The following is a 72,089-nucleotide window of genomic DNA, read 5'->3' on the forward strand; positions in this document are numbered from 1 at the left end:
TACGTTTTTTGCGTAGAAAACCAAATAAATTTTTTATCCTAATTTTAAGTAAACTTTATTTAATTTTGTATCAAATAATACAAAAATTAAATTTTAGGCTAATAATTTTTAGGTTTCAGAAATGTTCAGTGATCGATCGAAGCGGATAATTGGCCCAGACCTCCCAAAAAAGAAAGCTAGGTTTGCCGATTAGAGTTGCTTTAGCCTTTATCTTACGTAGAGCAGTGATCCAATCAAAAATATAAACTGAAGTTTCAACTGAGTTATCAGCTATAATAGAATAACATCGGCAAAAAACCTTGAAAACCTTTTTTTATGTTTTCCGTGTTGTTCTTTTTTTTCGGCTTCCAGTCACTAAAATGCCAGTACAGACAGATGTGTTGAATTTTCTAGAGAATTAAATCCAATAACTGATTCAAGTTTGAAGCTAATCACACCATTTACTAGGAGACCCTTTGCGTTCATAAAAAATATTCTAGAGTTTTGTGCATCTCTGTTCTTCATTTTTTTCGCTTGACTCTTTCTTAGCCTGTCAGGAAGTTTCGCACCGTTTAATTAGGAAAAGTGAATTGTTATCTTGGTTTAGCTGAATTTTAGCTATGGATTTTCTTGACATCATTCCTTTTCAGCATTCATAGGCAACAGAAGTTCTTCCGCCATTTGCAGCAGATCAAATTGTTGCATTTTTGTTACATGGTCCTCAAGTTGAATTTTTAAAAGTTCGCATATTTTTTTTTGCAGATAGTTATTTAATACTGAAAATTTCAAGTTTGCCTTGTTTTAATGATTTAGATTCTAATTACAGAGAAGTCAAATAGAAACTCTGCTGCGATCAGAGATATAGCAAGAGATAACGAGTACTGTTGTTGACCAAAACTATTGATTGTCTGTGACATTGTTTTGCGTCTATTTTCAGTCTATATGCCTGCAAGGCTTAATAAATTAGCCTTTCCAACGCCTCATCGTTGGCTCTCGTACACTTAAGCTCCAATTTTGCAACCGTACAACTGTGCCGAGTATACGAGCGGCAAGCATTTATTCAATTCTTTACTGTATAAATTTCTAAGGCAATTAGATTACTTATTGAAAGCAAAAATTTTAATCAATGCAGTAGTGAGATTTTACGTTTAACCATTTTATCAGCAAGAGTATTGTAGAGAGATACTTGTAAGCAAACAACAATAATTGGGGAGCATGGCCAACTCGAGCTGCCAGTGATCGATATAAATCAAGCATTTAATTGTCAAGTAAGAGATACTCACGACATTTCGACACTAATAAAATCACTTTCATGGTCGTCACTTTTGTCGGTTTAGTGCATACTACATGTAGAATGTATGATACCACTTATTTTTAGGTTTCATTTCAATCTTATTTAAGAGTGGCAAGCTGAGTAACCAGGTCAATTGTCTTATCTACTATCGTCTACAAGTCTGTCAATTGTGACACTTTCACTCCAATTATTCTCACCAACGTACATCGGCGGGTGCCGTTGCCCTATATCACATCAAATAAGACAAAACTAACTGCCGTGCGGAACATGTCTCTCCATTTAAAATAAAGCCACCAATAAGGATCGCAAAAATCTTCATAGGAAAAAGTTGAGCACTCTGCTTTTCTATGCAAATAGCATCAGAATCAGAACTGTCGTAGTCGCAAATTTTATTTGATACCAATTAAATACGGTACCGAAATATTGCTGGAGGTCTGGTCACTCAAGCCACACTTATAATTAATTTCCCACATAACTCTAGGTTATATTAGTTTGTTGCAGGTTATAATGTCCAAACGGTTAATTAGCCAAACCTCATTCACTCAATCTCACTCTGAACATTAGGACGTTTTTTTTTCTATATTGAATTAAACCAATTTGTATTTAAAATGTCATCTCTCAATTTTTCGTTGACCTGTTAGTCAAATTCATTTCACTACGCAAGCCATAGGAGGCTAAAGGTTATACGCCCAGAGGAAGGCAGGGAGGGCTTAAATGAGGGCAACTTTAGGTGGGATAGTAGAACTGAATTACAAGTTAGTAGGAACAACTCTAATATTAGCATCTAAATTGAAGCGTCATTCACAATAGCTGGCTATAGTCATATGCACAAAACTGTTAAGAGGCTGTTATGGCAAAAAATAATCACTATCTGTTTCCGGTTTAAGATTTTGAACTTTTCACGTTTCCGGGAGCTGTTACAGTACAGGAACTTTTCTGATGGTTGAAACTAATTTCAAGTTTGGAACTAAACCCACTCCAAATTATCTCTTAAAGCAAGTTCATCAAAATACAGAAACAGAATTTCAAGGACTACCTAGTAATTGGTTACTAGTTAGTAAATCTGTTCACGCTGGTCAAAGGTCATCAAGCATGCCTGTTATGCCAGTAATAACCAACTAACTGCACGTGAGTCACAAATGTACATTACAGCTCTTTAATTCACACACAGCTACAATATGCGACCTCTAAACCCTTCACGAGGGGGAGTGTTTTGCATAGCATCATTTCATAACCAAAACCCTGAACAATCGACAAATGGCTAATTATCACCAAACGGTTCCAAACCAAGTTCAAGATAAGCCAGATCAAACTTGCCAGGGTCTGCAAATTGAGAAAATTCCATGTGAACATACAATTTTGTGACCATCTCAAAATCCAGTATTTATTATATACCAGAAGTGAAATTGCAAGAATGCTGTGAATGAACGAATCAAGATTTGAACAATTTCAATACGTCAAACATCAATGGTTAGAAATATTTGCTCTGCCGTAGCTTTAGGTCGATCTCATTTACATCTGTCACAAATACGACCAGAACAGCACAAAATGAGCGGGTTAAGGTTAGTAGTGGTCTATTTGCCCAAGTTAAGCAAAGCGTATTTTAGTCAAACTGGGTTTTATTCTAATAAGTGAAATCTAATGAATTTGCAGTCTGTTCTATTTTGGTATTTTCCATCAGTGAATATGTCAGCATAGTAAGTACGGTTCCGACCTGTACAATGAGGGTCATAGAAACAACGACACAAAATCACATGAGACAGTGGTGGAAATGTCGAACATCTTAGAAATGCCATTTGAACGGAGATCTCAACAAGAAAATTTTCTGAAATTACATTCGAAAAATGATTCGTTTTTAATAACCTTTTAAAAGTTACCAAAAAAGCGATAAATGAACTTGCGATAAATGTTTCTTAAATTAACGATTAAAATCATTCTTGGTTAAATTCAGAGGCATGTTATAATCATTTTAATACATCAATGGCTTCTTTGCTTCGACTCAGCAGCTTTTATGGCTGTTGTGTTCAAAACAATGCTTAGTTTTAAAGTATTTGAACCAAAAACACATTTTCAAAACTGACCTCACAAGCTTGTCATTAATTACCAAGGCGTCATAAGTAAAATGCAATTGCACGTTAACAACACAGGTAATTGAGATTTAAAACAATTCCTCAGATCACGATCAACTAAAACTAAACTGACGTCAAGTTTTAACTTGTTATGGCAGCTTCAACTAAGATTTAGCTTCGAAAGATACTTTGAATGATCGATTAATTTGTTTGGATAAAGACACCAAATTTTGAAAACGTGAAGAAAATCCAAATCAGTCACAAAAAGAAAATTAAAATTATCACTCCTATATTTGGGAGCTTAACCTGAGAACAGAGTTGGTAATGATTCTTTTGAAGTGATTAATTTTCAAAAAAAATGATGTAATCCAAGAAACAGTTCGAAAGTTCCGCTCAAGTTCGGTTCGGATATTATCTGAAGCCCTCACTAGAAAAGAACTGCAGAATCAATCGAAAACTGAAGACTTGTGGGATGGGAGGAGGCGATGAAGAGTAGGAAATGAGGGATGGAGGAGCAGGAGTGGAGGGGGGGGGGGGGGGTTGATATGAGGTAAACAGAACATGACACAAAAGTGGAACTAAAGCTAAGATGTCGGAATTGTTTGATTTGAATGAATGTGTGAATATGAGGCTGGAAAGGAAACAAAAAGAATCATTTAGCAAAAATAGCACATCTCTAAAATAGGATAAAATTATCAATTTATCATCATCTTCATTACCAACATTTTCATTCAATGCAGAAATTAATTGAAAAAAGTTGCAGGCATTTAGCAGGCAAGTAGGCTTTGGAGACACAAACAAACATCTGCTTCTCACAAAGGCTGAAATTAATTGATAAAAGTTGTCTATGATTAGATTAGAATTGCATGAATAATCTAAGCCAATCAATCAACAGCAAACTAGTAGAAATTAAGCATAACTGCAAACAACTCATTATCATCAAGTCTAGACTCATTACTCCAATTGACCTGAGGGCAAGTCAAAACCTTAACCGAAATCTAGTATTCGAACACTATCTAATCAAGAAGCGAAAGGGGAGATGAGGGCGAATCGGGGGCAAAACTTAAGGTGGTCGACACTGCTGAATTATGGAGTCGGAAGGGGGTGCATCTCTCAAGTGTTCACTTGTTGATGACTTCACACTAATCCAAAGAATTAAACATAATCGTGACAAACAGACACACACTGCAGCAAAAACTGGTGGATGTTAAGCACAAATTATTGACACACCAATGCACTAGGACACACTTAAAACATTTCTGAATGAGTGAGCACGCGCACACAACAAGCGGCAGAACACGATTGAAATTAATACCTTGTGATTTGAGCTCATGTATGTTATATTGGAAACGATATTGACAAATTAGAATTGCCGTTAACCAGCGGTCAAAATTGTATGAACATTTTAAAACTTTGTACAAAAAGCATGACACTATTCGAACAAAATTTGAGGTGTAAAAACATTTGAATTGACAAATTGACTGAAAGCATGCATCAATTGATGACAAAGAGCGTCCTGAACTTGCCAATTGCACTTACAGCATCATGACTTACTTATTAATCAGCCTGTCAGTGAAACAAACCATCATTCAGAAGACATTGATTTAGTTTGCTTGCTGTGCCCAAGTGCAAATGAGCAATTGACAAGCTGAGATTTTCAGAGGAATAGAGTATAAAGGATAATTTGCGGCAGCTGCCATGCACTTCGAAAGCACCGCATCCGCAGTGCATCATTGCTAGTTAATAAATTCATATTGGTTATCATTTATAAATTATTTGTACATAATTTACAGCTCCATTTGATTCCTCCTACTGTCAAGTTTCAATCAGTCAGTTTCAACTCATTTTTCTCGTCCATTCCAGCGCTCTTCTAATTGCATGTGAAGAACACGCTGTAGCTTGGTTTAGATATTGTGCTATTATTGAAAACTTTTATGAGATCGAATTATTGCATTCCACTTATACTGTTTTCCACTTGGTTATCATATAGCCATCGAAACACTCAGTTACGATAATAATGTAGCTCTTTTGGAGTAGTAGTATTTGTTGCACCTTTCAGCTTCATAAATAGATTTGAGATTGACCGGATTGAACAGAAACTGTCGGAATGTTGGCTCTTCCAGTAAAACTCACGCCATGGTTTCCACCATTATCACTAGCTCTGTTGCGTAAGATTGCATACTGACGCAAGAGAAACTGTTACGTGGGGGAGGTAGGTTTTCTTCAAACAGGTGGGCAATAGGATTAGGTTACTACGAGGACTAGGGTCCACGGGTGGATTTTGATCAGTTCTAGGGATGATGGGAAATATTCTAATGTTGGGTACGAAGACTACACAGTTTGTAGTTTTTGGGAGCTTCTACTGGGGTGTTTGTGATGCCGACTACTGTGGTTAAGAGTTTCTGTTTGTTGACAAATCATCAAGTAGATCTCCCTCACACTTTGAAACTCGTTCTTCACTTGACATTCACTCCCGTCTTCAAAGATGTTCACCAACCTAACAAATAACACATCAAATATCCCCCAAATATCGGGCATCAAACCTACGTGCTAACAATGAACATAAACCGACTAACATTGTACGAAATTTTCTAGAACAACAGGAGAGGTCATTTAATTCAGAGGGGTGTGAAGCCTAGAACATAGCTGGCAGATTGCCAGAAAATAGCCGCAATAGATTCGTAGATCGGCAGTCTAAAAGAACAGTAAACATACCCGGCAGATTGCCGGAAAATAGCCGCCGTTGATTCCAATAAGCATGATTGGGATTGAAAGAACAGAAGATATTGAAAAAAAAAGGTTTTTGTACAAAAACATTTTTTAAGTCCGATTTATTTTGATGGCATTTCGTAGTTGAACATAACGTATTTCTGTTTCTTAGAGAGAGGCTACAGGGGCTACTATCAATACCAATAAGCATTAGAGATGATAACTAAGACTTATAGGAACGACGTTCAAATAGCGGGCATCTAAAATTGGGCTTTATGGGTTTATCCCGTTTCTACTTCTGTCTTCAATTTTTTATACTGACTCTGTTCATTTTGAATTGGTTTGCTGAGCAACTGATGTTCAAAATCACTTTTAGCAGAATGAGAGAAGAGAGAAACTAGCCTAGAGAAGTCAAAAAGATATCACGCAAAATGTTGAAAAAGCGGCAAAATGAGGTAAAGCGAAAAATTTTTTTATTCGACGAAGTAAAAAAAAAAAATACGAGCGCTATAATAGCCGGCTGAGAAGATGAGGGCGGCTATTAAAAAGACAGACCAAAAAATTCGTCTTTTCATTGAAGGCTGATCTGTTATATTTTGATTTAAAAATCTGTATAAGTTATTGCTGCCTCTATTAGCTGATCTCAAATAACCTTCATTTAGAGTGACACACACCCATTTGACCTTATCTCTTTGAATTAAAGTAAACAAAAGTCAATTTCAAAGTGAGGAAGTCATTTTTGAGAGTGAGGTAAGTCAAGTGTGACCAAAAACTTAATCACGCGCATGAACAAAAAGTTCGCTCCACTAAGAGCGAAAAATGACGTCACGCATGCAATTCAGTTGAATTTGCATGAACGAATGAACAAAAAGTGGCTGTGACGTCATATGGTCGTAACAAAAATCATGACGACGAATTAAAAAAACATAGATGGCAGATTGCCAGAAAATAGCCGCAATAGATTCGTAGATCGGCAGTCTAAAAAAATAACAGTAAAAAGACAGACCAAAAAAATTTGTCTTTTCATTGACGGCTGATCTGTTATATTTTGATTAAAAATCATTATAAGTTATTGCTGCCTCTATTAGCTGATCTCAAATAACCTTCATTTAGAGTAACACACACCCATTTGACCTTATCTCTTTGAATTAAAGTAAATAAAAGTCAATTTCAAAGCGAGGAAGTCATTTTTGAGAGTGAGGTAAGTCAAGTGTGACCAAAAAATTAATCACGTGCATGAACAAAAAAAACTCGCTCCACTAAGAGCGAAAAATGACGTCACACATGCAATTCAATTGAAATTGCATGAACGAATGAACAAAAAGTGGCTGTGACGTCATATTGTCAAAACAAAAATCATGACGACGAAATAAAAAAACATAGCAGGACAAGTCCTGAAACACAATTCAAAGAATTGAATGAAAAACTTAAAAGTACTCTACCTGACCAGCAGATCAATTGAACAAAGCCAGCCTAAACAAACAAAATCATCTCAAAAAATTGAGAAACTAAAACAATCAAACAAACTTAACAAAAAAATACTCATTACTAAAACTTAAGTTCGAAAAAAAAACTGTTTTTGAAATCGGTCCAGTGTTATATCTGCATGACGTGAAAAAATTCATTGGACCTTGAAGATCGATTAACTCAAGAATGACCGAAAAAAATAAAGAAATCAATTGAGAAATTTAATGAAATTTTGCTGAAAGTTGTAATTTTATTATCTTCAGAATCAGTTCTGTGTCTCTAGAGGCTATCCATTAACGCAATTCCAAGCATTAAAAAATTCATTGGCTCAAAGATCGATAGGCAATATTTTTTTTAGAAAAAATCTAAAAAAAATTTCAAAAAATAGAGAATCGTTCTATTAAAATGTTGAAAACCATTCAATTGCCCCCTAGCAGCTATCTAATAGCATATTATGAAACCCTGGATGCAATCAATTGGCTACTGAGGCAAAAAACTGAATATAAGACAAATATTTTGAAAAAACTTAAAAAACAATTGCAAATTTTATCAAAAGAAATCTAAAATTCGAAAAGCTAAATTGTTGATAACAGATCCATTGAAGCCAACAATCATGCAGTAAATTTTAATCAGACCATGTAATAGGTTTTCTGGCACTTGAAAATGGACAAATATCAAAAATTGACAAGAACTTTAGGAAACCTTGAAAAAATTGCTAATTTTATATAAAAAAATTCCAAATTTTGAGACATTAAAATGTTGAAAACCAATCCCTTATTACTAGAAACTATGCAGTGCTCTATTGTCAAACCACAAAGGACATTTTCTGGCCACTGAAGCTGGAAAAACTCAAAAAATGACAATAGTTTTCAAAAAACTTGAAAAAAATTGCAAAAATTAGTATAATTTTGCATGTTTGTTTTTGTAGTACCAAAACATATAGCTCATAAAATGGTCACAAGAAGTTAGTTTGTCTCGCAAAAGGCCTTCATCATTTTCCAAAAACTTCAACGTAAGACTAAAACATAAAAAAAATTTTTAAAAAAATCACGAAAAACATAAAAAATTGCAACATTTTGAGCCCAAAAACTCCTAAAAATGACAACCTTTAATTAAGGCCATTCCAGCAGCTGCACCACTCTAAACACTTGAAGGACTAATGAAGCTCACTTTGGGCCTCTAATGCCCGCTGGGGTTTACCTGTTTATTCCGTTTTGAAAGATCAAAGTCATTGAAAAATGTGTGAACACATCTTAAAAAAAACACAGCACCCCAATACAATTCAAATTCTTTGAATTGTAAAACCAAGAGAAGGCCAATAATAGCCCCAGCTATCGCTGTGCGGCTATTAAAAAAACAAGAGGGCCAATAATAGCCCCAGCTATCGCTGTGCGGCTATTAATAACTATATGGGTGAAACAAAACCGACATCAGAGGGGTTTGAACCCGCGATCATTCGGATGGTAGTCCTTATCGTTAAACACTCAATTAGATCGGCTTTGATATCGCAGGTACAATTGCCTTTATATTATCAACAGACTTAATTTGTAAATGATAGCAATTCAGATAACGCAATAATCAAGAAGTCAAGCCTGAAAAAGTCACTGCAGAGAAAAAGAGCGCGTTCTAGAACAAAAGCACAAAAACGGTATAGCAAAATTTTTCAAAAATACACGTTTACAATAATTGCTCAAACCTTCTTTCGAGAAACATTAACAACATAAGCGACAGAGGGTGTACTCGTTGCTCTTAAACGACTCGCGAGAAGTTGTCTTTCGTATTCGCTAGCTTAAGAATAGGGAGCCTGTTTTGACTTGAAAGTGCCATGAGCTGTTAATAACTGCTCTTCACACCAGGAATTTCTGTCTGATCAGGAGTTTCGTTGAATCACTGGAATCACATACTCGGACAAGTAAAGCTCTTTGGAGAAAGGCCTAACAACTTTATGCCCGCGAACTTTAGTAAATCCCGTTTCTCATGACGAAATGTCAAAATTTGTTGACCAGACAAAAAAAGGTAGGACAAAAAAATTGCCGCAAACAGGCCAAAAGCATTAAAATAATTGCTACAAAATTCATTTGAGACCAATAATACCACTTCAATTGGTCAAAACTGCTGCCAATGGGTAGCCGCGATTAATTTAAACACAATCGACTAATATAGGGCCAACTGCACTCAAACGACTGGCGAGCGGTTGGCTCGTCAGTTAACTAGTTGATGCTTCGGGAAGCTAGCGTAAGCTTAATTGAGCTAAGTTTGATTCGAGCGTTCGGGGTTCCGAGTGCAAGAGCATGAATGGGGGGTGAGTGGGGGACTTATGTCTCAAGTGAGTTTCCCCGAATCTAAAGTGAGTTTCCCCGAGACTAGTAAGGCTCAAGGCTCTAACACTAACGAGAACTCCTCAGCGACTTACTGCACTACGTATTTTCTGGTTATCCCGCTCTTAAGCACGAGAAGTCAAATGGGCAGACGAAAAAAAAACTATCAGAAGAAAAACCGGTAGTACGACAAATCGCATGAAAAAGACCAGCAGGACTAATGCAGTTGCCACAAAACTGGGCCATTCTCTAAAAAGCGAAAAAACTTATGTGGTGCTTAAGTTTACTCACCAACTCCAGCAGAATTGCAGCTGATTGCTGAGTCTGTACTGTGGATTATGGGCTAGGAAGTGGTAGAACATCCAGACACGGGAGGCTACGTAGTATGCTCCTAGGATGTCCAGGGTATAGTGGTTATGGGCTAGCAGGATTAGCACCGCTATAGCCATGCACAGCAGTGTGATCAAACGTTTTAACGGGCAGAACAGATCAGGCGTGTCTGAAAACATATACCCATGAACACAAGATCCAAACATGGATAAAAAAGACTGAAAATGTACGTGGGCGTATACTTTTGTGCAATTAATTTTAAGGCTTTATTGATCAATAAAATCTTTTAGAGAGAAAATCCCTATTGTTCTACAACACTTTGACTGCAAACTGACAATCAACAAGACGCTTAATGTTGTGCTCCAAGATATGGTATGATAAGAGACAACAGAAAACATGGGCACAATAACTTTTGGCAAATTACTTAAACCGTCAACTGTGCGGGTCGCCTTTAAGATGAACACTTGCAGGGTATCCATTAAACTATTTTTCTATTATCATAGACCATAAACTAAGCTAATATTAAATTCAATCTTTTGTTTTCTATAATTGAAGATGGAGACACTTACACTGATAGAAGGCTGCATGCACTATGGTCATGAGGCAGGTATGTCCACTGAAAAAGTAGTTTCCACACATGTGGCCACCGAAGATGCTGAGTCCACTTGTGATGTACATAATGAACACCCTGTGAAGCACCTCCCCACTGTTCCTACTCTTAGGGGCACACTCCATCGAGGAGAGACTCCTAGGCAGAACTGTGGCCCACACGCAGAAGCTACGGATCACCAGACAGATCCCAGTTACTGCCAGCACACGCCGCAACACCAGGAACCTGCAACACAGATACATTACTGAATTAAAAGAGAAACGCTACATAGAAAAACAAAACTATGTGTCAGTTGAAAAAAAATATTAGCACCAGGTGGCAGGTTTCAAAAACTTAGAATTGCGAGATATAAAAGTAATTAAAATCAATAGCTGCACGCTGATACTTCCCAAACATTTAAATTATGCATTACTAGACAGCTCTTAACTACTTTTAGCAAGGGCATGAAATGACAAAGTAATTTTTTCCAAAAACAAGCGCTGTCAGAGTCATGAAAATTAATAGCTCTTCAGTGCAACCGTTAAGCAATTAAAACTAATTTTGAAAAAAATTTACAGCTAAGAAAATCAATTGCTACACGCTACTACTTTCAGCTAATTGCTATATGCTAATCAGTTTATCACAGGAAGAACGATCCCTTAACATCTCGAAAAACTCGAAAAAGCCTGTGTAATTCCTCATTTCAAAAAGGAAACCCCGAAGACCCACTCAATTATACAAATATTTAATCACTTTGGTTAACGATAAAAAAATTGAGAATTGATGCTATCTTAAATTCTACGGAAGTAATAAGATAATAACTTTCAAAGGCTTTTGATTCCATAAATTAAGAAATATTTCAACAGAGAATTGAAAACCATACGAAAACAATACCAATTTAAGAAAACAAATTAAGAAAAACGCAAAAAGTTGCCATAAACGGAATTCAATCAGATTGATTGGATAACTTTGAAAAGTACCCAAGGGTACTATTATAACCTGTTATTTGCCATTTATGCAAACGATTTAGCAAAGACGGTAACAGAAGAATTCTTGGGTTTTATAACCGGCAAAAAATACGTCCTTTTTACATAGGACAATGACAAACTTCGTAAGCGAAAAAAGCTTAAAGATATCTTTCAAAAAATTTTTTCTTTAAAAAGTCCCAATTATCAGTGAAAAATTAAGCAAAAACAGTATTCAGCACGAAGAAGCGTTTGAAGTATTGTTGCGCAATTTATTTGTCGTTTACTCCGCGGCGAATGTTGCTTCAATTTCAAAGTAGCAAATTCCTTTTAAGGTGAAAGATAAAATGAATTTCTCGATACTATGAGAATGAAACAACACGTAGGTCAAAAAATCCTACGTTCAATGTAGAAAAGAAAAAGTTTTTTTAGCCAACTCTGTTACACAAGTCACTCCTATTTATAAAAGTCTGCTTTCTAATATTAAAATTAGAACAACACCGAAAGCCTGTTTGAAAGAACATTGGAATTTTTGAGACCCAAAAATATTTAATATCAAGATCTCATTGAACACTTATCTGAATTTCAATTACATTGCAAATCCTAAAGCTCCCTTCTACTAATGTAAGATCAAGGTTTTGAAAACATACCCGAATAACGTCGAGCGAATTGCTCTCCAACGACAGGCGAACAGTTTCCTTCGGTAGTAGCCAGCGGAAGTCAAGGGATGCTAGCATTAGTTGTGCGGAGTGGGGGTTTCAGAGGGGTGAATAGAGAAATAGAAAGAGGGGTTCTAAATCATCAATCACCAGGTGGAGGGTGGACAGCGGAGAGGGGGTGGCTGATGGGTGGATGGTTGGAGGTGACTGCGGACGGGGAAGGGTGGTGACAGGGTACAACTCTTAAGATTAAGAACCACCCATTACACACGAGTTGTGGTGAGTCGCATGCTCAGACACTAATAAACCGCAAGACATTAAAAGAGCTGCTAAGCCACTTAATGCCTTCTGGACATTACACGTTTATCTTGTATTAAAGGGCGAAAAGTTAACAGCATCAGACGAAAAATTGGTCAAGCGACAGATAATATAAAAAAGACCAGAGGACTAATATAATTGCAACAACCTTCATTTGAGAGCAATTGGTAGCTAATTTTACATAAAGATGAATTCTTAAATGAACATTTTCTCATTACTATTAGCATTTTCTTCTTATATGTATTAGAGGAATTTCACAATGCCTTTTGTTTTTTCTGTCAGGCAAAAACACTATCGTTGAGAAAAAAACAACAAACTATCTTGTAATAATAGCAAGCATTAACAAAGAAATGAAAGCAATTTTTTTTAAAAAAAAGTGGTGCCAAGTCGATTTTCCACTGACTAAGTTTGGAATGCTGTTCAAACACTCTACATTGAATTTGCTCTTTCAATTCAAATTGTTTGTAAATGAGGAATGCAATATTAACCAAGAACTAAAATTTCGAAAGTCGGGAAAATTGAGAAATTTCAAAAACTGGACGATATTTAAAACTTGCACCGTAGGCAGGAAAAAGGCCATCACGATTAATGGCTAACCTAGCGCCGTGCACGTATAGACTCGTATGTCCAGACGAGCACAAAAGGGCAACCAACCGATATCATCGTCCACGGTCTTCGCCAGTTAATCGAGTTTCAAAATCTAACATTTCGTCCAAATGAATGGAAATACCTTGCTACAAACATAGCATTAATTTCATTCTAATTATTGGAATAAATATAGGAGTTGAACAATAGCCGGCTGAATAGCAGACGCGTCTGTTTATCAGTAATGGTGGTTATCAACAATTATCACCATTTTCTGTACGGATACTGCAACTCTAACTTCAAAAAGGTCAATAAAACAGGAATCTCTCAAATTTGGACCTTTGCATAGTTAGTTCTGACCTCTGAACAACTATCAAAGCATGAAAATTGTTCTATGAAAAAAGAGATGTTTTTCACGTCATTTTAAAGAAAACTGATATGCATATCTTGAGAATGGCCAACTGGTGACAGCTGATAATTTCAAAAAGATAGGAAAGTTGGCGAGTATCCGAAAATAAGACCAATGGACCTGACAACATAAACCTTATATCATATTTTTACCCTTTTGGGTGGATCTTGTCTGAATTGAGGATTGAGAATTTAAAGGATCTAATTCATCTCTGTTTTCTTTAACTTTCTCTCAACTACATGTCAGAGCTGCTGTGCCAAATATATTGAATCAAAATTCCATTCAAATTTTTGCTAATACAGAACATGCATGCCTCTAAATTTACACAGCACCTCATTTCTTCATGCTCCAAATGGCATTTATTCCAGTTTCAAACTACCTTTTCTTCATAACTAGATACTATTACGTAATACAAGCCCAGATAAATTCATGTAATCTCAGATGAAAGGGTGAATAGCGGTAGACCCTAACTTCAACTATGAGTCAGCTGAATAAGTTCCATTATTTCCAGCCCATTTTCAATCAATATCCCACGGGAGTGATGTATAAGCAACAAAAATTCAACGATATATCATTCTATGTTATCGTCAAAGCCAAGGTTCCCACACTGTTCAATACACCAAAACGTTATTTAGAAAAATCACCGCATGGGCAACTAGCCTCATAATTGTACAGAACACTAATTCCCTCAATATCCATTTTGATCACGTTACTTTGATCAAGAGCTTACGCTATGAGCCACATAATAGTTTGATATTGCATGAAAATCTAGACTTGAGTTCTGCTACTCCGCTTGTGAAATTAACATGAAGTTGTGAAGTTATTCCTTCCAAATGAATGACTATCGACTTTAAACCTTCGTTCACATTTCAACTTCTTCAAATATCTTCTCAACCTCCAACCGACTGAGTGGAACCATTTAATTAACGCAATTGACACATTCCTTCAGAAAGTGCTCTACCTGCTGTTCTGTTCACTGCAACAGCAGCACTTAAATGCTTAAATTTGTGGGCAAGGGCTTAGAGAAACATACAAATTGTGTTTTAATCACTTCATATGTACGACTAAATTGAAGTGCATTGAAGCGATCAATGAACGTTTGCGTAGATTTCTCCACGCCTCAAGGCGCTGTATGAAACGACACAACACAACAACACAGCGCACAACACATTTTGGTTGAAGTAATTTCAAAAATGGTATTTATTAACTCCATATATAGAGTACAGAGAATGAATGAAGTGAAAGGAAACTTGATTCGCATTATGGTCTTACTTAATTTTAATCACAAACTAAGCTAAAAATTATGTATGGGAACAAAACAGCATTTTGTGTGCGGAGAGATACGAGCGAACAAACACAACAACAATAACGACACATGGCGTCTCCTCTCATGAAAAGATAAAACGCAGTTACAGATAGAGTAGTATACAGGAATGAATCCCCCTTAGGTTAATTCCCAACTTAGTCATATGCTCGCTGTCCAGACGAAAGTGTGAACAAAACATGAAAAAGTGGACATTAAGACAACTAGGAGAGCTCATTCATTACCAGTTCAGTGGTGGGACTATAAACGCTACTGTCCAGCCAAAGCATGACATAACCCCGGGAAACATTTAATTTTCTCTTCCCGTTTGCTACTTGCATAACCAATAGCTCGTATCAATAGCAGGTCATTACAGGTTACATTAGTACACTGGAGCGTAAGGTTACAGCATTTCATTAAAGCAATGCGATGGAAAAAATAAAACCACAAGAAAAAATCCAAACAGATTTGAACATGCACGTTTGCCTAGCTCAGCTTAGAGCCATTCCCAGTCACTACTATCACTAAAATCTGATTCAAGAAGAGTACAAGCACGACCGAGTAACGACGGTCAAATTTTTTAAACCAAAAATCACAGTTAATTGTTCAAAAATATACTTACTACAGCAATTATTAACCAGCAAAAATCAGTGAAAAGTAGTTCCATAAGAGCATATAAAACGCAAAAACACCGTTATAGTTAGGGCACTGATGGTCAATTTAATTTGTTAATAGTTATCGGCTACGCCCAAATAGTATTTTCGACAAAACTTAGGCCTCTAAAATGTCTTCGATAAGCATTCAGTATGTACCCATAACCTCAAAAAATATGCAAGCACACAATTGCTCATTCAAGTAATTTTTCGAATCTAAAAGTACCTTTTAAACTAAGCGAATGATAAACTTATTTAAAGCTGAAAACCTTACTGGAGTACATATTTAAATCATGGAGCATGGCAAACTAAGTTAAAACCATCAAGCATTACATTCAACATAACCCAGTAACATAAGAGGAATTGCTCTCAAAATCTTCGGAAGGGTCTCTGGTGGGCGCTCGAACAAGTATCGCAATTCAGTTTACTGTTGACCTCTTGAAAATGAGTTTTAAAACTATATTCGGAACGCCTTTCATCGACCAACCGCAGATTCAGTTATCGCATGCAAATTCTGTATGTAAGGTCAAGGCAGTTCAGATGGGAATTAAAAAAAAACTGCTCAAAAAAGCCTCTATAATAATTCATAATAAAAGCAGCAAACTTTTTAGGAAAGACACTGTCAGCATATGCAATCGCATCTGACCCCTTGAAAAATTGAGTAGTTTTCAAAATTAACCTAGCCAGAAGATTGCCAGAAAATAGCCACAAGTGACTTTGATATTCATTGGAATTGATAAAGCAAAGATAAGTTGACCACCTGTTATTTCCAAGAACTCCAAGGGTTAGATTGGGGGTGTAATTGTTATATGACACATGGCAGAAAGCGGTAAAAGAATAGAGCTCTGTTAAAATAAGATCTTTGAGATGAAAAAAAACTGAAAACTCTAATCCTAAATAAGAGCACTTAAGTTTTGGGCGCAGTATAGATGCCCTCTATAGATCTTCAATGAATAAATACTTATCAACTTTGAAATTCATTAAGTGAATAGAGAAGTCATTTTATGCGAGGTATGGCAAAAACATTCACACAATCACCTAAAAGCTGACACCAAAGAGCAAAAATGACCCAAACCAAATCCCCCGCAAAGCAGTAGAAGTCCCTCAAAATGAAGCAGCCAAAAGGTCACAAGAATCATCGATGGAGACAGCGAATCAAAAATATAACAGGTATAATACCAGAAGGAATTCGAAGCATTATGCAGTATGCTGACGTCTAAACGAAACTTGCCTAAATCAGAAAAATTGAAGAAGTAAAAATAAACGCATATTAAAACTATAGAAATTGTATTCTATGGAAGGTAGGTACTCCTGGAGGATAATTTAGGTAGCAGATATTTTTAGGAGGGGAGCGGAGGGTAGATGGGTTGGGGTGCAAGGGATTTGTGGGGGGATAGTTTGAAAAATTGGGAGGGATTGCTACGAGAAGAAAGTTTCTCAAAATCACCTTTCGACCCTGAATATTACCAGCAGTTACTAATTAATATATATTAGAGAATAAGCTACAGTTAAAGTCCAACGTTTGAAAACAGATGTCAACATTCGAAAACAAATAAATCAGGTTCAACATGAAAAAATTTACTTCAGTTTTAAAAAATCTGGGGAATAGCAATTACCCTCTTGGAGTCGCAAAAACTGAGGAAGTTGGACTCCAAGAAGTTTGGGTCAACTATGACTCACTTCACTAAAAATTTTCAAAAGACAAAAAAATAGCAACTCAAACAGTATTGAACATACATCGGGTACAACAAAACCAAAAACGCTTATGTTGTTCAATTTCAAAAATTATGACAAAAAATTTAACTTCAGCATGAACATCACAAGGACGCATAATACAGCACCATATCTTCGCAAATGATATTCCAACCCAACTCGTCAGACAATGAAGTTATCACTTTAAATAGGTTTTGCATCTCTAAAGAAAAAGCTGACAAAAAATAGAATCATTTAGAGTGACATACATTCACTTGACCTTATCTCTTTGATATTAACTAAAGAAAATTCAATTTCATTAAAGTTAGGAAGTCATTTTTGTGAGCGAGGTAAGTCACGTGTGACCAAAAACTCAAACATAACCGACTGAACGTCGGAAGAATTGCTCTCGTACGACTAGTGGGAGCTCTAATCAATTGCAACCTGCTTCAGTCGGGCGGAGGCAGCCTAAATGGGACTAAGAAGTTGAACAGTGGGCTTCAAATAACCACATTAGAGGTTAATATATACCACAATCAAGATTTAAAGTGAAAAATGGCACGAGTTTCGGCGCACTTTTCATTTGAATTTGAGTATTAAATTGCCACCAATTGAGTTCAGCTGCTTAAATTGTGATTGAGAGAGGATTTTAGATCATCCAAAACGCAAAAAGTCAAGGGCTTAAAAGTCACTAGAAATGTCAAAACGGTCAAGCGAAAATTTTGCATAAAAAAGACACGTTTACAAAAATTGCTCCTGTACGAGAGCAATTAATAATGCGAATGAACAAAAAGACTCGCTCCACTAAGAGTAAGAAATGACATCACGCACGCACTTCAATTGAAATTGCATTAACGATGAACAAAAAGCAGACTTGAAGTAGTTGTGACGTCATATGGTCGGATGTATATAATACGGTCATATGTACGAAAAAAACCAAGAGAAAGCCAATTATAGCCCCCGCTATCGCTGTGTGGCTATTAAAAAACAACACAGTAGCATCATTGCAGATTGTCAAAAAGCTGGGATAGCTTTTACAAGTGTACCGTCATTTCAAAATAAAGACCGAAGAAATAAAATTTCAGTTTTTTTTTGCTGAAAGTCATTTTGATTACAAAGAATTTGCAAGTTATATGCTGTTTAAACTAGCTGAACTCTAATATCAGAGTTAAATTAGAGTTACAGGCAGGTTATGTCACTTGTGACCAAAAATTCAAACAACCGACTAAACGTCGGAAGAATTGCTTTCGAACGACTAGTGGGAGCTCTAATCAATTGCAGCCTGCTTCAGTCGGGCGTGGGGTGGGGTGGGGGGGGGGGTAAGGGAGGGAGGGGGAGCCTAAATGGGACTAAGAAGTTCAATAGAGGGCTTCAAATAACCAGTAACCACATTAGAGGTTAACATATACCACTATTAAGATTTAAAGTAAAAAATGGCACCAGTTTTGGCGCACTTTTCATTTGACTTTGTATTAAATTGCCGCCAATTGAATTCAGCTGCTTGAAATTGTGATTGAGAGAATTTTAGATCACGCGAAACACAAAAAGTCAAGGGCGTAGAAGTCACTCGAAAAGTCAAAATTGTCAAGCGAGAAATTTGCATAAAAAAAGACACACACGTTTACAATAATTGCTATGAACTTCGTTCAAGAGCAATTAATGACGCGATTGAAAAAAACTCGCCCCACTGAGTGGAAAATGATGCACGCAATTCAGTCCAAATTGCATGGGTGCGTGACTTCATATGGTTGTAAAACTTTGATGCAATAAATCCAAAACATTGCCAATAATAATAGTTCCACTTAGCTATCACTATCGCACTGAATAACAAAGTGAAGAACTCAGGCATCATTTGAAAAATAATTTTTCAACTAATTGCCAAAGAAAAGTTTTCAACAACTTTCAAAACGTCAATTGTCATATCATATCATACAGGTCATTACGGAAGGTATAGCAAAGACTTGAAAAATGAAAAAAGGGAGCAGAATGTGAAAAAAACTAGCTAATTTTAAACGCCTTTCAAAAACGGTTGCACCTCTAAGAAGGGGAAATTCTTTGTCGAACAAATCGAGCTCGGAAGGAGTAATGGGGGCTCAAGCCTTCACATCATGAATCTATGTCTCAAATAGCTTCGATGCAATCAAATACTTGAGACTAGTGACCCGCAAGGCTCTAAGAGAACGTAATGCACTCAGGGCTTCATCCCGTTTTTAAGGACGAAAATTCAAATGTTCAGAGGCAAAAAATGATCAAACAAAAAGTTAATACGAAAAAATAGTGGTGCATCTATAAGCTCGAGGACAAAATTATTACAATCTGGACGCAAATTCCTCTCAAACGACAATAGGGCTCAATCCAGTCTTAATTCAGCCGGGTGCGGGGGTATAACATCACTGTGAGGATTAAAATGATGTTAGTAGAGCTCATCATAGACTACGACAATTCAAAATTAAAAACTAGATCTTTGTTGGCGCAATTTTGATTCAATTTTCATTGATAAAACACCGCAAAATTTTTTATCTAGCAAAAATCCCATAACAAAGACCAAAGGACCCAAATAATTGCTAGAAACTTGCAAGGATTAGATGATTAGGTAAAAGAAAACAGATTAGGTAAAAGGGAGGTACAAACAAGTATCAATGACTTCTGCTCACCTGTGTTTGTGAAATAGGACTACAATGGTGAAGACTAGGAAGAGAGTGAACAGGAGTATTTCTGACCATTGTCCCGCCTTCTTCACCATTGGGACTCGACTAAGGATTAGGTCTGGCAGCACCGGACTTTCCAGATCCATCCTATCGTTGCTCTTCACAACTGTCCAGATCATTAGCAGCTGAGCCGCTTGTTGGAACACGAAAGCTGAAACATTGCCAATGCGGTGTTGCTGATTCTATTACAAGGGTAAGCTTCTATCGGTAACCTTAATTTTTAGTCATTGTTATAGGGAATTTTAAGATTCCCTTACGAAGCCAATTAAGAAAATGAGTAACATAATAAACATACCCTGCAGATTGCCGAAAACAGCCGCCATTGATTCTCATGACCCTTATTGCGAATAAAACACCAACAGAAAAAAATATTGTATCAAAATGCCAGAAATGTGCGTTATTTTGACTTCATTTTAGTTATGCATGCATACTCCTTTTCTCATTGAGAGATACATTTTACCTGTTTGCCAAGACTTTGTTCAAATAACGGACATCTAAAATTTTCGTGATTACCCAGTTTCAACCCATAAACCGATTAACGTCAGACAAATTGTTCTCAACCGGCAGGCGGGGCATTTCAATTTAGTGCGGGTGTTGCTTAGAAGTTTATTTATTGTTGCAAAAATCCCGCCTCCAGAGGGGGTTTGAATAAGCAACCTCCATGATAATAATCTGACATCTGAACCGCAAACTTGAATGAGAGCACCTTAGATCACTCAAAAATGAAGAACTGAAGTGTGAAAAATCACTCAAGGGTCAAAGACTGATCTAGAGCAAAAACTTTGCATAAAAAAGACAAACACGGTTACAATAATTGCCTCAAACTTTGTTCGAGAGCAATTAAACAGCTCGAGGGCAAAAATTCATTAAAAAATTCAAATTCTAATCTTTTTGATTCTACAAATCGTAAACATACCCGGCAGATTGCCGGAAAATAGCCGCCGTTGATTCAAATAAGCATTATTGGGATTGAAAGAATAGAAGATATTGAAAAATAAAAGATTTTTGTACAAAAACAATTTTTAAGTCCGATTTATTTTGATGGCATTTCGTAGTTGAACATACTTCTGTTTCTCAGAGAGAGGCTACAGGGTCTACTGTCAATACCAATAAGCATTAGAGATGGTAACTAAGACTTATAGGAACGACTTTCAAATAGCGGGCATCTAAAATTGGGCTTTATGGGTTTATCCCGTTTCTATTTGACTTCAATTTTTTATACTGACTCTACTCATTTTTAATTGCTTTGCTGAGCAATTGATGTTCAAAATTACTTTTAGCAGAATGAGAGAAGAAAAACTAGCCTAGAGAAGTCAAAAAGATTTCACGCAAAATGTTGAAAAAGCGGCAAAATGAGGTAAAGCGAAACATTTTTTGTTCGACGAAGTAAAAAAAAACATAGCAGGACAATTCCTGACGTACAATTCAAAGAATTTTCATTGACTAAACAGAAAAATAGACCTAGAACGGACTATGATAGGATTGGGAGAACCATTTAGAAATATCCGATCCAAAAAACTGAAAAAACAGTAATAATCAGAGTGAAATTGGCGCATGTGAACAAAAAACCACTAGCGAGAAAGCGAATTTTTGTTCAAACACCGTTTTCTCACTCTACTTTAAATTTAGAGCCAAAAAATTCACGCCGCAAAACCACTCGCTTTTTGCTCCACTTCCTCTTTCGGCGTGACCAAAATCACTACTCCAATTTGACTTCAGAATTCATGAAAATGTGTAACAGATCTTAAAAAAAACATAGCCGGAAGAATTCCGGAAACGACTCGAAAGAGAAAGTGGCCCATAATTATGACTAAATAACTAGAAAAACCATTGTGAACCCTAATCCTCCACAAATGCCATAAAAAATTAAGAAAGAATAGAAACGGCATTCAAAAACAAATTGAAAAAAAAAAAACTGACAATTTAGAGTTTTTTTAATAGTACAAGGATATATAAAGCCGAATAACGTTCCTTTGCAATTAGAGCAATAAAAACCTCACAAAACAATGGGCAAGTCATAATAGGGTAAGAAACTTGTCTCAGATTTAAAAAAGAAAAACTACAAAAAAAAGAAAAATGGTTTAAAATTTCTCAATTTTTCTCTCCATTTTCCTGAGAAAAAATGATTATACCAACAATACTTTATTCAATTGTTATCTAAAAATTCCTTAAGTAACAAGCTTCTATTGAAATCCCAAGGCAGTAAAACAAATACAGGTAAAAAAAATAATTAAATTTCGTCTAAAATTCAGCAAAACTGATCAAAAACCTCCAAATTAGCATTAAACTCAAATTAACTACTTGAAACCTTCAATTCCTATCAAAACAAGCCTAAAACTAAAACAATATCATAATCAAACCTCATAACCATCAAAAGTTGCAAAAACTGCTTTTAAAAGCCGCACGTGAACAAGAAAATTTCGCTCGCTTAGAGAAAATTTTTTCACAGATCAATTTCTCGCTCGCTAAAAAACAGCGGTATGAACAAAAACCACTATCTTTTCGCTCCGCTCTTAACTTCTGTTCAACGCCGAATTTTTTCACGCGTTTCACTTCCCGCTTCAAAAATCACTCCAATAAAATTGATTAAAAAAGGACTTCTCCAATACTCCTCTTCGAGTCCCAATACAATTCAAATTCTTTGAATTGTAAAAAAAAATTAGGAGCGCTATAATAGCCGGCTGAGATGAGGGCGGCTATTAAAAATCTACCAGCAGCACGAGGGGAGGCAATTTTAAGGGGAGGACAGTGCACCAGGGAAGGGGGATGAGTGGAGGATCAAACTCTTCAGAACTTTTCTTCATCACAATTACATGTCTTCTCAGCAGTTTCTGATGGTCGCGTACTTAGAGAATAGTAAGGCGTTAGGCTCTACGTGCGAATTTTCTGCTCAGCAATATAGTGGCCACTTAGTGGCTCAATGAGGCTAATCTAACTAGGTGCGTACCGCAGTTACAAGTGCAATATAAATATGCGGGGAGGGTACTTGAGGCGACCGAGGGGGACAAAATCAAGAACCGCCCTTCACACCATGAAACCGTCTACACAAAACAGCTGTAGTGAATCGCATTCTCAGAGAACAGTAAGGATTAGGGCTCTAAGAGCACTTAATGCCCTCCGAACGCTACCTGTTTATCCCGTTTTTAAGGACGAAAAGTCAAATGGGTCAAAAGAAAAATCGGTGAAACGAAAAAAGGCAAAAAGACCACAGGACTAATATATTAACAACCTAAATTAAAATTACTGCATTTATTCGAAAAATACCTGCCCATAAATTAATCAAGCATCTTAGGGACAAAACATCAAAAAACTTAGCTGGCAGGTTGCCAGAAAATAGCCGCAATAGCTTCGTAGATCTGCAATCTCAAAAAAGATAGTAAAAGAAAGACTATTTTTGAGAGTGAGGTAAGTCACGCGTGACCAAAAATTTAATCACGCGAATGAACAAAAAAACTCGCTCCAATTAGATAAAAAAAATGACGTCACGCACGCATTTCATTTGAAAATGCATGAACGAATGAACAAAACGTGGCTGTGACGTCATATGGTCGTCAAAAATGGTCGACAAAAATCGCAACGGAATAAAAAAAACAAAGCAAGACGTCCTGACGAACAATTCAGAAGACTTTTCATTTACTAAACAAAAAACTAGACCTAGCAGGGACTATGAGTGAGCTGGGAAAACCATTTCTAAAAAAAATCAGATAAAAAAATTTAAAAAAACCGAAAATCAAAATTAAAATGCAGCATGTGAACAAAAAACTACCACTGTGGGATGTAATCCGGAAACCGCGAGCCAATTATCGCGGCTAAGCCGCGACGCGCGCCCACCGGCCCGCCAGGGCCTACTTAAAATACCAGTATCCCAAATTTTTTTGGCTTACTTGCTTGAGTCACTTGAGAAGTCAAAGAATGTTCTAGAAGAAAAGCGCAAAATGGTCATGCTAAAGATTTGCATTAAAAAAATACCAACACGTTTACAATAATTGCTATGAACTTCATTCAAGAGCAATTAAAAAAACAGTCCGAAATGAGACTTGATTAAGTTTCTGAAAAAACAGAACTGATTTCCATCAAATGAAAAGGTCAGTCATTTAACAAAGAAATACTACATATAACCTAAGACTGAAAAACGACGTGACGTACACAATTCTACTGAAATTGCATGAACGAATGAACAAAAAGCAGATCTGATGAAATTGTGACATTATATGGTCGTAACAAAAATCTTGACGACGAAATAAAAAAACCAAGAGAAGGCCAATAATAGCCCGAGCTATCGCTGTGTGGCTATTAAAAAAGGTCTTGCAAAATTGTCTAATATGGAAAATATCAATTAGAAGCACCAGATTTTACCCAAAAGTCTTATAAATACATAAAATGGTCTAAAATTTTCCCGACCATACAAATAATTTTCAAATTTTGTGAGAAAAACCATTAGGTAGAAAAAGTTGGTATTAAAGCTTACAAAACAGCTTTGAAAATGCCGCACACGTGATCAAAATAATTCGCTCCCTTAGGCAAAAGAATTCAGAGCTCCTCTTCTCCCTCACTGGCGAGCATTGAACAAAAACCGTGAAATTTGTCTGCTTTGACTTTTGTTCAGCAGATTGACCCAAACATTGGTTTCAAGTGGGGCATTTGACTTAGCATCCTGTGAAAAGAGAAGCCACCGATTAAAAATATAGATTACACCAATGGCCCTCAAAGCAGGAGCGCAATAATAAGAAGATGACTGCATCTATCAAACAGAGTTTCACATGAATCTGGCTTTGTATAAAAAAATGACTAAATACACTTCACGAAAAAAAATTCTGTACAGAGTATTAAAATATGGAGAACTCATCTCATCTAGAACAAAAATCAAGAACTTTGCTTTCAATAGCCTCCTCTGTAGCTCATCCGTTCTTTTAAACTATTTTGAATTTGCGACTACTATTCAAAGCATAACAGCAAACATTATTTGGTCAGTTCCAATATTTACCAATAGCGGACATTCAAATTTGACATAATTTATTCAAGGAATGATTCATGGGCAATCACATAACTCTGACTCACGCATTTACAGGACATTTACGATCAGGACAAACACTGGAGATGTATGTTAAACTTATCTAGTTCATTTAACTGCGTCTCATTAGTAAAGGTTTGACAAATTGTAACCTCTGAACAAAGCCGATTGAACAACAGACTTCGAACTTTCTCAATCGATTGTAAATCTACCTCATATTTTGCTGCGATAACTTCTTGTGAGACATATCTACTATGGTTCAGAATGTTTCTTCTGAGGCAGGGTAACTTATAATTGTTGAGTTGGTAACTTCCACAGTCAACAAACCGAGGCAGTTATTATCACGAACCTTATTATTATATTCTGCAATCCGTCGGGCGGATTTCTGCACTTTTGCAACAGCAGTTAGAGCTGCAATAAATTCGGACACAAAACAATTCAAACATGGTACACGTTAAGATAATCACAGACTATCTTAGTCACTCAATTAAAAATGACGTGCAGCAAAACCGTAAGACCGCATAATCTGATAAAACCATAGCAAGCTTGATATCAAAAAGAAACGATATATGCGTTATTAAAACAATTCAATGGCAGCTCAAAGAGTTTTGTGACTTCTTTTTGTTTGTTAACAGATGAACACCAAAGTACGCTCAATCGCTTCAATAGCGCGACCAAAGTAAATGAAAAGCTTCGAGTTTCAAACACTTCTGTTGAATACAACCATCCGTAACTATTCCACAACCTTCCAATGTCATTGGAACTCTTCATAGGCGATACGAAGCATTAAGTGGCAACAATTTAACAACTAAGGACTCAGATTAACTTGAGAATGTAGAGCAATTAGGCTTTTTCCAGATAGCATGGTTGCTAGTGCTATGCCGTTGGAGGAGTATTGTGTTACCTAGAAATGTCTTTTTGAGCTCATTGCGAAGTGCTTTGCTGTGCATGGGGCTAGTGGTCTTGGGCTTTTGGTCACAAGTCTCGAGAGATTTGCTGCCGCTGTTGATACTGCTGTTGTTGGTGTCAATTGTGTCTTGAATGAGTAAGAGCCCCTTGAGATCTGAGTAGGGAGGCAGAGAGCATATAGACAGGGCATCTGTCGACTTCTCATCGTCGTCGTCCAGTCTATGTGTAATGTCCTCCAGAGGGGAGACATCCTAGAAAGCATTATCACTTGGATATTAATTCTTTTTGGAATGATTTAAATTTTTTTAATCAAAAAACTTGAACATAACCGACTAACGTCGGGCGAATTGCTCTCAAACGACCGGCGGGCGGTTGTCAGCACCTAGCCACTGTTTAGTGAGGTTAGCTTTCGCTTGATTGAAGAGGCGTGAGGCTAGGGTAATAGACGATATTATCACGCCACATAACAGCCGCTGAAGTCAACAAAAGAGTTAAGGAGAGAGAGAGAGTGCGAGGTAAAACGTGAGCGAGAAAGAGAAGGAAAGAAACGCCAACCAACACACACACACAGAGAAAGAGAGAGAGAGCTAGAAATTTTTTCCATGAGATTCTAGCCTTGTTAGTAACTAAATCATATAAAAAACTGAAAGTGCAAAATTCAGAAGAAAACTTTCCACATTCCGCAGTGACGCAAATGTTCAAAGAACATTTTTTGCCTCTGGATTTTTGTCATGTAACCCATCTGCAAGACTTAAAAAGCTTCGTTGGCCAGTATTAATCGTTAAACTCAAAAAAGGACTCAAAAACTGCAAATAAAATGACAAAAATTTCAAAAAAAAAATTGAAAAAATCATAAGTTTTATTAAAAAATCGATAAAATTTGTAATATTAAAAAGTTCAAAACTATTCTATCGCAATAAAAATTGTTCAGTAACTTATTATCAAAGCCTATACGAGGTTTCTTGGGGCTGGAAGAACTTAGATAATGACAAATTTTGAAAAATTTGAAAAAAAAATACAAGTTTTATCCAACAATTGCTAAAAATCGTGATGTTCAAATGTTGAAAAACATTCTATTACCACTGGAAACTATGCAGCAACGTATTATCAAACCCTTCAGGAGGTTGTCTGAACCCTGAGGCTGAAAAATCTTGAATAATGAAAATATATGTCAAAAAAATTTTAAAATATAGCAATTTTTGTCAAAAAAAATGCCAAATTCGTGATGTTTAAATCTTGAAAATGATTCTATTACTTCTAGAAACTACATAGTACCCTATTATTAAACCCTCGAGGAGGTTCCTTGGCTCTTGAGGCTGGATAAACCTAAAAAACGACAAAAACTTTCAAAAACATTGAAAAAATTTGCAAAATTTATCAAAAAAATGCAAAAAAATTCGCAGTGTTGAAATGTTGAAACCATTCTATTACCACTAGAAACTATTCAATAACCTATTATCAAATCCTAGAGTGGATTCCTTGACACCTAGGGCTGCTAGGGCTGAAAAAACTTTAAAAACTGACAAAAATTTTCAAAAATCTTGAAAAAAATTGTGAAAATTAGTATAAATTTGCGTTTTTAGCTAGCGGTTGTTCGTCAGTAGCTAGCCACGGGTGGGGGGAGGGTGCACGGGGGCGCCGATGGGGGTGGCGACAGTCGGGTGGGGGGGGGGTGGGGCAACAGGGCGGTGGGGGGCAATAGTGGGGGGGTCAGCAGTGGGGGGGGGGGGTGGGGGGTGTTCTTCAACCTCTAAGAACCGCTGTTCACACCATAAGTATAAGACTCCAAAACTGTTTGAGCTGAAACAGAGCTAAAAGGCTCTAAGAGCACTTAATGCCCGCTGGGCGCTACCTGTTTATCCCGTTTTTGAGGACGAAAAGTCAAAAGCGTCAGACGAAAAATTGGTCAAGCGAAAAATCGCATAAAAAAAAGACCGACAGGACTAATATAATTGCTACAAACTTCGTTTGAGAGCAATTAATAAAATTATAACCAGTTGCAACTAGTTACCTAAATTTACACTCATTAATATCATCTTTTAACTTCAATTTGTGGTAACCCACTTCAATTTTAAAGAGGAAGCATCAGCAAAATTTTTTTAACCGCTAACACTTCTGTTTGATGGTATTATTTCGCGTTTGGTGATCAAAATTCGTTTTCTTTTATTTTAAGCCTGTTCGAACCTTCTAATCAGATCGACATTAATGGGATATTAAAAGCAGGTAAATTTTTCAACCACTCTGTGAATAATGGAGCTTAGTTGTGATCTGCTCAGTTTGAAATTTACAAAGTCAGTTCATTTGGTAAACTCATGTTTAGGCATCGTTTTCATTCCACCTGTAGAATATGAACATCTATAAAGAAACATACCCAGCAGATTGCCGGAAAATAGTCGCCGTTGATTCCAATAAGCATGATTGGTATTGAAAGAATAGAAGATATTGAAAAAAAGGATTTTGTACAAAAACATTTTTTAAGTCCGATTTATTTATTTATTTTGATGGCATTTCGTAGTTGAACATACTTCTGTCTGTTTCTTAGAGAGAGGCCACAGGGGCTACTATCAATACCAATAAGCATTAGAGATGGTAACTAAGACCTATAGGAACGACGTTCAAATAGCGGGCATCTATGAAATTGGGCTTTATGGGTTTATCCCGTTTCTACTTCTGTCTTCAATTTTTTTATACTGACTCTGTTCATTTTGAATTGCTTTGCTGAGCAACTGATTTTCAAATCACTTTTAGCAGAATGAGAGAAGGGAGAAACTAGCCAAGAGAAGTCAAAAAGATTTCACGCAAAATTTTGAAAAAGCGGCAAAATGAGGTAGAGCAAAACATTTTTTTGTTCGACGAAGTAAAAAAACATAGGACAAGTCCTGACGTACAATTCAACGAATTTTCATTGACTAAACAGAAAAACTAGACCTAGAATGGACCATGAGTAAATTGAGAAAACCATTTTAAGAAAATCAGATCAAAAAATAAAAAAAAACAAAAAATCAATGTCAAAATGCCGCATGTGAACAAAAAACCACTAGCGAGAAATGAAAATTTAATTCAAACATAAAACTAGGCCTAGAATGAGCTGTGAATGGATTGGAAAAAACCATTCAGTAAAAAATCCGATCCAAAAAATCGAAAAAGCAGTGACAACCAGAGTGAAATTGCCGCATGTGAACAAAAAACCACTAGCGAGAAAGCGAATTTTTGTTCAAACACCGTTTTCTCACTCTACTTTAAATTTAGAGCAAAACAATTTCACGCCGCAAATCCACTCGCTTTTTGCTCCACTTCCTCTTTCGGCGTGACCAAAATCACTACTCCAATTTGACTTCAAAAATCATGAAAATGATTGGACAGATCTTTAAAAACATAGCCGGCAGATTGCCGGAATAGCTGCGAAATAGACTTGCGTGCCGTAAAATACAGATGGAAAAAGATACAGAAGTGAGTTGATAATAGTTATCGCCGCCGCCTATAAAACTTACAAGTTAATTTCAAAGGAGGTTGTTTTTGGGTGCAAAAACATTTTCCCTGTCGCGTCTCGAACCGGCGATCTCCGGATTAACAGCCAGTCGCCTTAACCACTCGGCTGTCGGACCATACAATCTGTATTCTTACAATCAACTTTGTTTTAGGAACAGATTCTGTTTCTGAATAACCGCAATTTAGGTCACGCAGAAAGCGTGAAATCAAGCGCGAAAAAGCCATTTAAGCAGTGACGAGACAGAATGTTCTAGAACAAATGTAAAACGAAAATGAAGCGTCAGACGACGAAACAAAAAAAACCAAGAGCACCGCAATATAGCTACGCTCAGCTTACAGCTTCGCAGCTATAAAAAAGACAGCGCCCCAATACAATTCAAATTCTTTGAATTGTAAAAAAAAATAGGAGCGCTATAATAGCCGGCTTAGAAGATGAGGGCGGCTATTAATAATTTTGCACAACTATAAGGCAATATACAATTTGTAATGACTAGTCCAACCCCTAGTTTGTTCACAGTATAATGAAAAAATAAAATTTGTTCACAAGGGCAAAAAAACAGCTGTGGTTCTATATGCAAAAACAAGTTTTCTAGAGGGCAACGAACGGGTAACCTTTTCTACGAACAGCGGGTAACTTTTTCTTGACACTTTTTCTTGACAAAATTTTTTCTCTCGATCCCTCTGTTAAAACTTACAACCTTCTATCTGCAAAAGATGCTGGTTGCTTTATCTCAGATGCTGGAGGTAAGTGAGGTGAGTACTGACCTGATTAGCTATGACTTTGTTGTTGTTATTGCTAGAGTTGTTGCTATTGATGTTGCTACTGTTATGTGATAGGCAGTTGGCCCTACTCGTCAGCTGTGTCCCAGTGAACGCCTCCGAGGAGAGACTGTGGTGTAGGTTAGAGGCACTGCTACTCGTAGCACCCCCCACTATTACACCTCCCCCATGACTACCACCTGTCAATGTTACATCTTATTACACACTACCAGGAGTGTCATTGACACAGAACACGCTTCCAAGTGTACAATTAATGCTAGTCAACTTAATCAATTGTTAGGCTTTCTTTGTTAGTGTCAACCAAAACAATCGCGTAAGAAACGTCTATTGACAGACTACTGCCACAAACATTTCAAAATTTCCACGAAACTACACATAAGTTACGCAGGAAAGACAAGATAGTCCAGAATTTCCAAGTTATTAAGCAAAGTCACAGAACACTGCTTTAAGCAAAATCAGAACACCTATTTAGTGTCAATCGAAACAATTTAGTGTCAATCGAAACACGTGAACTTCTGGATATATATTAGATATGCTGGCACTGCAGACTCAGATATTCAAATTTGCACGGTTCTTTTCCAATTGAGTTTCTCTTTCAAATTTTCAATGAATCATTTACCTGCAGTGGTTGAGTAGTAGCTAGGAGGGAAGTCGATGCCTAAGCTGCCACCAGATGTGAGGCTGTTGTAATCTGGCGCAGAAGTGTTGTGATTGTTCCCATACTGATATGACATTGCTACAAAACATTACATACTCTTAAAGCATTTATAATTGAAACTGAACGTGAAATACTTCTTTTATTCATACAAATTGTCAAAAAATTATAGCTGTTCAACATTCTCGGAATTTCCTGCGGGTGTTTCAAGTTCTTACTTTTTCAGTCCTATTCCAGATGAAAAGACTTCAGACTTGCACATTAGTCTTCAAATGCATCTGTTGTTGGCGTGTCTTCTGCAACTTAACCGTACAGATTTTTCTGCTCATAGGTTCCTTATTTTGTTTTTCCGTACTTGTTATGATTCTCTCATGGTGTTAATACCCAAAAATTGATGCAAAAAATCCTCAAAAATCATCGCTCATCTTTGTTTTTAATCTCCAAATGTAGAAAGGGGTTACAAATTTCAAGTGCATCGGAATTTTTCGGAAAATTTAGAAGCATAACCGATTAGGTCAAACGAATTGCTCTCGAAAGACAAGCCTGTCAGAGTCTAGTCATTTTGAATTTTAAAGGCATCATACAATTCCTTGAACTATTAAGTTTTTCACACTTTAAGCTGTTTCATAATACTCTACACTCCCCACTACAAAGCTAGCTTGATCTTCCGATACAATTAAAGTTTTGGTTCCTCTCAAAAATTATAATTGAATACTTTGTATAACATAGCTGGCAGATTGCCAGAAAATAGCCGCAATAGACCCGTAGATCGGCAGTCTAAAAAAAAACAGTAAAAAAGACAGACCAAAAAAATTCGTCTTTTCATTGAAGGCTGATGTTATATTTTGATTAAAAATATGTATAAGTTATTGCTGCCTCTTTTAGCTGATCTCAAATAACCTTCAATTAGAGTGACACACACCCATTTGACCTTATCTCTTTGAATTAAAGTAAATAAAAGTCAATTTCAAAGTGAGGAAGTCATTTTTGAGAGTGAGGTAAGTCAAGTGTGACCAAAAATTTAATCACGCGCATGAACAAAAAGTTCGCTCCACTAAGAGCGAAAAATGACGTCACACATGCAATTCAGTTGAAATTGCATGAACGAATGAACAAAAAGTGGCTGTGACGTCATATGGTCGTAACAAAAATCATGACGACGAAATAAAAAAACATAGCAGGACAAGTCCTGACGTACAATTCAAAGAATTTTCATTGACTAAACAGAAAAACCAGACCTAGAATGGACTAAGAGTGAATTGAGAAAACCATTGAAAAATTCTGATAAAAAAATAAGAAAAAAAGAGAAAATCGATGTGAAAATGCCGCATGTGAACAAAAAAAACCACGAGAAATGAAAATTTAATTCACACAAAAAACTAGGCCTAGAATGCGCTTTGAATGGATTGGGAAAACCATTTAGAAAAAAATCCGATCCAAAAAATCGAAAAAAAAACAGTAAAAATCAGAGTGAAATTGCCGCATGTGAACAAAATACCACTACCGAGAAACCGAATTTTTGTTCAAACACCATTTTCTCACTCTATTTTAAAATTAGAGCGAAAAAAAATCAAGCCGCAAAACCACTCGCTTTTTCGCTCCATTTCCTGTTTCGCCGTGACCAAAATCACTACTCCAATTTGACTTCAAAAATCATGAAAATGTGTGAACAGATCTTAAAAAAAAAGACAGCGCCCCAATACAATTCAAATTCTTTGAATTGTAAAAAAACCAAGAGAAGGCCAATAATAGCCTCAGCTGTCGCTGTGCGGCTATTAATAAAGATTTCTAGTTTTTCCCATATTTCAGAAAATAGCCGCAGATAACCGCATTCTCAAAAGGATAGTACAAGAAAGATCAAAAAAGTCAATTTCAGAGTAAGGAAGTCAATTTTGACAATGAGGCAAGTCACGTGTGACCAGAAACTTAATGACGCCGATGAACAAAAACCTCGGTCCACTAAGAGTGAAAAACGACGTGACGTACACAATTCTGTTGAAATTGCATGAACGAATGAACAAAAAGCAGATTTGAAGAAATTGTGACATTATATATATGGTCGTAACAAAAATCTTGACGAAATAAAAAAACATAGCAGGACAAGTCCCGACGTACAATTCAAAGAATTTTCATTGACTAAACAGAAAACTAGACCTAGAACGGACTATTAATGGGATTGGGAAAACCAACTAGAAAAACACCCAATCAAAAAAATAGAAAAAACAGTAAAAATCAAAGTCAAATTGCCGCATGTGAACAAAAAACCCCTAGCGGGAAAGTTAACTTTTGTTCAAACACCGTTTTCTCACTCTACTTTAAATTTAGAGCAAAAAAATTTCACGCCGCAAAACCACTCGCTTTTTCGCTCCACTTCCTGTTGCGGCGTGACCAAAATCACTACTCCAATTTGACTTCAAAAATCATGAAAATGTGTGAACAGATCTTAATAAAACCAGCGCCCCAATACAATTCAAACTCTTTGAATTGTAAAAACAAGAAGGCCATTAATAGTCTCCGCTATCACTTTGCAGCTATTAAGAAATAAACGAAGAAAAAACCTGAACAATAGATTCGATCCAAAAACCTGAACAATAGATTTCGAATACAGTAATTAAGCTTATTCGAGCTTAAGTGAAACCAATCTGGCATATTGCCGGAAATTAAACAGAATTTTGATGACACTTTTTGGGGTCAAAAACCATCTGTTTTCCGAGATTTTCCAATCGATAGGCTACGCAGTGGAACAAATCCTGTTATTGCACTGTAGCGCATTAACCCAATGGGGATTCACGTTATTTCACTTGGAAACAATTTTCTAAGATGCAAAGGTTTATCTGCAAACATTGGTTTATCTCTGCTGGAATCTCCCTGAAAAAGAAATTTAGCTGCACAAAATCTATCATTAAGGAGCAGTAAAAATCAAAACAAATGGTTGATTTGCGTACAACCATTTCATTTGCTATACCGTTTATATCATAATGTAAATAGTACAATCTTCAGCTCAAAAACCTATAACAAACGAATATGGTCAGACGAATTGCTCTCGAAAAGAGCAATATAATTTAGAGAGGTGCAGTTTAGAAAACTTTTTATATGCGCTAAAGAAAGCAAAACCTTGAGGTTTAAAGCCCCCTGAATGAAACTAATCTATACCGGCTTTGCTACTCGCTTACAATCCGTTTCATTTTAGCAACAAACTTTATTTCGGAATGAACGCAATTGGGATCAATTGCACGTCAAGCGTGAAAAGCCAAGAGTGAAAAGACATTTAAACGAAGAATAAAATGACTCATTTAAAATAAAATAACTCATTCACTCACCTCGCTTGTGCCCTTTGAAGAGCGAGCTTCCAGATGGCCGGAAAGTGGGACCATCGGAACCTGCTGTCGCCTGCCCATTAGACCCTGCACCCATCTATTGCTAAGGCGTTGATCAGTCGTATTCCCGAAATGAGTGGACAGTAAAGGAGACAGAGTCAACTTTAAATGACGACTAGAACATAGTAACAAACAGCCACTGCCACTGCGTGAACAAACAGTTCAGTAGAGAAAATCAATTACTGAATCTTAGAGAGAGATAAACCATTCTGTTCATGCTACAATATTTGAAGTTCAGAGACCACCAGTAATTGAGCAGCAAACAATACCAATATAACAAATTAACAAACACTCCTACGACCTTTAGAAGCTTTAAATGAAGTTAAAAACTTTAATACTAGCTCCCATCAAATCTCTTGCTTTCCGAATTGAGACAATTTAACAACAGATGCGTGGTTCCTCTTCCCAAGAGAAACACGATTGTTGATACAAATTAACTTTTTTTGTCGGAATACTTACTTTAGAGGGGAGGGATTCACTGAAGACAGGGGTACTCTTTCCTGACAAGCAAGCCAGATCTGAAACAACATTTTTGAAGCTCGCGCATAGATGATTCCAAATTAACAGATAAACAACTTAAATGGGTATGATATTGATGAAATTACTGTTTTTTTTTAATTTATTGCAATAATGTTTAAACATTTGGTTAATTAATGAATTTTCTTGCTAAGGAAGAAAAAAAACAAGAAGGATGTCTCAGAGAAACCAATTCAAAAGCGGAAGAAGAGACTCAATTAAAAGGTTAAAGGCGAGGCTATCATTTCAAAAGTTGAACCTTTAACCTATTAATTGAAAGAAATTCAACATTGGCAGATGTAAATTCAAGATCGACGATTGACTTAGCAAAAGGAGAATTTAAAATAAGGGATCTTTTCCGTTTGTGCCCCCCCCCAGTACGTTATGCTCCCCCCAGTTACAGAGCACGTGTCATTACATAGTAAATCATTATGTAAAAATATTGCACGTGCGTCTGGGGGTTGCAAATAATATGCACCCACTAAGCTGGGGGGCACAAACGGAAAAGATCCAAAATAAGAATTAGCTTCGCAAAATATCCTAAGCTATTTGAACAGGAAATCACGCCAAGTAGCTGCATTGAAGCTTTTTGAATAGATCTTAAATTCAGTTTTGAAAAAGTTTCTCACTCTGACTTGTATTCAACTGTTCAAATTTGCGTTTTCGAATTCTCTGATGAAATGGCAGTGAGTTCCAGTTCTTTTTATCCACCTCATCGTAAGAACGGCAAATCTCATGGTTATAACTGCAAATCACATCATTAGAACGGAAAATCACATCATTAGAACGGAAAAATCATCCTTACAACTGGTTATCTCATCGTTAAAACGTTGAAGCAGACACTTCAATTTAGCACTGTAATCCCTGAAAGCATGAATTATGATGCTAAAGCGGGCAATAAAAATGGTGAAACCACTGGTGAAATCAGTGTCGTATTAAAAATAATAATAATTTAATTTCTCCCATGCATAACAAAATTATTACAAAAAATCTTAAAAATTTTTTAAAAATATAGCACCAAAGTGGACCCTCCAAATCCAAGGGGCTGCATGGGAGTGCCCTTGGAGCAAACAGTGAATATTTAACATATAACTGATTTCACCAGGTGCGAAAATTAGTGGCTCCCATAGTAATGTTGAGATAATGGATTGCGGTGAACTTCCAAAGTTTGTACTTAACATCCTATCGTTGGGACCTAAATACCCTGTGAGACACAATTGCAATGAGGTGCACCTCCTTGCAGACGTAGACAAACTTTACATGAATTACGCAAGAATTAATGAGGCCTCCGCAAAATGGTATGCAAAAGATGTACGCGAAACCCCAATGGATAGAGGGGGTCAAAAAAGTGCATGATTACCTAAAAGCCAATGATTTGCTGGCGGTACCATTTGACAAAATCTGCCGTCTCTGTGTGATGAAGAAGTCAACGTACAGTGAAAAACTTGATGATGTGTTGAACTCGGATCAGTTTCAAAAAATCAATGGAGCAAAAGATGAAATTGTGACCAAAAATGAAAAACGAGATCAGTTTCAAAAAATCAATGGAGCAAAAGATGAAATTGTGATCAAAAATGAAAAACATATAATTGACAGCCTGCAACAATTAAGGAAGCAAAAAAAAATCAGTGACAAAATTTATCGAAGACTCAGGTCAACAGGTTCACAACCAGCGAGGCTCTATGGCCTGGCAAAGGTACATAAAAAAGATACACATCTCCGACCTGTTCTTTAAATACCTGTTAGCAGTTACAAAATCTTGAACAGATTTCTGATACAATTTTTCCAGAAACTACCAGGTGCAAACAGTGAAACTAACACGCAAAATGCTAGAAAAGAGTTAAGTGTGGATGAAATCGTTTGAAGTATCACTGCAAAAACAAGAGCTCGGTGAAAACATCTCCAGATTCGATTAAAACGGGAAGTGCAACGACTGTAACCGGAAAGTGACTTTCCGAGGAAGAGGACTAGAATGTGAGTCACGCAAAAACTGATTTCATGCAAAATTCCAAAGATAACGAATGAGGTTTACGCCAACATACAGGATATTGTTTGGATTGGTACTTATTGCAGCAATCAACAGACAGTGGAGCCGTATGAGGAGATGAAAATTATTAAAAGGTATGTGGATGATGTTATCTGCACGGCTTGTGGTGACCCGGACGAGTACTTAAAACTTGCAAATTCATTACATAAGAACCAGCAATTTAGCTTAGAAGAAGTTAACAAGGAAGGGAGTTTGGTTTTTTTGACATTAACGTAAATGTGTGCAGCAAAAATAAAAAATAAAAAGAATATCAGCTGTCAATGGTATAAAACACAAACTCACACTGAAATAATAAGAAATTTTTGCAGCTGTGCACCACTTAAACATAAGATAAATGTGATTCAAGGGACGGTTCTTAGGGTTTTTAACGCAACATCTAATTGGCTCGCCTTCGTTCAGGCTCTTGAAGAAAACAAATTTTGCTGGACCAAAAATCAGTATCCAGAGGAATGGTTTTTAAAAAATAGTGAACCAGACTTTAGAAAAGATAATAAGTGAAGTCAAAGAACTATTGAGAACAACACCAAAGGCGCGTCCAAAAACAGGACTAGATCCAGGCCAACTATTTTTTTTTTACAATACAGAGGCAATCCTACTCAGAATTTTGCAAACCAATTGAAAAAAATTATGCCAATTGCAAGTGGTTTTTATAACGCGAAAATTAAGATCATTCCTCCCTACCCTGAAATCATCTTTCGATAGAGACCTGAAATTCAATGTGGTATATGAGATAAAAAGTAATGGGTGCGGATCTATCTATGTTGGGCAAACAAGCCGGCATTTTATCACAAGGATATCAGAACATCAAAAGAAGGATTCACAGGTGGGTCAACATCTGGTTGAATTTTGTGGCGCCACGAATGACAGTGAACGGAAAAGTCTGGACAGTCGAAAAGCTAATGACTATCTAAGTTATATACATCAGCAAGCTGAAGCAGGCACTAAGCACAGGTGATGAAAATAGGGGAAGGGAGCTCACGCTAAAATATGAGTTCAAATAATAATTTTGACTAGATAAAGACACATAGTGCAAAAAACATATTGTGCATGTAAAATAAAATTTGCAAAAAATCCACAATAGGGATACTTAGGTTTAGGGCAAATTTGGAATGACCCCAGAAATACAAAAACTTTGCCAAAATCAAAATATGCGGAAAAGGAATGTTTATAAAGAAATTGACAAGAGATGTAAATATGTGTTGTAAATCGATTAAATACTGTATAGAGGAAAAATTATTTCTATTTAATTTTTAGAATAGTTCCTAGAATTGTTTTAATCTTGGTCGCAGACAAATGTAAATACATATTCATTTCATTCTTTAACAATTTGCAAAACAGTTTTACCCTGACGATGAACGTAAAGTTCGAAAACGTTTATTTTAATTATCGGTAATTTTAATTTGACAACTTGGTTTTTTTACAATAAATATAGATTAGATGAACAGTCTTTGAAATTCAGTTTCAATTATAATCATTGTATTCTGTATACGGTCTGTTAATTTCTTAAAAGAAAATTTGGATTAACTAAATTTAAGTGGCAGTATTGCGTTTTGCTCTAACAATAAAAATAGTACGGAACCACAATTCTGCACGTAACTGAGTTTTGTTTTTGAACACTATTTTCAATCTAAAGTTTACCTGCTGTGTTCGATCTTGTTAAACAAAAACATATTATTGATAGAACTTTTTTCAGTGACATTGATAGTCTGAAGATAGATCAAAGTGTACTTTAGGACCTCTTTACAATAAAGTTCGTATATGGATAACACGTTACTTTTCGAAAAACACTCACTAATGTTTTCAAATCGGCCCTTAGAATAATTTTTTTGTAAAACTTTTTTCTGAAGTCCGTATAATTGATTCAATTTATTTTTTGAGGTGCATCCATACAGTAACAAGCCATGAGATATGATAGGCTCTAAATAGGTTTCATAGTGAGCAAACAAAAACTGATTTGTGATATTTTCTGGATCGCTTAACATCAGAAATTCGAGGCCAAATTGTTTTCACAACTTCTTATATATGACAATCAAATTTGAATTTGCAATAAAAAAAACACATAAGTATTTTACACAATCAGAACAGTGTAGGTGTTTACTGCTCAGAGTGACATCAAGTCTTATATTGAAAAATGACTTTCTTAGTGTCTAGAAAAATGCAGCAAGTAAGTTTTTTTTTACAAAACAAATGGTTTGTGGTAATTTGAATGAAGGCGCCATTTTTAGAGCGTTTGGGTTAGAAACTATACTGCATTTTATATAACATTTTTGCGGTTGACCATTGCTTTTTCAAGAAATGCATGAAGGACAGACATGGGTTGATAATTCTCAATTGTTCGTTTTGATCCGGCTTCAAAAATTGGACTGATTTTGCTTGTTTCAAGCAGTCAGGAGAAATACTTTTTATGAACGATAGACTAACTATGTATGAAACAAGATAAGCAAGAATATTTGCAAAAAGTTTTAGAACTTTAGCAGGAATTCTATCCAACCAAGTTGCTTTTTTAACATCAAGATTTTGCCATAAACTGATGTCTTCTGTATAGGTAAAAACGAAAAGATAAATAGATTTTGGGTTATTTGCTGGGCTTATGTTAACTGTATTTATTGTTGCTTCTATCGAAATATTAACTCTCTAACCAATAGACCAAAAACATTTATTAAAACAATCAGCGCCGTCGTGATCATTTTCAATGTTAATTCCATGTTCATATTAATTTGATATTGTATCATCTTTGCGATTGCTTCCACTAATTGAGCTTAAACTTTTATAAAACAATCGCTCACAGTTCAATAGTTTTTTTTTAAATTTTTCACTAAAATACTGGTTTTTTTTCAAGCGAACAAGTTTGTTTACTTTATTTTTAGGCCTTACATATTTAGTTTGCATTTTAGAATTCGGGCAATTGGCAAAGTGTCTGATGGCACGGTTCCTTTTTTAACAAATTTTTATAAATTTTTGTTTTTCCATGGACTTCTTTTAGTTTTACTTTTGCACGTCTCAATTCCAGCACTTTCGTCTATCGCTTCTTTTGTTTTTCCGAACGACAATACCTTACTGAAAACTATTCATTCTAGATGCCATTAGGTTTTGAAGAATATTTAGGGCATTCTCATTGTTCAAAAAAATACCATCTGATTGTAATATTTTTAACTTCATTTTTAGTTGACCCATCAAAACTTGTCTTAATTGTTTAATCATCAGTAATGCTTGGAAAAATAATAATACGTTCAACGGAAATAACTTTTTCATTATAAAGCACGTGATCAATTAACGTAGTGGTGGTCAATTAACGTGATCAATTAACGTCTAGCTACTCTTCTAAGAAAGTCCGTTGAGTGAATCCATTTTTTGCAATCATGCATAGTACTTAACAACAGATTTCGAATGTTGAAGTAAATCTATGTTAAACTTGCCAAATATAATACATTTTAGGTCATGTTGTGGTAGACATGTCATTAGTATTTCATAATTACTTAAGAAAAACCATGTTATTAGTGGATGGTAACTTCCATATACCACAAAGTATTACATTTTTGGTTTTGAAGCATCTAATAGTTAACAAAGTGAAACAGAGGTGGCCTGGTGTGGGTATTACTTCATATGCTGTCGTTTTATCTATATATAAACAGCAGCAGCGTTGCTTTTATTCGCGCTTTCTGAAGTTACCATATTATATCCGGAAAACTTTTAGAAGGTAAAGAGACAATCAGACGGCAAGCAGGTTTCCAAAAAACATATAGGAGTAGGTTTGTTATTTTTAACATTTGTGATTTGTTCTAGCTCATAAAAATTTTTATTTAGTTATCTTTTGTTAGTGTAAAAGACAGAAGCTTTAAAGTTATTGTTAAGCTTAGTTTTGCTGTTCGAAACACATTGCACCCTTGGGGCTCCAACTTCAGAAACTCTGGTTAAAACAATCATCAAATAGGGAGCTATCACATTCATATAGTTAAAACAAGTTGTTGAATACAAGTTTATTAGAACATTTCAGATACACTATTATTGTTTCATTTACAGTGTTCACACTCGCAACCTCTTGTTTTTTGACTAATAAAAACATGACCGTCCCTCTAAGCAGTGTTACTTCATCACCATTAATAAAATGTCGCTGGCCCATCTCTTTCAGTTTCTTATTTTTCATGATCAAATATTTAAATTGTCTCCAGGCAAATTTCAAAATTTTTTCTTTTGAGTCGTTTTTTCTTTTGTTTGAAAGCGTTGGCGGACGCTAAAGTCGGTTTATCTATCGTAACTCCAAATTGTTTGGCAACGTCGACAGCCCTTTTTGTATAAATCTTTGTTTTCTTCATCAAATACTCCTGATATTCGTATATTATCCCTCCTACCGTCAGTCGGGGTTTGTGATGATAAGTGCTTCGAAACTTCAGATACTTTTGTAGCCTGTTTAGCTGAGCAGAAACCATACCGAGATGGTCAAAAAACCACTAGGGATTCTCTTTGGTAGCCACACCTGTGTTAATACAACACATCGATTGACTTTATCCACACCAGTGTACTTGATGAGAAAAAAACTTCTATCATCAGTGTCAATTTCCGTCGGCCCTGAGTTTTTCTGCAATTTGGGATGCATTCTTGGTTGTTAAGTTTTTTCAGTGTTCCAATATGGGTCAAAGCATTGCCCGAGGGCTCTCCTCCAACTAGTTAATAAATTTATCACAACAATTAGTGTGCTAACTGTTCTGTGTTGAAAGCATAGTTTTCTCGCTGGCTATACTTTCTGCGGTACAATATTGAGATTTGTTCAATTCCGTGTTCATTTCCAGTCCTCTGTTTTTATTTTATGCCGCCATTTGAAATTTGATAGGAAAAAATTTTTTTTGTGGTCTCAAAAAACGTTCCTTGGTGTACACATCAGCGCTCAGGTAGTTTTCTCCAGTTCGATTACATTGAACCTGATTTATACGCTAAAAACATTTTTTCGATAAATGCGTTTGGCAGCCCGCAGCATAGAGGTGCTTTTGTTTGTAGCCCTTGGCGCAAGTGCCATTTTTTAGCATAATCATTTACTACATATTGTCTTGTTTTTTGTAACGGAGGTCATGACGTTTTGCGGGCACAAATGTGAAAAAAATGTTGTTTTGGTGCATCGCTGTTAATGCCCATAAATGTCAATTTAACTGTTGGGATGTCATTTGACAATTTTATTTGAGTCTATTTTCTAAGAACTGATTTTATGAAAGAAAGTCAACTGCTGTGCAAACGCCATATCGACATCAAAATTGAAGAGGATTCAGAAGTTGAAATTTTTTTATGTAATTACTTTTTTCGTTGATGTAGAGTTCGTTGATATATTTTTCAAAATGCAATTTTGATAGATATTTTGCGGCAATTGGAGGAATAGATTGGGTCACCATATTCCTAAAAAAACTGACGTCACCTTCGATGAAACATTCTTGAAGATTATTTTGTTTATTGTGTTTCTTTGGAACATTTATGTTGTATGTGGTACTATTACCATTTCGTTACTTTTTACAGAACAAGCAGGAACCGTTGTTGGAATTTGGGGCTCAATAGAAACTAAATTTTTATTTAGTTATCTTATGTTAGTGTAAAAGACAGAAGCTTTAAAGTTATTGTTAAGCTTAGTTTTGCTGTTCGAAACACATTGCACCCTTGGGAGTCCAACTTCAGAAACTCTGGTTAAAACACTCATCAAATAGGGAGCCACCATATTCATATAGTTAAAACAAGTTATTGAATACAAGTTTATCAGAAGATTTCAGATACACTATTATTGTTTCATTTACAATGTTCACACTTGCAACCTCTTGTTTTTGACTAATAAGAAACATGACCTTAGCTCTAAGCGGTGGTACATCATCATTTAAAAAATTTCGCTGGCCCATCTCTTTTAGCTTCTTCTTATTTTTCATGATCAAATATTTAGTGTGTCTCCAGGCAAATTTCAAAATTATTCCATTGGTTCGTTTTCTTGTTTTGAAAAGCGTTTGTAGCCTGTTTAGTTGAGCAGAAACCACACTGAGATGATCAAAAAACCGCTAGGGAATTTCCGCGGTAGCCACACATGTATTCATACAAGACTTCGACTGCCGTTATCCACACCCGTGCACTTGATGAGATAAAAGCTTCCATAATTATTGACATTTTCCGTCAATAATGAGTTTTTCTGCGATTTGGGAGTCATTGAGTGTTGTTAACTTATTTCAGTGTTTCAGTAATATGCGTCGATGCATCGCCCGAGGGCTCCCGTTTGACTAGTTAAAAATTTTATTACAACAATTTGTGTGCGAACGGGTCTGTACTGAATGCATATTTTTCTCACTGGCTTATATTTCTGCGGGACAAAATTGAGATTTTGTCAGTTCTGTATTCATTTCCAGACCTCTGTTTTTATTTTATGCCGCCAATTGAAATTTGATTTGAAAAAATTTTTTGAACAAGTCTGGTGTCAAAAAAAGTTCCTCGGTGTACACATCAGCCCTCAGGTAGTTTTCTCCAGTTGGATTACATTGAACCTGATTTATACGCTAAAAATATTTTTTCGATAATTGCGTTTGCCAACCCGCAGCATAGAGGTGCTTTTGTTTGTAACCCTCGGCACAAGTGCCATTTTTTAACATAATCATTTACTACATAATTTCTCGTTTTTTTGTAACGGGGGTCAGGACGTACTGCGGGCACAAATGTGAAAGAATTTTGTTTCGGTGTATTGCTATTTAAGCCCAAAAATGTTAGTTTAACTGTTGGGATATCATGTGACAATATTATTTGAGTCTATTTTTTTAAGAACTGATTTTATGAAAGAAAGTCAACTGCTGTTCAAACGCCATTTCGATATCAAAAATGAAGAGGATTCAGAAGTTGAAATTTTTGTATGTAATTACTTTTTTCGTTGATGTAGAGTTCGTTGATAAATTTTTCAAAATGCAATTTTGATAGATATTTTGCGGCAATTGGAGGAATAGATTGGGTCACCATATTCCTAAAAAAACTGACGTCACCTTCGATGAAACATTCTTGAAGATTATTTTGTTTATTGTGTTTCTTTGGAACATTTATGTTGTATGTGGTACTATTACCATTTCGTTACTTTTTACAGAACAAGCAGGAACCGTTGTTGGAATTTGGGGCTCAATAGAAACTAAAACTTAACTAAATCGTTCTTCACTTTTTCTGTATCAAACTGAAAACTGATTGGTTTTGTATGTTTGCTTAGATGAATTTCGTGGGCGAATCATTTTTGGTTCCGATCACTATAAAATTATTGAGATGAGAAAATTTACAGTGAAAAAACTAGCCTATATCAAATTTTCAGTTGGATTTAAAACGTTTTTGTCACAAAAGCACAGAAGTGAAGTTAATTTTTGACCTCATTTTTCTCAGCGCCAGGAGATTCAACACAAGGCCTTTATTGGGTTGTCTCTTTATATTTTAGAGGTTTTATAGATTTTTTTCTGATATGTCTTTAGTAGATATAATTTTCATCACAGTAATAGTAAGTCAGTTGAAGACAAGCAATGAAAGAACCATTGGAATCAATACAGCAGTTCTCAAAGACGGTGGATTGACAATAAACCAGGGCATCGCATTAGGGCAACAAGATCACGGGTTTAGAAATTACGTCAGAACCTAACGTCAGAACCTAACAGCGGGAAGAGACATGGTGGAATAGATGAACCGCCTTCGGGGAACAACAGGCAGGGCTTAAATTGGAAAAAATGCACAAAAAATTTAAAATGTTAGGAATATTCCCTTTTTTGGATGTTTCCAACATTTGAACATTAACCTGCCGTTTACTATGAAACAAATTGAAAGATGCAATGCCAAAATTGTGCTTTCTTCATGCGGTCTTAAAATATAAATGAATCAAAATTTTTAGTGCTACCAGCTCCTTAACTAATAGGGCAGCACCTACACCTTTCTGTTTATCTTTTTAAATTAGGTCCTTCCGTCATGAAACTTGATTTTTAAAAAAAAATTTAGAGAATTGATTTCCGGTTTATCAAGTTTTATTTATCCTAATAATTGTGTTTTCTGCAATACCTTGGACCAAATTTCTCAGTGAGGTTCGCAGGCTCGTTTCCTATTGTGAGTCTGCGCGTTTAATTGCAAAAATCAAAAGACTTCAGAAATTTTTTCTTGTTTTTTCTAAAAAAGATTCATGGAAAAATATTGGATCCTGATTCGACTCGTTGTCACCATTTAGCAAAACATGCATCTGATAAAGTTTCCTTGAAAAAAAATGACCCGTGACACTACATTAAAGATCAGATTTGCTGATGCATCGCAGTGATATAAAATGCCAAGTACGTCAAGCATGCTGCTATGTTTCTGAGAAAAGTAAAATCTTTTCCAAAAGGTACGTTAATAGAAATATAAGTAAAATAAAAAAAAATTCGCTATAGATAAATGTGCGTGGTGTCTGGAGATTCAAATTTGGTAGCATAGATGAATCACAATAGCAGATTTTAATATTTAATTAATCAAACTGTTGCAACGAAATTCTTCAAAAGGCTCAACACCATTTTTTTTGGTTTTCATCCGGCGAAACTTTTGTGCGATTGATCATTCACTTTGACACTACGCTAGATAGTTGCTTGTTGAGTTTATTGAAAATAGCTGTATACACTCTTTTCTAATGGCACCAAGCAGTTATAAGCTGCCGAATGCTGTTTCCCGAGAAAGTTATTGAGCAGACGTCTGAAAATATTTTTCGTGTTTCCTAACAGATTTTTTTAGTCAAAGACAGCCAAAAGACAATCATTGATTCCAATTTACCTGCTTTGTTTAGCTCTGTTGTTTGCTGTTTTTTCAAGCATCCCTAAAATTCTATTACCGCAGAAGTTTCTTGCTTATACTTCTTGTCTAGTTTTCTTGGCCTCAACTTAGTTAGTGATCGATTGACTATTCAATTACTAATGCATTCTTTTAGAAAAAAATTTTGTCTAGGGGCTTTATATTTGATCATTTTTCGTTCTTGTTCATCTTTACTTATTTTATGGCCATTGAAATTATGTGGGCAAGTTGTCCGTTGTGTTCCGTTGGATGTTGGCATTGCTCCACATGTTATTGCATTTCTAGTCCAAATTAGGTCTCCGATGAATTTTGTTTTGAGATTACAAGAAATTACCTCACCTGAAACAGTCAAAGGACTATCAGTTTTCGAATTTTCAGTTCTTGTTATCGATTTTTTCAAATATTTTGATGTGATTCTGCGCGTTTTATTGCAAAAATCAAACGACTTTAGAAATTTTTTCTTGTTTTTTCTAAAAAAGATTCATGGAAAAATATTGGATCCTGATTTGACTCGTTGTCACCATTTAGCAAAACATGCATCTGATAAAGTTTCCTTGAATAAAAATAACCCGTGACACTACATTAAAGATCGGATGTGCTGACGCATCGCAGTGATATAAAATGCCAAGTACGTCAAGCATGCTGCTATGTTTCTCAGAAAAGTAAAATCTTTTCCAAAAGGTACGTTAATAGAAATATAAGTAAAAGAAAAGAAAATTCGCTATAGATAAATTGTGCGTGGTGTCTGGAGATTCAAATTTGGTAGGATAGATGAATCACAATAGCAGATTTTAATATTTATTTAATCAAACTGTTGCAAAGAAATTCTTCAAAAGGCTCAGCACCATTTTTTTGGTTTTCATCCGGCGAGACTTTTGTGCGATTGATCATTCACTTGGAAACTACGCTAGATAGTTCCTTGTTGAGTTTATTGAAAGTAGCTGTATACACTCTTTTCTAATGGCACCAAGCAGTTATAGGCTGCCGAATGATGTTTCCCGAGTAAGTTATTGAGCAGACGTCTGAAAATATTTTTCGTTTTTCCTAACAGATTTTTTTAGACAAAGACAGCCAAAAGACAATCATTGATTCCAATTTACCTGCTTTGTTTAGCTCTGTTGTTTGCTGTTTTTTCAAGCATCCCTAAAACTCTATTACCGCAGAAGTTTCTTGCTTATACTTCTTGTCTAGTTTTCCTGGCCTCAACTTAGTTAGTGATCGATTGACTATTCAATTACCAGTGCATTCTTTTAGAAAAAAATGTTGTCTATGGGCTTAATATTTGATCATTTTTTGTTCTTGTTCAACTTTACTTACTTTATGGCCATTGAAATTATATGGGCGAGTTGTCCGTTGTGTTCCATTGCATGTTGGCATTGCTCCACATGTTATTGGATTTCTAGTCCGAACTAGGTCTCCGATGAATTTTGTTTTGAGATTACAAGAAATTACCTCACCTGAAGCAGTCAAAGGACTATCAGTTTTCGAATTTTCAGTTCTTGTTATCGATTTTTTAAAATATTTTGATGTGATTCTGCGCGTTTTATTGCAAAAATCAAACGACTTTAGAAATTTTTTCTTGTTTTTTCTAAAAAAGATTAATGGAAAAATATTGGATCATGATTTGTTTCGTTGTCACCATTTAGCAAAACATGCATCTGATAAAGTTTCCTTGAATAAAAATAACCCGTGACACTACTTTAAAGATCGGATTTGCTGATGCATCGCAGTGATATAAAATGCCAAGTACGTCAAGCATGCTGCTATGTTTCTGAGAAAAGTAAAATCTTTTCCAAAAGGTACGTTAATAGAAATATAAGTAAAAGAAAAGCAAATTCGCTATAGATAAATCGTGCGTGATGTCTGGAGATTCAAATTTGGTAGCATAGATGAATCACAATAGCAGATTTTAATATTTAATTAATCAAACTGTTGCAAAGAAATTCTTCAAAAGGCTCAGCACCATTTTTTTGGTTTTCATCCGGCGAAACTTTTGTGCGATTGATCATTCACTTTGACACTACGCTAGATAGTTGCTTGTTGAGTTTATTGAAAGTAGCTGTATACACTCTTTTCTAATGGCACCAAGCAGTTATAGGCTGCCGAATGATGTCTCCCGAGTAAGTTTTTGAGCAGACGTCTGAAAATATTTTTCGTTTTTCCTAACAGATTTTTTTTTAGTCAAAAGACAATCATTGATTCCAATTTACCTGCTTTGTTTAGCTCTGTTGTTTGCTGTTTTTTCAAGCATCCCTAAAATTCTATTACCGCAGAAGTTTCTTGCTTATACTTCTTGTCTAGTTTTCCTGGCCTCAACTTAGTTAGTGATCGAATGACTGTTCAATTACTAGTGCAATCTTTTAGAAAAAAATGTTGTCTATGGGCTTTATATTTGATCATTTTTCGTTCTTGTTCAACTTTACTTATTTTATGGCCATTGAAATTATGTGGGCGAGTTGTCCGTTGTGTTCCATTGGATCTTGGCATTGCTCCACATGTTATTGGATTTCTAGTCCGAACTAGGTCTCCGATGAATTTTGTTTTGAGATTACAGAAATTACCTCACCTGAAACAGTCAAAGGACTATCAGTTTTCAAATTTTCAGTTCTTGTTATCGATTTTTTAAAACATTTTGATGAGTTGAAACATTTTTAAAACATTATTTCTGGAAAAATTTTAAACTTTAGAAGCTCTTTAAATAAAGTTCGTATATGGATAACACGTTACTTTTCAAAAACCGCTCCCTAATGTGTTCAAATCGGCCCTTAGAATAAATTTTTTGTAAATATTTTTCTGAAGTACGTATAATTGATTCAATTTATTTTTTGAGGTGCATCCATACAGTAACAAGCCATAAGATATGATAGGCTCTAAATAGGTCTCATAGTGAGCAAACAAAAACTGATTTGTGATATTTTTTGTGGATCGCTTAACATCAGAAGTTCGAGGACAATTTGTTTTCACAACTTTTTTTATATGACAATCAAATTTGAATTTGCAAAAAAAAACACATAAGTATTTTACACAATCAAAATAATGTTGATGTTCACTGCTCAGAGTGACATCAAGTGTTATATTGAAAAATAACAAATAGTGTCTAGTAAAATGCGGCAAGCAAAATTCTTTTTTACAAACAAAATGCTTTTTGTAATTTGAATAAAGGCTCCATTTTTAGAGCGTTTGGGTTAGAAACTAAACTGCATTTTATATAACATATTTGCGGTTGAGCATTGCCTTTTCAAGAAATGCAGGAAGGACAGACATGGGTTGATAATTCTCAATTGTTCGTTTTGATCCGGCTTCAAATATTGGACTCATTTTGCTTGTTTCAAGTTGTCGGGAAAAGTACCTTTTATGGACGATAGACTAACTATGTTTAAACAAGATACGCAAAAATATGTGGAAAAAGTTTTAAAACTTTAGCAGAAATTCTTTCCAACCAAGTTGCTTTTTTAACATCAAGATTTTGCCGTAAATTGAAACATTCTATATAGTTAAAAAGAAAAAGATAAATAGATTTTCTGTTATTTGCTGTGCTTGCATTAACATTATCTATTGTTGTTTCTATCAAAAAAAATTTTTTAACACAATCAGCGCCGTCGTGATCATTTTCAATGGTAGCTCCATGATCGTTTTAAATTGATATTGTATCATATTTGCTATTGCTTCCACTAATTGAGCTTAAACACTTGTAAAACTATCGCTTACAGTTAAATAGTTTCATTGAGTTTTTCCTTAAAATACTGGTTTTGATTCAAGCAAACAAGTCTGTTTGATTTACTTTAAGCATTACATATTTAGTTTGCATTTTAGAAATCGGGCATTTGGCAAAGTGTCTGATGGCACGGTTCCTTTTTTTAAAAAAAATTAAATTTTTCTTTTTCCACGGACTTTTCTTAGTTTTGTTTTTACACGTCTCAATTCCAGCACTTTCGTCTATCGCTTCTTTTGTTTTTCTGAACGACAATACCTTACTGAAAACTATTCATTCTAGATGCCATTAGGTTTGGAAGAATATTTAGGGCATTCTCATTGTTCAAAAAAATACCATCTGATTGTAATATTTTTAACTTCATTTTTAGTTGACCCATCAAAACTTGTCTTAATTGTTTAATCATCAGTAATGCTTGGAAAAATAATAATACGTTCAACGGAAATAACTTTTTCATTATAAAGCACGTGATCAATTAACGTAGTGGTGGTCAATTAACGTGATCAATTAACGTTTAGCTACTCTCCTAAGAAAGTCCGTTGAGTGAATCCATTTTTTGCAATCATGCATAGTACTTGTCAACAGATTTCGAATGTTGAAGTAAATCTATGTTAAACTTGCCAAATATAATACATTTTAGTTCATGTTGTGGTAGACATGTCATTATTATTTCATAATTACTTAAGAAAAACCATGTTATTAGTGGATGGTAACTTCCAGATACCACAAAGTATTACATTTTTGGTTTTGAAGCATCTAATAGTTAACGAAGTGAAACAGAGATGGACTGATGTCGGTATTACCTCATATGCTGCCGTGTTATCTATATAAACAGCAGCACTGTTGCTTTTAATCGCGCTTTCTGAATTTACCATATTACACACGGATAATTTCGAGAGGTTGAAAAGACAATCAGACGGCAAGCAGGTTTCAAAAAAACATATAGGTGTAGGTTTGTTATTTTTAACATTTGTGCTTTGTTCTAGTTCATCAAAATTTTTATTTAGTTATCTTATGTTAGTGTAAAAGACAGAAGCTTTAAAGTTATTGTTAAGCTTAGTTTTGCTGTTCGAAACACATTGCACCCTTGGGAGTCCAACTTCAGAAACTCTGGTTAAAACACTCATCAAATAGGGAGCCACCATATTCATATAGTTAAAACAAGTTATTGAATACAAGTTTATCAGAAGATTTCAGATACACTATTATTGTTTCATTTACAATGTTCACACTTGCAACCTCTTGTTTTTGACTAATAAGAAACATGACCTTAGCTCTAAGCGGTGGTACATCATCATTTAAAAAATTTCGCTGGCCCATCTCTTTTAGCTTCTTCTTATTTTTCATGATCAAATATTTAGTGTGTCTCCAGGCAAATTTCAAAATTATTCCATTGGTTCGTTTTCTTGTTTTGAAAAGCGTTTGTAGCCTGTTTAGTTGAGCAGAAACCACACTGAGATGATCAAAAAACCGCTAGGGAATTTCCGCGGTAGCCACACATGTATTCATACAAGACTTCGACTGCCGTTATCCACACCCGTGCACTTGATGAGATAAAAGCTTCCATAATTATTGACATTTTCCGTCAATAATGAGTTTTTCTGCGATTTGGGAGTCATTGAGTGTTGTTAACTTATTTCAGTGTTTCAGTAATATGCGTCGATGCATCGCCCGAGGGCTCCCGTTTGACTAGTTAAAAATTTTATTACAACAATTTGTGTGCGAACGGGTCTGTACTGAATGCATATTTTTCTCACTGGCTTATATTTCTGCGGGACAAAATTGAGATTTTGTCAGTTCTGTATTCATTTCCAGACCTCTGTTTTTATTTTATGCCGCCAATTGAAATTTGATTTGAAAAAATTTTTTGAACAAGTCTGGTGTCAAAAAAAGTTCCTCGGTGTACACATCAGCCCTCAGGTAGTTTTCTCCAGTTGGATTACATTGAACCTGATTTATACGCTAAAAATATTTTTTCGATAATTGCGTTTGCCAACCCGCAGCATAGAGGTGCTTTTGTTTGTAACCCTCGGCACAAGTGCCATTTTTTAACATAATCATTTACTACATAATTTCTCGTTTTTTTGTAACGGGGGTCAGGACGTACTGCGGGCACAAATGTGAAAGAATTTTGTTTCGGTGTATTGCTATTTAAGCCCAAAAATGTTAGTTTAACTGTTGGGATATCATGTGACAATATTATTTGAGTCTATTTTTTTAAGAACTGATTTTATGAAAGAAAGTCAACTGCTGTTCAAACGCCATTTCGATATCAAAAATGAAGAGGATTCAGAAGTTGAAATTTTTGTATGTAATTACTTTTTTCGTTGATGTAGAGTTCGTTGATAAATTTTTGAAAATGCAATTTTGATAGATACTTTGCGACAGTTGAAGGAATAGATTGGATCACATTGATCTTAAAAAATTCTCATGTTTGCTTTTATTAAGCATTCTGGATTATTTCATTTATTGTGTTTGTTAGGAATATAATTAGTATGTGGAACAATTATCATTTCGTTTCTTTTTATAGAACAAGCAGTAACCGTTCTTGGAGGTAGGGGCTCAATGTTAACTAACTCCTTAACTAAGTCGGGCACTACTTTTTTTGTAACAAACTCATAACTGATTGGTTTTGTATGTTTGCTTAGATCAGTTTAGTGGGCGAAATATTTTTCTTTCCTGTCACTATAAAATTACTGAGATTAGAAAATATACAGTGAACAAACTATCCTATATCAAATTTGTTAGTTGGGTTAAAACTTTTTTTCCGAAAAAAAACAGTGGTGAATTTAATTTTTTTGACATCGTTTTTCTCAGTGTCAGGAGATTCAACAGTAGGCCTTCTTTGGCTTGTCTCTTTAACTTTTAGAAGTCTTATAGGTTTTTTGTTTTTCTGATCTGTCCTAAGTTAATTTAATTTTCTTCAGAGTTCTCTTCTGCTTTCCTCTTCCAATCATTCGTTTGTTTGCTTTTTCATGTTCGCTATTCCACATAAATTTCTTCACAGTGGGACCAAGACTTTCGTAAGCGTCTCTAACAATCGATATTAATATATTAAAAAGTTTAGAGCCGTGATTTGCAGTTAATCAAGTTTTTTAGCCAAATAATTGTGTTTTATCCAACACCTTGGAAGTATTTTTTCAAGGAGGGCCCTAATAAGACCTTGCGCTTTTAATTGCCAAACTCAAAAGATTTTAGAAAGTTTTTCTTGTTATTGCTGAAGTTGATTCATGGAAAACTATTGGATCCTGATTTGACTCGCTGTCACCACTTAGCACGACATTCTTCGTATAAAGTTTTGAGGATTCAAAATACCCGTGACACTACATTGAAAATTAGATTTGCTGATGCGTTGCAGTGATATAAAAATCCAAGTACGTCAAGCATGTTGCTATGTTGAGAATAGGAACATCTTATCCAAAAGGAACGTTATTAGACATACTTGTCAAAAAAAAAGAAAACTCGCTATCGAGAATTTTTTCGTGGTGTCTGGAGTTTCAGTTTTGGTAGCATAGTAGAATCACAATAGCACAACATTTTTTTTAATGAATCAGACTGTTGCAAAAAAATTTTTCAATCGTCTTAACACCAATTTGTTTGGTTTTCATTGACTGAAATCTTTTTTTTGTGCGCTTGATCTTTCACTTTGACACCACACTAGATATTTGCTTGTTGAGTTTTTTGAAACTGGCTGTAAATACTTTTCTCTAAAAGCACCAAGCAGTAATCAGCTGCCGATTGAAAACGTTTTCTGAGCAGACCCTTGAGAAAACTGTTTGTATGTCGTAACAGATTCATTAAGTCAAAATCAACCACAGGACAATTATTGATTCAAATTAGAATTTTTACTTTTTTCTTTGTTTGACCCAAGTGTTTTCTGTTTTTTCATGCAGCCCTGAGATTCTATTACCGCTGAAATTTCTTTCTTATACTTTTTGTCTGGTTTTCCTGGCCTGAATTTAGTCAGTGATCGATTGACTGTTCAATTACTAGTGCATTCTTTTAGAAAAAAATGTCGTCTAGGGGCTTTATATTTGATCGTTTTTCATTCTTTATCAACTTTACTTGTTTTATGGCCATTGAAAATATCGGGGCGAGTTGTCCGTTTTGTTCCGGTGGATGTTGGCGTTACTCCACCTGTTACTGTATTTCTAGTTTGAATTAAGTCTCCGATGAATTGTGCTCCAAGATTACAAGTAATTACGTCACATGAAAAATTCACAGGACTATCAGTTTTCAAATTTTCACTTGCGGTTGTATATTTTTTTAAACACTTTGTTGACTCTATTGACTCTATTGATCTAACAGTTCTTCATAGAAAAGAAATTGATTTTGTATAGATATTTTGCGGCAGATGGAGAAATACATTGGGTCACATTATTCTTAAGAAAAGCTGATGTCCGCTTTTATGAAGCATTTTGGAAGATTACTTTATTTATTGCATTTGTTAGGATAACCTTTAGTATGTGGTAAGATTACTATTTTCTCACTTTTTATAGAACCAGCAAAAACCGTTCTTGAAGGTAGGGGCTCAATAGTATCTAAATCCTTAAGTACATCATGCACTACTTTTTCTGTAACAAACTGAAACCTGATTGGTTTTGTATGTTTGCTTCGATCAGTTTCATGTGCAAATCAATTTTTGAGAGATTAGAAAGTTTTCAGTGAAAAAACTCTCCTATACCAAATTTGTTAGTTGGGTTAAAACATTTTTGCCGCAAAACCATATTGGTGAAATTAAGTTTTTGACCTCGTTTTTCTCAGTGTCAGGAGATTCAACACAAGGCCTTCATTGGGTTGTCTCTTTAACTTTTAGAGGTCTTATTGGTTTTTTGATTTTCTGATTTTTCCTAAGTAAAAACAATTTTCTTCAGAGATCTGTTCTGCTTTCCTCTTCCAATTATTCACTTGTTAGCTTTTTCAGGTCTGCTATTTCATATATATTTCTTTACAGTGGGACCGTGAGTTCCGAGGTTATTGCAAACAATCGATATCAAAAGACTAAACACGAGGAGAACAACATTGCCCTGAAAAATTTAGTGCCATTTAGAACAAGAGAACTTTTAAGGAAATTGTTTGCTTTGTGTTGCTCTTCTTGGAAAAAGTATATAATGCGGCTTTGCTTCTTGTCATTTTATGATTTTTGATTTTCGCCCTTCACGACAGACGATGCTAATTGATCTGTTTTTAACAGCGTATCAAACTATTTTTCCTCCATTTTTCAAATTTTTCAGTCAGACTTAAACGATGATCTGTTTCAGATTTTCTGCTAATCCTGCGGACTCATGTGTGTCAACAATTTGAAGACCGCAATGTATAATGATGTTTTCCTAATGGTTTATCTCAGGTTTATTTGATCAATTGATATTAAAGTCATCGATTACATGTACCGTGCTGCTCTATCCAAACTAACCCACTACCACACTAACTAACGCACTATTACAAATGGTTTTCTTAAGACAAAACGAAATCAGGATTTCTGGTGCTACCATCTTCAAAACAAATAGGGCAACACCTTCAATTGTCTTTTTTATCATTTTGAATTAGTTCTTTCCGGAATAGAAATTAATTATCGTTTAAAACGCACAAAGGAGAGCAATTGAGAGCAATTATTCCCAGTTAATCAAGTTTCACTTAGTCCAAAAATTGTTTTCACTCCATTATCTTGAAAGAGACTTTCAGTTAGGTCTGCAGGTCGATGAAATGATTCGCTTTTTCTTTTGCCGTATGGAGCATCATTGATTTATTAAAATAGTCAAAAAACAAACACGCAAACTTGTTCCAATTAAACGGGAAAGGACAAAAGATTTATTGGAAGGCGTTATTAGGCTGCCAAATTAGTAGTCAGTTGAATATAAACAGTGCAAAAACCATTTGAACCAATCAAGCAGTTCTCAGGACGGTGGATTGACATTAAATCAAGATTTCAGGAACGCATTAAGATCACGCGGCAGCAATTTGTGGCATTATCTAATGTCAGAGCCTAACAACAGGAAGAGACATGGTGGAAGAGATGAACTGCCTCCAGGGAAAAACAGGCTTTGTTTCTAATGATTTTCAAATCCTCTACTACATACGATGCTAATGGATCTGTTTTCAACTGCGTATCAAACTAGTTTGCCTGTATTTTTCAAATTTTTCGGTCAGACTTATACGATGATCTGTTTCAGATTTTCTGCTAATCCTGCGGACTCACGTGTGTCAAGAATTTGTAGACCGCAGTAAATATTGATGTTTTCCTAATGGTTTCTCTCAGGTTTATTTAATCAATTGAAGTTAAAGTCATCGATTACTTGTAACGTGTTGTTCTATCCAAACTAACCCAGTACCACACTAACTAACGCACTAAAACAAATGGTTTTCCTGAGACATAATTAAACCAAGATTTTTGGTGCTACCATCTTCGAAACCATTTTCGCAACACCTCGAAAATTTCTTTTTATTTTTTTGAAATAGGTCTTTCCGGAAGAGAACGTAATTATCGTTTAAAACGCTCAAAGGTTGAAAGCAATCATTCCCAGTTAATCAAGTTTCATTTAGTCCAATAATTTTGTTTACTCCAATATCTTGAAAGAGACCTGTCAGTTAGGTTTGCAGGTCGATGACAGGATTCGCTATTTTTTTTGCCGTCTAGCCGTCTAGAGCATCTTTGATATAGAAAAATAGTCGAAAAAACAAACACGCAAAGTTGCTCCAAATAAAAGGGACAAACAAAAAACTTGTTTGAAGGTGACATCAAGCTTCCAAACTGGTAGTCCCATGAAGACAAGCAGTGCAAAAAACATTGGACCCAATCAAGCAGTTCTGAAAGCCAATGGATTGACAAAAAATCAGGAACTCAGGAAAGCAACAAGATCACGGGTTCAGCATTTGTGGCAATATCTAACGTCAGAACCTAACCGCAGGAGTAGACATGGTGGAAGTGATGAACTGCCTTTGGGGAACAACAGGCAGGGCTAAAAATGGAAAAAAGGCAAAAGATTTGCAAAATTGTTCAAAATTTTTCCTCCCGTGGAAGTTCCCAACTTTTGAAACAAAGATCGCCGTTTATTAAAAAACAACATGAGAAGTGCAATGCGTTCAAATACAAATAAATGTTTGAATTATGATATCATGTCATCTGTCATGGAGCTAGATGCATTGGACTATGAGACACTGGAATTCATATATTACTCTTAAATTGGTCTCTATACGAGAAACAAATAAAATAGGAAGTGGGGAGACATACATAGAAAGAAAGTTAAAAGCCAATAACGCAGCTGTAAAAATTGTCCAAAAACTTATCATTTTAGTACAGTTGCAGTCAATACAACCAGAGGTGGAAAAAAGTTTTCTGATTAGATGCAAATGAAGAAATTTTGTGTCTGATGGGAATCTTCTTTTTAAGAACCAACAAATTACACAAAGAGAAGTTGTGTAGTGGGCGATTTAAAATTTCAATGCACTTTTAACAGAAAAACACAGAGATTTTTTGATTTTGGCAAAAAAATGATGAAACAACCATTTGCAAAAAAATATGATAGCATAATGACAACTTTGCGGCAGTTGGAGGAATTGATTGGGTCACATCTTATTCTTAAGACAGCTGATCTCCACTTTCATGAAGCATTGTGGAAGAGTAATTTATTTACTGTGTTTTAGGAACATATTCAGCATGCGGTACAATTACCATTTCGTCAGCAGTAACTGTTCTTGGGGGTAGGGACTCAATAGTAACTTACTCCTTAACCACGTCGTGCACTACTTATTCTATAGCAAGCTGATAACTGATTGGTTGTGTATGTTTGCTTAGATCAGTTTCACGTGCGAATCATTTTTTGTTCCGGTCATTATAAAATTACTGAGAAAAGAAAATATACAGTGAAGAAACTCTCCTATATCTAATTTTTTAGTTGGGTTAAAACAATTTGGCCGCAAACTCACAGTGGTGAGTTGAATTTTTGGACCTCATTTTTCTCAGTGTCAGGAGATTCAACACAAGGCCTTCATTGGCTTGTCGCTTTAACTCGTAGAGGTTTTATAGATTTTTTGTTTTTCTGATATGTCCTAAGTAATTATAATTTTCTTCAGAGTTCTGTTCTATTTTCCTCTTCCAATCATTCATTTGTTTGCTTTTTCATGTTTGCTATTTCATATAAACTTCTTCACAGTGGGATCGTGAGTTTCGAGAGCGTTGCTAACAATCGATATTAATATATTAGAAAGTTCAGAGCAAAAGATTTCCAGTTTATCAAGTTTCATTTAGCCCAATAATTGTGTTTTCTCCAATACCCTGAAAAAATTTTTTCAATGAGGTTTGCAGATTCGGTTCTTAATAACACTCTGCCCGCTTAATTGCAAAATTCAAAAGTTTTTAGAAAGTTGTTCTTTTTATTGCTAAAGTTGATTCATGGAAAACTATTGGATCCTGATTTGACTCGCTGTCACCACTTAGCAAGACATTCATCTCATCAAGTTTTCTTGATTGAAACTGCCCATGATAATAAATTAATTATTAGATTTGCTGTTGCGTTGCAGTGATATAAATATCCAAGTACCTCAATCATGTTGCGATATTTCTGCGAAGAAGAACATCTTATCCAAAAGGCACGTTATTAGATATACATATCAAAAAGAAAAGAAAACTCGCTATTGATAATTCCTGCGTGGTGTCGTGTCGGGAGATTTGTTTTTGGTAGCATAGGTGAACCACAATAGCAGATTTTTACTATTTCTAATGGCACCAAGCAATAATAAAGTACGTATTGATAATGTTTCTGGTGTACGTTTATGAGAAGACCTCTGAAAAAACTGTTTGTATGTCGTAACAGATCCATTCAGTCTAAATCATCCAAAGGACAATTAGTGATTCAAATCAGAAGTTTTACCTGTTTCGTTTTTTGCTCTGGTTTTTGCTGTTTTTCTCATGCAGTCCTGAGATTCTAGTACCGCTGAATTTTCCTGCTTTCACTTTTTGTCTAGTTTACCTGACCTCAACTTAATTAGTGATTGATTGACTATTAAGTTACTAGTGCAGTTCTTAAAAAATTTCGTCTATAGGCATTATTTGTGATCGCTTTTTTTCTTGTTTTACTTCACTTGTTTAATGGCCATTGCAATTATCTGGGCAAGTTGTCCGTTGCGTTGGGCTGGATGTTGCCGTTACTCCACCTGTTACGGTATTTCTAGTCTGCATTAAGTATTCGATGAATCGTGTTCTGAGTTTACAAGAAATTACAACCGATGAACAAATCAAAGGACTATCAGTTTTCAAATTTTCACTTCAAATTGTCATTCTTTAAAACTTTTTTTGAGTCTATAACAGTTCCCTATAGATCATGAATTGATTTTTGTTGAATACCCAGAAAATTGCCGAATACCCAACGCTTTTGAGAAATCCTCTGTTCTTTTGATTGATTCCGATGAATTTCCCACAGCCTGTCTTCCGCCGACTGTTCGTACGAGCGTATTGACAGTCTTCGTTATTTTTTGTTAGCGTCAAGGGCATCATGGATATCGAAAAAGGACGAAGAAACAAACACACAAAGTTATTTCAGTTAAACGGGACGAAACGCAAAGATTTTTTGAACGGTGTTATCAGTCTGCTAAAACACTAGTCGTTCGAAGACAAGCAGTGCAAAAACCATTGAAACCAATCAGCCAAATCTCAATGACGGTGGATTAGCATTAAATAAGGAACAGAGGAAGCCAATTCGATCACGGGTTCAGCAGTTGGTGGCATTGTCTAACGTCAGGGCTAAGCAATGGGAAAAGACATGCTTGAAGAGATGAACAACCTCCGGCTAACAACAGGCAGGGCTTAAAATGGAAAAAAAAGCAGAACATTTGCAAAATTGTTCAAAATGTTTTCTCTTGTGGAAGTTCCCGACACTTGAAGCAGAAATCGCCGTTTATTAAAAATAACCTGAGAAGTGCACTGCTCATATGGCGCGTTCTTCAAATACAACAAAAGTTTGAATTATGATATCATCTCTCATGGGGCTAGATGCATTGGACCGAGACATTGCAATTCATAAAATACTCTTAAATTGGTCCATATACGAGAAACAAATAAAAGAGGAAGTGTGAAGACATACAAAGAAAGGAAATTAATAACCAATATCGCAGTTGTAACAATTATCAGAAAATTAACATTCTAGTACAGTTGCAGCCAAGACAACCAAAGGTGAAACAAAATTTCTCAATAGAAGCAGACGGAAAAATTTGTGTCCGATGGGAATCGACTTTTTAAGAACCAACAATTTACACATATAGAAGTTGTGTAGTAGACTATTTAAAATTTCAATGCGCTTAAAAGCAGGAAAAGACATAGATTTTTTTATTTTGGCAAAAGAAGGAGGAAACAACCATTCGCAAATGAAATTGGATAGCCTAATGACAATTATGAAGATCGGGAGTGGAGGGACTAGTGTAAGCAATCGAAAAGATTGAGTCGAAGACTAGAGTACTTCTAGCCACTAATTTAATATCACTGTTCTAGTTTGCTTACGGTGTTCAATTTGACGGACCTATCAAGAAAAGTGTATAGAGACAACAGATTAGAATTGCAAAGAAAAAAAGCAAAAACTAGCTTTGATTGGATATTTTCTTCAAGTTGCAGCAAAACACAATAAAATTGAAATTGTTTAAAACTCGAATACATTTAAAACTGGAGAGAGTTAATCAAAACAACCTACAGCACCAGAGAGTAGAAGATTGTTCATTACACATCAGCAGGTATTTCTTCAACGCTTAGATGCCCTTTATCTTTCAAAAATGTTACACTCATAAAGAAAATTATGACAAATGTACAGTCGTTCAGAGGTAAACAGTGCAGTTTGAGCTTTGATAAAAAACGAAAAAGCAATGCAAAAAATGTTGAAACACTGAGAGATGCTAAACCGATAGACCCGCCGTTTTTGTATTACCAGCACCCCCCAATATTGTTGAAAAAAATATGAATACTAGAGAGGTAGTGATGAATTACATAGGTCCGAACAAGTACAAAAACAATACCATTTGACCACCTACATTTATTGAGGTTATAGACTCTTGACATGCAAATTACTAAATCTTAAATATTGATATTACATATTGATATTATTTTAAATTCTTTTCGACAACAAAATCATAAAACATGAAAACTTGTCAGGCCGATGGGACCCTTTATTTGAAAGATACTGGTCTTGGGCTGGCTTTGGTCCTCGCAGCATTGCAAAACTGACAGAAAGTTCAGGTTGTATTATTAGACGACATAATTTTCTTCGATAGGATCCTTGAGGAACACCTAATTAGGTGCAATTTTTTACTTTAACCACATATGTTGAATGGTTTTAAGGAATAATTGGAGAGTGATTTTTGTACTAGCAATACCTATTTAAGAATTTCCGCGAAACTTCTCAAAAAACAACGGAACTTCATTATAAAATATTAATCAAAAAAGATATGTTTACATGGAGCAATGATTGAGAAACAGCGGTAAAACAAAAGACGCAAGATCTAAGGATGGCACCTATTTTGGTATATAGAAAAAGATATGGACAGTTTAACAACGGACCGGTCTTTGATTATCACAGTCGTTTCCAAAAGACCAGAATGTGTGATAGAGTAATTGCAAATTCAAGGAAAACCCTAAGTAGAGGTCGGAGAAACTACAATGGCGAAAAACGGAGAAATTTTTGCAATTGCTTTTTTCACTCAAAAGATCAGAATTGATATTCTAGGACTGAAAATGTTACAATTGTAGCACCCAATAAACACTCACATAGTTTTAAAATTTCATTGAATCCGATGGGCTATAAGCAGGTGGATAAAAAGGCTAGAAGAAATAGATTTTGATATGAAACACGGAGCTGGAACACGGAGAAAACACGGACAAAATCTCTCATTCGATGTGCCGGCCGATAGTACCACAGACAGAAGAGACTAAGAATTTGATCAATTGAATCAATTGAATTTGGAAGGCAAAGACAATTGTTTCATTGATCAGATAAATTATTGGAACATTTATAGAACAAGAGAGCAACACAACTGAAATTTTCGTTTGAAAAAAATGGACTAAGAACAGAAAAAAGAATAAGAACAGAAAAGGGAACGCACTACAAAAGGGAATATGATGCGAGCTTTCACAGCATTGTGCAAACTTGAGCCTGGTGTTGGAAACTTTTGAATAGAAAACGATCTAATTATTAGAAACAAATGCGGTGGCAACAGCGTCAATACAAGACTAATTGTAATTCAACGGCTACTTACAAAAAAATATCACAGCTTTTTTTTCTTGAACAATGCAAAAGTTCTGAAATCGATCCGAAATTTGTTTTGAAAAAACTTTCGATCGGGTGCAATGAAGCTATTTCGAAAATGGAGGAGAAAAGATTTGTAAGAGTGTGTAAGATCAAACAATTATTGCAGCCAAAGCCACATCAAAAAAATTTCCAAAAATGGTACCAATTTACACTTTTTGTCTAATTGTTTTAGACATTGAGGGAGCTCTACCCAATTCATATATGTACAAATACATTTTATTGAGCGGGGATAATTCTAAGGATTGTTTTTAGGAGTTCAACAGAGCAATCAAGAAGCTCACTTTAGCTAAGGCCTTTGTAAATGCGTGAGTCTCTAGTTTTTTTTGTCCAGCGAATCGTCACAGTGATACAAGCCTTATTTTTACATCGAAAATGTTAAAGTTCTGAGTAAACAGCTTGGCATTGACAGACATCAATATTAGTGTGTAATCTTCAAGGTAACGCTATGATTGAGCGTACAAAGCAAAAACTGAAGAAAGTCGTGCAACTTATATATATATATATGAACACCAGAACACGCGGACTGATTATGCTCCTTTATTTATTATTGATCTTGAATTTGAAGGCATTCAATGGCGAATTCTATCATGCAGTGCAGAAAAAGAACTTTCCGTTTCGAATATTTTTGATTAACAATTATCTGAAGCTTGAACTGCAATGCTATGAAAAGCAACAAGAAAACACGGATGACGAGCACGAAGGACCGAACATCTGCTATGACCACATCAATTTTAGACTGCATCGCAAAAATAGTACAAACGAATTAAAAAATTCAGTCTAACTATGTAAATATGCTAGACAAATCTCTCACTCAGTTTAAACCTTATTACAGTGGACATCAAATCATTCGGGAATTAATCACCTATATAAATGCTTTGATTGAAGAAACGAAAACTAATAACGAACAAAAAGTTCGTTATGGTTGACTCAAACGCATTAACAGTGAAAGTACTATCACGGATAAAACTGAATAAAGGAATGCAGACACTGAATCTATAAATGATCTAATTGCTTTAATTGAGCACAAAAGTTTAGCGCCAAATGTGAAATAACTATCCAAATCTGAATTAACCAATGAATGACGAAAAAAGTAAAGAGCATTTAGGCTGAAACATTCCGAGGAATGAGACAGAAAGCTAAGCTTCTAAGGAACAAAAGTGAAAATCAAATTTGTGGAATCACCGCAATGTGAGAGTACTAATGAAAAACACAGGTCATCAGAAGCCATAATAGTAAAGCGCAAAAATAACTGTCCCAAAAATAGCCTCACAACGGAAACGTGAAAGCCTGCACTGCAGAAACTGTTGCAAAGCTTGATAGTGCCAGCTTAATTTTGCAAACAGCTTTCACCCGGGCCAAGGTGTACACCCGTATTCCACCGTTAGTAATAATAAGGGTGTAAAGCCGATTCCACTCTTAATTAGTAGGCATAAGAGTGTAAGAGTGTAATTTTGAGAAAATTACACTTTTTTGTACACTCTTTACAATTTTTAATACGCCCTTATAACATTTTTAAAAATACACTATAATTACACTCTTTATTCCACTCTTTACTACACTCTTGAGCGAATTAGGGAAGAAAATGTAGAACTTAATGAAAAACTTTTGTTAATAGCATTTCGAAGAAGACAAGTTAGAAAGTCTATTCTAGCACGTTTTGTTGCCTTGATAATCCACTTTTTTAAACTGTGTAGATATAAAAGCCAATATGTTGATTTGTATACAGAAATTTATTGAACTCTCCAATTAGGTGGAGAAAATGTCGAACTTCATTAAAAACGTTTGTTAAACACTTTTTGAAAAAGACGAGTTAGAATGTCTATATTAGCCCCCTATGTTGCCCTTATAATGCACATTTTCAGATTGTGTGGAAATATTTGCCAAAAATTTTAGTGAACTTTCCAATTAGGTGAAGAAAATTTAGAACTTAACGAAAAAAACTTTTGTAGAAGACAAAAAAGCATTTTGAAGAAGACGAGTTAGAAAGTCTACTTTAGCACTTTTTGTTGCCTTGATAATGCACTTTTTGAGTTTGTGAAGAAATAAATGCCAATAAAATTTAATTTGTATACAGAATTTTAATGAACTCTCAAAATAGGTAAGGAAAATGTCGAATTTCATTAAAAACGTTTGCTAACAACTTTTTGAAAAAGATGAGTTAGAAAGTCTATATTAGCCACCTATGTTGCCCTGATGAGAAACCTTTTGATCTTGTGAAGAAGTAATTGACAATATTTTGTTTTCCTTACAAAGTTTTATTGAATTGTCGATTTTGGTGAAGAAAATGTAGAAGCTCATGAAAAATCCTTGATAATAACTTTTTGAAGAAGACGAGTTAGAAAGTCATTATTAGCTTCTTATACTGTCCTGAACAAGCACTTTTTGAGTTTTTGTAGAAATAAAAGCCAATAGTTTGATTTGTATACAAAACTTTAATAAACTCTCCAATAGGTGAAGAAAATGTCGAACTTCATTAAAAACGTTTGTTAACAACTTTTTGAAAAAGACGAGTTAGAATGTCTATATTAGCCCCCTATGTTGCCCTTATAATGCACTTTTTCCGATTGGGTGGAAATAGTTGCCAAAAATTTTAATGAACTTTCCAATTAGGTGAAGAAAATTTAGAACTTAACGAAAAAACTTTTGTAGAAGACGAAAAAGCATTTTGAAGAAGACGAGTTAGAAAGTCTACTTTAGCACTTTTTGTTGCCTTGATAATGCACTTTTTGAGTTTGTGAAGAAATAAATGCCAATATTAGAACTAAATGCCAATAAAATTTGATTTGTGTACAGAATTTTAATGAACTCTCAAAATAGGTAAGGAAAATGTCGAATTTCATGAAAAACGTTTGCTAACAATTTTTTGAAAAAGATGAGTTAGAAAGTCTATATTAGCCAGCTATGTTGCCCTGATGAGAAACTTTTTGATCTTGTGTAGAAATAATTGCCAATATTTTGTTTTCCTTACAAAGTTTTATTGAATTGTCGATTTTGGTGAAGAAAATGTAGAAGTTCATGAAAAATCCTTGATAATAACTTTTTGAAGAAGACGAGGTAGCAAGTCTGTTACAGCCCGTTTTGTTGCCCTGATAATGCAATTTTTGAAATTGCGTGAAAATAAAAGCTAATATTTCGATTTGTATAAAGAATTTTAATCAACTCTCAAAATAGGTGAAGCAGATGTCGAACTTCATGAAAAACGTTCAACTTTTTGAAAAAGACGAGTTAGAAAGTTATCATTAGCCTCTTATACTGTCCTGAACAAGCACTCTTTGTGTTTTTGTAGAAATAAAATCCAGTAGTTTGGTTTGTATACAAAACTTTAATAAACTCTCCAATTAGTTGAAGAAAATGTCGAACTTCATTAAAAACGTTTGTTAACAACTTTTTGAAAAAGACGAGTTAGAATGTCTATATTAGCCCGTTTTCTTGCCCTGATAATGCAATTTTTGAGGTTGCGTTGAATTGATTGCCAATAGTTCGATTTGTATACAGAATTTTAATGAACTGTCCAATTAGGTGAAGGAAATGTCGAATTTCATTAAGAACGTATATTAACAACTTTTTGAAAAAGACAATTTATATAGTCTACATTAGCCCGCTATGTTGCCCTGATAATGCAATTTTTCAGTTTGTATGGAAATAATTGCCAATATATTGATTTGGTTTTCCAAGTTTTAATGAACTCTCCAATTAGGTGAAGAAAATTTAGAACTTTACGCAAAAACTTTTGTTAATAGCATTTCGAAGAAGACGAGTTAGAAAGTCTACTTTAGCTCTTTTTGTTGCCTTGATAATGCACTTTTTGAGTTTGTGAAGAAATAAATGCCAATATTAGAACTAAATGCCAATAAAATTTGATTTGTGTACAGAATTTTAATGAACTCTCAAAATAGGTAAGAAAAATGTCGAATTTCATGAAAAACGTTTGCTAACAACTTTTTGAAAAAGATGAGTTAGAAAGTCTATATTAGCCACCTATGTTGCCCTGCTGAGACACTTTTTGAGTTTGTGTCGAACTAATTGCCAATACATTGATTTCCTTACAAAGTTTTATTGAACTGCCGAATTAGGTGAAGAAAATGTAGAAGTTCATGAAAAATCTTTGATAAAAACTTTTTGAAGAAGACGAGGTAGCAAGTCTGTTACAGCCCGTCCGTTTTGTTGCCCTGATAATGCACTTTTTGAAATTGTGTAGAATTAAATGCCAATATTTCGATTTGTATAAAGAAATTTAATCAACTCTCAAAATAGAAGAAGAAGATGTCGAACTTCATGAAAAATGTTCGTAAAAACTTTTTGAAAAAGACGAGTTTTGAAGTCTTTATCAGCCCGTTTTATTGCCCTGATAATTCAATTTTTTAAATTGCAAAGAATTAAATGCCAATTTTTAGATTTGTATAAAGAACTTTAATTAACTCTCAAAATAGGTGAAGATGTCGAACTTCATGAAAAACGTTTGTTAAAAACTTTTTGAAAAAGACGAGTTAGGAAGTCAATATTAGCCCTTTTTTTGCCCTGATAATGCACCTTTTAAATTTGCAAAGAATTAAATGGCAATTTTTCCATTTGTATAAAGAATTTTAATCAACTCTCAAAATAAGCGAAGAAGATGTCGAACTTCATGAAAAACGTTCGTTAAAAACTTTTTGAAAACGACGAGTTAGGATGTCTATATTAGCCTCTTATATCGTCTTGAACAAGCACGTTTTGATTTTTTGTAGAAATAAAAGCTAATAGTTTGATTGGAATACAAAACTTTAATGAACTCTCCAATTAGGAGAAAAAAATGTCGAACTTCATTAAAAACGTTTGTTAACAACTTTTTGAAAAAGACGAGTTAGAATGTCTATATTAGCCCCCTATGTTGCTCTGATAATGCAGTTTTTCAGATTGCGTTGAAATAGCTGCCTATATATTGATTTGTTTCCAAAATTTTAATTAACTCTCCAATTAGGTGAAGAAGATTTAGAACTTAACGAGAAACTTTTGTTTTTAGCAATTTGAAGAAGACGAGTTAGAAAGTCTACTTTAGCCCTTTCTGTTGCCTTGATGAAGCACTTGTTCAGTTTGTCTAAAAATAAATGCCAATATTAGAAATAATTGTCAATAAACATTGATTTGTATACAGAATTTTAATGAACTCTCAAAATAGGTAAAGAAAATGTCGAATTTCATGAAAAACGTTTGTTAACAACTTTTTGAAAAAGATGAGTTAGGAAGTCAATATTAGCCCGTTTTTTGCCCTGATAATGCACTTTTTAAAATTGCAAAGAATTAAATGGCAATATTTCCATTTGTATAAAGAATTTTAATCAACTCTCAAAATAGGCGAAGAAGATGTCGAACTTCATGAAAAACGTTCGTTAAAAACTTTTTGAAAAAGACGAGTTAGGAAGTCAATATTAGCCCTTTTTTGCCCTGATAATGCACCTTTTAAATTTGCAAAGAATTAAATGGCAATATTTCCATTTGTATAAAGAATTTTAATCAACTCTCAAAATAGGCGAAGAAGATGTCGAACTTCATGAAAAACGTTCGTTAAAAACTTTTTGAAAAAGACGAGTTAGAAAGTTATCATTAGCCTCTTATACTGTCCTGAACAAGCACTCTTTGTGTTTTTGTAGAAATAAAATCCAGTAGTTTGGTTTGTATACAAAACTTTAATAAACTCTCCAATTAGTTGAAGAAAATGTCGAACTTCATTAAAAACGTTTGTTAACAACTTTTTGAAAAAGACGAGTTAGAATGTCTATATTAGCCCGTTTTCTTGCCCTGATAATGCAATTTTTGAGGTTGCGTTGAATTGATTGCCAATAGTTCGATTTGTATACAAAACTTTAATGAACTCTCCAATTAGGAGAAGAAAATGTCGAACTTCATTAAAAACGTTTGTTAACAACTTTTTGAAAAAGACGAGTTAGAATGTCTATATTAGCCCCCTATGTTGCTCTGATAATGCAGTTTTTCAGATTGCGTTGAAATAGCTGCCAATATATTGATTTGTTTCCAAAATTTTAATTAACTCTCCAATTAGGTGAAGAAGATTTAGAACTTAACGAGAAACTTTGTTTTTAGCAATTTGAAGAAGACGAGTTAGAAAGTCTACTTTAGCCCTTTCTGTTGCCTTGATGAAGCACTTGTTAAGTTTGTCTAAAAATAAATGCCAATATTAGAAATAATTGTCAATAAACATTGATTTGTATACAGAATTTTAATGAACTCTCAAAATAGGTAAAGAAAATGTCGAATTTCATGAAAAACGTTTGTTAACAACTTTTTGAAAAAGATGAGTTAGAAAGTCTATATTAGCCTCCTATATTGTCCTGAACAAGCACTCGTTGGGTTTTTGTAGAAATAAAAGCTAATAGTTTGATTTGTATACAAAACATTAATTAACTCTTTAAACAGGTGAAGAAAAAGTCGAGCTTCATGAAAAACGTTTGTGAATAACTTTTTGAAGAAGACGAATTAGAAAATCTACTTTAGCCCATTTTGTTGTCGTGATAATACAATTTTTAAAATTGTGTAGAATCAATTGCTAATACGTGGATGTGCATACAGAATTTCAAAGAGTTTTGAATTAGGTGAAGAAATTGTACAAGTTCATGAAAAACGTTTGTTAAAAACTTTTTGAAAAAGACGAGTTAGGAAGTCTATATTAGCCCGTTGTTTTGCCCTGAGAATGCACTTTTTTAATTTGCAAAGAAATAAATGCCAAAACTTCTATTTGTATAAAAAAATTTAATGAACTCTCAAAATAGGTGAAGAAGATGTCGAACTTCATGAAAAACGTTCGTTAAAAAATTTTTTGAAAAAGACGAGTTAGAAAGTCTATATTAGCCTCCTATATTGTCCTGAACAAGCACTTTTTGAGTTTTTGTAGAAATAAAAGCCAATAGTTTGATTTGTATACAAAACTTTAATTAACTCTTTAATTAGGTGAAGAAAAAGTCGAGCTTCATGAAAAACGTTTTTGAATAACTTTTTGAAGAAGACGAGTTAGAAAATCTACTTTAGCCCATTTTGTTGTCGTGATAATACACTTTTTAAAATTGTGTAGAATCAATTGCTAATATGCGGATAAGTAAAAAAAAATTTCAAAGAATTTTTGAATTAGGTGAAGAAATTGTATAATTTCATGAAAAACGTTTGTTAAAAACTTTTTTAAAAAGACGAATTAGGAAGTCTATTAGCCCGTTTTATTGCCCTGAGAATGCATTTTTTTTTAATTTGCAAAGAACTAAATGCCAATACTTCTATTTGTATAAAAAATTTTAATGAACTCTCAAAATAGGTGAAGAAGATGTCGAACTTCATGAACAACATTCGTTAAAAAATTTTTTTGAAAAAGACGAGTTAGAAAGTCTATATTAGCCTCTTATATTGTCCTGAACAAGCACTCTTTGAGTTTTTGTAGAAATAAAAGCTAATAGTTTGATTTGTATACAAAACTTGAATTAGGTGAAGAAAAAGCCGAGCTTCGTGAAAAACGTTTGTGAATAACGTTTTGCAGAAGACGAGTTAGAAAATCTATTTTAGCCCATTTTGTTGTCGTGATAATACACGTTTTAAAAATGTGTAGAATCAATTGCTAATATGCGAATGTGTATACAGAATTTCAAAGAACTTTTGAATTAGGTGAAGAAATTGTACAAGTTCATGAAAAACGTTTGTTAAAAAATTTTTTAAAAAGACGAGTTAGGAAGTCTATATTAGCCCGTTTTTTTGCCCTGAGAATGCACTTTTTTAATTTGCAAAGAACTAAATGCCAATACTTCTATTTGTATAAAAAATTTTAATGAATTCTCAAAATAGGTGAAGAAGATGTCGAACTTCATGAACAACATTCGTTAAAAAATTTTTTTGAAAAAGACGAGTTAGAAAGTCTATATTAGCCTCTTATATTGTCCTGAACAAGCACTCTTTGAGTTTTTGTAGAAATAAAAGCTAATAGTTTGATTTGTATACAAAACTTGAATTAGGTGAAGAAAAAGCCGAGCTTCGTGAAAAACGTTTGTGAATAACGTTTTGCAGAAGACGAGTTAGAAAATCTATTTTAGCCCATTTTGTTGTCGTGATAATACACGTTTTAAAAATGTGTAGAATCAATTGCTAATATGCGAATGTGTATACAGAATTTCAAAGAACTTTTGAATTAGGTGAAGAAATTGTACCAGTTCATGAAAAACGTTTGTTAAAAAATTTTTTAAAAAGACGAGTTAGGAAGTCTATATTAGCCCGTTTTATTGCCCTGAGAATGCATTTTTTTTTAATTTGCAAAGAACTAAATGCCAATACTTCTATTTGTATAAAAAATTTTAATGAACTCTCAAAATAGGTGAAGAAGATGTCGAACTTCATGAACAACATTCGTTAAAAAATTTTTTTGAAAAAGACGAGTTAGAAAGTCTATATTAGCCTCTTATATTGTCCTGAACAAGCACTCTTTGAGTTTTTGTAGAAATAAAAGCTAATAGTTTGATTTGTATACAAAACTTGAATTAGGTGAAGAAAAAGCCGAGCTTCGTGAAAAACGTTTGTGAATAACGTTTTGCAGAAGACGAGTTAGAAAATCTATTTTAGCCCATTTTGTTGTCGTGATAATACACGTTTTAAAAATGTGTAGAATCAATTGCTAATATGCGAATGTGTATACAGAATTTCAAAGAACTTTTGAATTAGGTGAAGAAATTGTACAAGTTCATGAAAATCATTTGGTAAAAACTTTTTGAAAAAAACGAGTTAGGAAGTCTATATTAGCCTCTTAAATTGTCCTGAACAAGCACTCTTTGAGTTTTTGTAGAAATAAAAGCTAATAGTTTGACTTGTATACAAAACTTTAATTAACTCTTTAATTAGGTGAAGAAAAGGTCGAGCTTCATGAAAAACGTTTTTGAATAACTTTTTGAAGAAGACGAGTTAGAAAATCTACTTTAGCCCATTTTGTTGTCGTGATAATACATTTTTTAAAATTGTGTAGAATCAATTTCAAAGAACTTTTGAATTAGGTGAAATAATTGTACAAGTTCTTGAAAAACGTTCGTTAAAATTTTTTTTGAAAAATACGAGTTATAAAGTCTATATTAGCCCGTTTTGTTGCCCTGACTACGAAATTTTTGAGGTTGCGTTAAACTAATTGCCAATAGTTTGATTTGTATAGGGAATTTCAACGAAATCTCCAATTAGGTGAAGAAATTGTAGAACTTAATGAAAAACTTTTTTAGTAGCGTTTTAAAAAAGACGAGTTAGAACGTTTGTATTAGCCCGTTCTGTTACCCTGATCAAGCAGTTTTTGAGTTTGTGTTGAAAAAAAGCCGACATATTGGTTTGTATACGGAATTTTAATGAAATCTTCAATTAGCTGAAGAAAACATCGAACTTCATTAAAAACGTTTGTTAACAACTTTTTGAAAAAAAAGTTATAACGTCTCTATTTCTATTAGCCCCCTATGTTGCCCTATTAATGCCGTTTTTCAGTTCGTGTAGAAGTACTTGCCAATATATTGATTTGTTTTCAAAACTTTAATGAAGTCTGCAATTAGGTGAAGAAAAGATAGAACTTCATTTAAAACGTTTCCTCAGAACTTTTTGAAAAAGACGAGTTAGGAAGTCTATATTAGCCCGTTTTGTTGCCCTGATAAAGCACAATTTGAAATTGTGTAGAAATAAAAGCCAATATTTTGATTTGCAAACAGAATTTTAACGAACTCTCCAATTAGGTGAAGAAAACGTCGAACTTCGTTAAAAACGTTTGTAAACAACTTTTTGAAAAAGACGAGTTATGAAGTCTATATTAGCCCGTTTTGTTGCCCTGATAATGAATTTTTGAGATTGTGTAGAAATAAAAGCCATTATAATAATTTGTATAAGAAAATTTAATGAAATCTCCAATTAGGTAAAGAAAATGTCGAACTTCATTAAAAGGGTTTGTTAATAGTTTTTGAAAAAGACGAGTTAGAAAGTCTATATTAGCCCCCTATGTTGCCCTGATAATGCCGTTTTTTAGTTTGTGTGGAAGTACTTGCCAACATATTGATTTGTTTTCAAAACTTTAATGAAGTCTCCAATTAGGTGAAGAAAATTTAGAACTCCATTTAAAACGTTTGTTAACAACTTTTTGAAAAAGACGAGATAGGAAGTCTATATTAGGCCGTTTTGTTGCCCTGATAAATTACAATTTGAAATTGTATAGAAATAAAAGCCAATATTTTGATTTGCATACAGAATTTTAACGAACTCTCCAATTAGGTGAAGAAAATGACGAACTTCATTAAAAACGTTTGTTAACAACTTTTTGAAAAAGACGAGTTATAACGTCTAAATTAGCCGTTTTGTTGCCCTGATAATGCACTTTTTGAAAATGTGTAGAAATAAATGCCAATATTTTGATTGTTATACAGAATTTTAACGAACTCTCCAATTAGGTGAAGAAAATGTCGAACTTCATTAAAAACGTTTGTTAAAAATTTTTTGAAAAA

The 72,089-nt window shown here is 34.7% G+C and overlaps 1 protein-coding gene across 1 annotated transcript; it reads right to left on the reverse strand.

Annotated features, from left to right (window-relative positions):
- Window positions 1–3,876: 3,876 nt before the first annotated feature.
- Window positions 3,877–35,523, reverse strand: LOC142358582 (uncharacterized). Its single transcript, XM_075410003.1, has 10 exons — window positions 35,414–35,523; window positions 34,728–34,786; window positions 34,212–34,383; window positions 30,856–30,972; window positions 30,222–30,415; window positions 25,963–26,218; window positions 19,994–20,198; window positions 10,736–11,001; window positions 10,128–10,335; window positions 3,877–5,839 (listed from the first exon to the last, which is right to left on the reverse strand). Exons 3-10 carry the CDS (start codon window positions 34,303–34,305, stop codon window positions 5,674–5,676), a joined length of 1,506 nt encoding a protein of 501 aa, XP_075266118.1. The 5' UTR covers window positions 34,306–34,383; window positions 34,728–34,786; window positions 35,414–35,523; the 3' UTR covers window positions 3,877–5,673.
- Window positions 35,524–72,089: the final 36,566 nt, after the last annotated feature.

Source organism: Convolutriloba macropyga, chromosome 2 (genome assembly GCF_964194025.1).
Source record: "Convolutriloba macropyga chromosome 2, txConMacr16.3, whole genome shotgun sequence".
In the NCBI taxonomy this organism is placed as follows: domain Eukaryota; kingdom Metazoa; phylum Xenacoelomorpha; order Acoela; family Convolutidae; genus Convolutriloba; species Convolutriloba macropyga.

Excerpts from the sequence above, each read along its gene's own strand:
- LOC142358582 (XM_075410003.1), bottom strand. The coding sequence starts at position 34,305 with ATGGGTGCAGGGTCTAATGGGCAGGCGACAGCAGGTTCCGATGGTCCC. Across the intron at positions 30,973-34,211 it reads CTTCAAAGGGCACAAGCGAG|CAATGTCATATCAGTATGGG; the intron begins GTGAGTGAATGA and ends AATGTTTTGTAG. Across the intron at positions 30,416-30,855 it reads CTACTACTCAACCACTGCAG|GTGGTAGTCATGGGGGAGGT; the intron begins GTAAATGATTCA and ends TAACATTGACAG.